Source organism: Protopterus annectens, chromosome 3.part0 (genome assembly GCF_019279795.1).
Source record: "Protopterus annectens isolate FY-2018-M chromosome 3.part0, PAN1.0, whole genome shotgun sequence".
Classification (NCBI taxonomy): Eukaryota; Metazoa; Chordata; order Ceratodontiformes; family Protopteridae; genus Protopterus; species Protopterus annectens.
In genome coordinates, this window is record NC_056731.1 from 951492853 (window position 1) to 951564941 (window position 72089).

Genomic DNA, 72089 nt, shown 5'->3' on the forward strand with positions numbered 1-72089 from the left:
CACATCAAACCAGTGCCAGCCACAGTAATACAGGGTTCATTCCTGGTACTCCCCCTCTTTGTTATCTATACCACACAGACTAACATAGAAGGCATCTGCCTACTGATGTTTGCAAATGACTATGAACTAGGAGCAATAGTCGACTCAATGTGTGCTGCGTTCAACATACCCATGAACTACCACCTAGGCAGCAGTTAACGTAATGGCAACTGTGTGTGTATGGAATGCAGCTGGGCAGTAGTCTTTCCTTTGATAGTTACTTCATCACACCAGTCAGGTAGTCGTATGTGGCACCCCTAATCATGATAGCGTGCCATCCATGAATATAGAGATAATTGTTCAGCCATACTTAACACTCATGTGACCCATAATAGATCACATATTTCCTTTAGGGGTTATTGCCCATGTGTAGATGGCCTACACTGCCCTTCCCAATCCCTAGTTCCACTATGTAACATGCAGCCTACCCTGAATAAAGCCAAGTCCAACCCAGAGATGTTGGACATGCTACACTCAACACATCCTGATCGCAAATAAACACATACTTCATGGACATCCACCTTTCTAGTACAAGGATCACAACATGCCTGACAGATCTCTGTCCATACACTTAACATACTCTTGCCATACTATGCATCCCTGTCCAGCAAAGCTGCACATCGCCCCTCTCTGTGACATGGTGTGATGACCACATGCCAAATATATCAGTAACCCTGTGGATCAGTTCTGTGGCACTGCTTGAACTGGCCACTGAAACTTACTTGTCTGTTACCTACAGCTAGGTAACCTGTCCACCGAGGCTTATAAATGGCCCAGGGCATATAGCCTACTAGTTCACTATGACCATACATGCTATAGTTGATATTCAACCCTGCAAATACCATCAGGCTAACTATTGTCCCATGTGTTTCACATGTGCAACACAGGCAATACATGGCAGGATGCTAGACAGCTGTACAGTGCCATGTAGATGTATATGGCAAAACATATACATGTAAAACATTCTGTGAGCAAGTCTACAGGGTCACAGGTCATGTTCCTAAAGGCTATGTATGACTATATATGTGACATATACACAGCATTAAGGTTGAGTGCTTTAATTTGAACACATCCAGGCATGTGCTGATAGGTAAAGACACCAGGACAGGCAAACAGACATGCCCACGTCAAGACAACATCCACATGGAGTATGAGCAATGTCATCACATGACACACACACACACATATATGGTGATAACATCACATCACATCACCAGTAAGTGTCAAATGTGTGTGACTTAAACATGTCAGTGGTGCTAGTGTCATGTAGATTTGCAAAGACTTATTTCTAATCTTAATAAATGTGATACACATGTATGTTCAGCTGTACTTCTGTACTTCTCTGTGAGTTACTGTGACCTGTCTCCATCCTTATGTCTTCTAGGTATGCCACGTAGCAGGCTGCCAGCGTTCACCCGCTTGGAGGATGAGGTCCTCATCCCATACCTCCTTGACAACCATTAAACACTCTTCAGCCATGTGCCACTGGATGCACAGCAGTGGGATGCCCTGTGGGAGGAACTCTGCAGGAGGGTAAATGATGTTGGGAGTCAAAATCGCACCTATCAGCAAGTGTGCCAACACTGCACCAACCTTATAAGACAGGCAAAACAGCATGCTAATGCAATTGCCAGGGAACAAGGTGCAACAGGTGGGGGTTGACTCACCCAGCCCCCACTCACACATACCAAGGAGCTACTGGCCAACCTGGGGACACCTGCAAACATCCATCCACAAGCTTTAACTGTTATTGTGGTGGTGGGTGTCTCTCAACCACTGAGCCTGAAGTTGCCTGGTAAGTCAGTACTGCACATATAACACAACTATATTTCACATAGTTACATGTGTTACTGTACAATATGTGATGTAACACACATGCCACATACTATAGTCTGCTACTCTATGTATGCATAGATATGCATACTCCATAGTATAGCGTATTGTACTGGCTTATGTGCTAACATGGACATTGTACCCTGTAGCTATCACACAGGTGTGGATAATGATCTTACTGCTGTGACACTGCTGTTTAGGTACCTCTGGCGTTTTGTAGTGACAGCAGCCTGTGTCAGGTGAGATTATTATTTACCCGGCTTGATAATTCACAGATCGTATTAATTGCATGTTATCTGCCATAACACACGTACACATAATGTATGGTGGTCCTGTTAATAGACACTGGTCAGACCTGCAATGCATCACAGTGGTTACCCATGTGAAACAATTGAAGAATATATGAAACACCTACACTAAACCTTCCACACTGTCATTGCCAGATGTGTGGACAACTGTGAATACAATGGTGGAGGTGTGTTTCACTGTAGGGACAGGTACTACATATCAGCATTACACATGTTGGGAAAACAAACAGTACTGTACAGAGAGCATATGTGTGCACACATTCTAAATGTGTTGGAACTGGAGTATGACCGGACCACAGGATACATCCTTGTGGATTATACCCTTGCTATGAATGTCACACAATGTAATATGCTATCTGACATGTCCATGACATGTAGTGGACTGACTGCAACACTGCTCAACTATCCTGCAAAACATGATGTCTCACATCCCATACATACCACCCTTTGTCTGCATAACCCTGTCCTCAGTGGAGCATATTACATCTATGGGTGTATGTCATATGGGATAACACTGACATGTGAAATAGATGGCCATCACAACCATTGGACAGAACATGTGTACACATGGCTATTGAGGATGGCCAGAGACATGAAGCAACACACACAGTAGAAGTGATGTACATGTGTGTACACCCTGTTGTACATTGGGTTGACACACTACAGCTATGGCCTTTGTGTAACGGTGATATTGCAGATGTGAAACACTAAACATCATACAGGCCTGTGCACAGCTTCTGTAGGCATAACATGAAACCACCACATAACATGTCTTGAACATCTTGATTGTGTCACAACATGAAAGCATTCTCCAATATAGTATCCAAATACATACATGTGTTGCACAACATACAAATACAACCACATCAGGCCACAGATACAGTGCATTCACCTTGCTCGTGTCAGACATCACTGTCATGCTTGCTCCTCATGTATGTGAGGTACACAGGTGGCATGTGGGATACAGAGTACTGCTAAGTTAGCCATGTGTGGGCATAGTTGCCAGGCATCAGTAATATGGTTGCAGATGTGCAGGGGTGTCATCTGTATACCCTTCTGTGACCTGTGTCACACATTCCACATTAGGGTTTAGTGTGTATACACCTCAGTGACGTGGGTCACATTTCACATTAGATATGTATTGTATGTGAACACAGTCGTGGCTATGAATTGTGTCAGTAACTCACACTGTATAGCAATAGTGAAGCCACATGATGCCCTGCAATGGCTATGCACATCAGCTCAATGTGCAGTATGTCACTGCATATTTGTAGGGCAGACAGACAACATTGCATCAGCTGAAGGCCCAATGTTAGTATAATATTTCCCTGCATTGGGACACCATTACCGTACTGTAGATTGGAAAGGACACCATTGTATTACACATGTATGCATGTCATTCAACATGTCAGCAGAAGACATGTCATACTACATGTGATTGGCAAGGTCATACATCACAGATCAGGCTGGTGTACTGTAAACCTGTGCTGGTCTGTGGCACCATTGCAAAGTACAGACAGCCATGTCACACATGTGTGTACAGCCACATGCACAATGTCTGTAGACTCAGCTCAGGGGTAGGTGGAATAATGTTGAACAGACATGCACTGCTTTGGGGGAGATATGCAAGCTAGGGCTCAGGCAAACATAGTATTTTGTCGACATAACCTTCTGCTCATGTCCTCACACATAGGGGCAGTGGCCAACACAAAACATCAGTGGCAGATGTACAAAGGTCAGCGATGGTCTGTTAACAAGTGGTGTATGTTGCACACACCATGGCAGTGTGGTGCAATGGTGAATAGTGCATGCATTGTATTGCAGGTATGGGGCATAAGCTACTAACACAAATGGTGCAATACAGGTACGTATGCTAACCACCACTATAATTGTGTAATGTGCATGCCATCTGCTATAATGCATGCTGTTGTGTGCAACTCAGGGATGTATGATAACTACCACTATAATTGTCTAAGCTGAATGCCATCTGATTTATCACCTGCATGCTGCATGTCGTTGGGTGCCATAGCATGTGTCTGTGTGTGGCTGTGTGTGTCTGTGTATGTCTGTGTATGTCTGTGTAGTATAACTTGTAATGTACAGTTCTTTTATTCCCCTTACAGGTGTTGATGTAAGTGTGTTGCTCTCCTGTGGTCCTCCTGATGTTAGTGTCTCCACAGACTTTAGCAGTGATGATGAAAGTATGATTGAGGCACAGATAGGGTTGTCAGAGGCTGAATCTGTGCCATTGGTTGCCATTCCACCTGTATCCCCCACATCCTGCACACAGTTCCCCTGCCTACACATACCCCATCACAACTGGCCATAGAGGAAGGAGAGTTGGCAGGTGGTAGCATGGAACAGGGAAGCATGGAGACTATGGAAGGTGTGCCTGCACACCATGATCCCAGTCAACTGACTGGTGATGTCCCACACAGGCATGTGCCCAGTGCTGCTCGTAGGAGGACCACTGGCCAACATGCCCCAGTGAGACAAAGCACATCAGCTGGAGCCACCAGACACATGTTTCAGGCTGTAATGGAGGCACAGGCATGTGCTGAATGGCACAACAGAGAAGGTCTGAGGCTTCAGAGGTCTGCTGTCCGTTCATTAACTGACAACATCCCGGCAATTGCAAATGCTCACCATCATCTTGCAGATGTTTTGGATAGACAATTAGGTGACATGGTGGGAGTCCTTGACCATGGCATGTCAATCCTCGAGCGTGGAATGTCTGTGCTGGAACATCTGGTGGGAGTGAGGTGTCAGGCACGTGGATGTAGGTCAGCTACATCACATGTTGAAGATCTATGTGAACATGCTACTGCACATGCCCACTCCCACAGTGGCGGTAGCAGCAGCAGTGCAGCTGGAGCTGTGCTGTCCACACCATGACACAGCAGGCCATGTGTACGTGGTCCTGCACGGTCCCAACAGGGACACGATTCCAGTGGACATGTGTCATCAGACAGTACACAATCTGGACCTCTTCTTGGTAGTGCCCATGCAACCCTTGGCTGGCACAGGTCATGTGGCCGTGACCAGACATCATGAACTGTGAAACCTGCGTTGTACAGTCTGCAACTGTCAATAATACCCCTGTGTAGGCCAGCCACATGCCAGACCTGTGTGCATGCACACACACACTAGAAACAAATGTAGGGCACCTTAACACACACACTTATAACATCCACACACACCCAATGATATCACAGGCCCTAACACACACATATGATGTCATCCAATGGCACAGCCTAGGCCTCTGGCAAACACTATTACCCTGTGCATATGATGTTGCCTGTGCCGCATCCCTGTCAACATCACCATCGGTGCAGGGACATGTTCATATGGACTGATGCACAGGGTGAACATACTAGGTAGACAATTGTAGATTAATATTGTTGAGTAGTGTTGACAGGCAGCATACATACCATGTATTACATTTTTAGAATGCATTTTGTACATTTGACAGTATGTATCACGTGTAACAACACTAAAAGCATGTTGATCTTGATGTTCTACCTTCCTCTTTCAGATGTAGTTACATGTGCCGGGGGATGTCAGTGTTTGCGGTTAGTGTCCCATATGTACATGTTGACTACTCACAGGTCTGTATAACAATACCGGCATGCACTTTGTCACTTCCACATCACAGTTATAATCTCCCATGTTTCAATTACGTTTACTGTTCTAATGAACCAAGAGCATGATAGCTGTGTAGTAAGCTACTGTGTTCAGAGCATTCACATCCATAGTGGGTGACATCACAGGTATAGTTATTTGGAGCGGGGAGGAGGTAAAAGAGTGGTATAGCGGATGACAAGATTAAAGGCCAGTGGAAATAGTGGGTTCTCATTGGGAAGCAGTAATACCCGCTACCATGACAGGATGCAAACACAGACACATGCACACATTCACAGACACAGTAACACACACAGTAGCCAGTGTTCAGATGAGAACCCCTGCCTATGTGAAAATCGTCATTATAGTACTACACAATTACAAGATGCACCACCGAGATTACACATGTACAGGTAGTCGGAATGGCCTAAGATCGAGGACATCGTCAGGGATACTACAATGCAGTGAGTGTATGTGGGGAGGGGGTTCATCAGTAGGCTATGTAACAACAAGTCGCACCCCAGGGTGTACATGTTAACAGGCGGTTAGAATGCCCATCTAAGAATGATGATATCAACAGGGATACTAGATTGCATTGAGGGGATGTTGAGAGAGGGCATTAACATTTCACTATGGTAAAATACAGCCTCACTCCAGGGACCATATACACACACACACACACACACGCACACACGCACACACACACACACACACACACACACACACACACACACACACACACACACACACTGTGGCATTCACAGAGATATACACCTGTGTCACACTCATACAGACACTTGACATGTGTGAGGTTCACCCACCTGCATATGCCTTTCTTTCTACACTTCACTCTGTACTGACATCAACAACAGTGTTCAGGAGAGTGAAAAACATGTGGGATGTATTCCCAACCATACGTGACATATATGGGCACACACACACCCACACGTGCCAGTACTGTGAATCAAACACCTGCCTATCGTATGACAGGTATTACAGAAGTACAGCACTAATCACATTCGCTACAAAGTGTACTGACTCTTTCCTTTGCCAACTGTGCTGATATATGCACAATATATGCACAGGGTGGTATTACTGTTACAGGTGTCAAGTGGTTTGCCTTCAGTGTCACCCTTACTACATTCTACATTGTCTGTCTTCCACTTCAATTAACAAAACCAGACCTTAGCAGTTACACAGGTTATTGTAGGGATGGTTGTAACAAACCAGTGAGCTGTCCTCAGTAATCATTCATCTGCAAAGTAACCCCACCACTTAGTAGTCATGTCCCACCACTTAGTAGTCATGTCCAAACATCTGTCCATACCTCATGTACAGCTTACTGTACTATGAACATATCACCATATACAGTTGGCAATGTTGAGACTGTATTGCAACAGCATGATGTATTAAGACAACAGTCACCTTCAAACATCAGACACTGCACATGCATGGAATCTAAACAAACATCAATACATGTACACATATGCGGTCTACATCAGTAAGTGGACTAGCAGGTCAAAAGGATACATTCCACACCTTTCCCACTCCATGTGTGAAACATAGCCAAGCATTACACCATAATGGATGTTGTATTCATGTACTGGTAGGATGCAACCACCTTCACCGAGTAGCCAAGTGTACATATATGACAACAGCACATATCAGCAAGACACACACAGCATTATTCCATGTCATGCTCCTACAAACTGTTACTTGACAGTGCCATGGTGAAGCCAGGGCAATGTAATGGTCAACAGTGAGCACATCATATTTTCTCCACACACCTCATTTTTACTGGAAGAGTGCCAGAAATGTGCTCTGTTAGAGCTAGGCAGTACACTCATTCAAGCATGTGCGAGGTCTGTGGCTTGTAAACATCTCACCCTAGCATGTACTGGCTATTGTGGTACTAAGGCTAATGTCCAGACAGCACACAACATGCATGGCTTGCAATTGTTGACATGGGGTATATGTAGGAGCTGTGGGCACACATGGCTGTACATGTCATGAACATATCACATACAGAGCAGAGCTGGATTTCCCTGAGTCTGTCAATACAGGCCTTGTGTAGGTCCTATGATCCTGTTATTTGGGTATGTTTGTAGGCATTGCATTAGGTAGACATGTCTAATGACATATATGTCACATGGGTTGTTGTATGATATGATATGTGTCATTGGTGACCAGTAGAGAGGGAATATTACCTCTGTTAACATAGATATCAAACCTGATGTACTGTTAGCATGCTATCTGCCATGTGCATGTGTGTAATGACTGTAGCCACCTGTATGTAGAAAGGATAACGGAAGCTATGGTAATGTCATTTATGTTGCATGAGGGTGGGATGTACATATCCAGGGCAGGTACAGTTAGATCATATCCAACCATGAGGGTGTTGTTTACTGGTGCACAGCAACAGTCGACTGTGTTAATGCTGACAACATCCGAGGGACCCTGGTATGTGTACAACTGAGCTGGTAACAAACAGTGGTATTATTGCATTGCATAACACATTATGCAGCTGTGTCTGTACATGTGTACTTTGCACAGTTGATGTAGGCCTAGGTGCAGTCTACCAGTTGAAGGTTATCTGGTTGTCTACCATATTATGTCATACCACATATGTTTGTGTGTTGGTAGTCTTGGGACAAGGTGGTGGATGTATATGAGGATACAACCTAGAATGCAGCGTTTGCCACTGTCACCTGTACCTGACTCATCTGTGATGAGTTATGTCGGAGTAGTGGTCTTTACATGTGAATAGCCTTTATGAATATGTGGACACCACCACCTGGAATGGTCCATACCAGTGTTATGGCCCACATGTCTGGATCTGAGTTATATGGTGGTAGTGCAATTGTGCACTACAGAGCCTTCAGCCAGGTGTTCCTTACTGCACAGATGTCAGTATTCCCCATTGTAGGTTCTACATTGAGCAAATGGATTACAAAAGCCACACATCTAGCTCTGGTTAGCATAAGCATCCAATGCAATTGCCTTGTAGGTGTCAGGGTGTTACTTCTGTGTGTAGGACATTTGCCTTGGAATGCGACTATATGGGTAAATGCGACCTAGGTATTATCCACACTCACTTGAAACATGGATGCATGTGCTCTGTGTCGAAGGCTTGTCATTCAGTCATGACAGCCCGGAATGACAGACACTGGACAACCTCATAATAACAGCAGGACATTGGCTCATTGTTTTAGTCTAGCAGTTGCCACTCATACCATGACATCACTGCAAGTGGCAGTAATGTGCTTGGTCGCAAATGACACAAGTAAGGTGACGGACGGCAGCAGACATTGTGTATATAACCAATGTGAGACATACTTAGTGTAGCAGTCCTGCTAATAATGACAACTGCTAACACAGCTGTGAGAGGTCATCTTGACACCTGCACCTCAGTACCATTACACGATTTGGCTCACACGTTATGCTTGCACATGCTACTTTTCCAAGTATAATGCCACTGTCCAAAACCTGCTATCAAAGTATGCCTTTCACGGCAGCAAGGTGTGTGACACATGCTGTAGGTAGCATCTGCCTTTGTGTCCCAGTTAACCTATTTTCTGTCACGTCCACACATGCATGTTTGTGTGTACTTAACATATATATGTCAGCACTTCATGTACATGTATGCATGTGTATCACAAAGCACAGACACAGATATATCATTTACTGGCCACATACAGGTATCTGGTAGTAAACCAGTATGATGTGCATATATACTGACAGGTAAGATGTACATAGCTGTAAATTTGTGTGTTTAGAATAGGAGTCCATTACAACGTGTTCTGTAAATGTAAGTGTATGAGCATGCACACTGTGGCCTTCTGTGGTTAGACTCGGAGTGCATCCCAAACAGCCCTGTGCTACTAAGTATATGAGCGTACCCACTGCCACCTTGTGTAATTTCAGTCATTGCATCCAAACAAGCCCTTTGTTACTAAGTGTATGAGCATGCCCAGTATAACCTTGTGTACTTTTATTCATAGTGCATCCCAAATGGCCCTGTGTGACTAAGTGTATGAGCATGCCCATTGTCACCTTGTGTAATTGGAGTCAATGCATCCAGACAAGTTCTATGATTCTATGTGTATGAGCATGACCACTGTAACCCTGTATAGTGATAGTAGCTGCCCATTCCACAGATGGGCATACTACAGTTCAGGTTCCTGTTGTGCTACAACTATACCTCTTAGGCCTACCTATGTACTACCTGCAAATGATGTGTCTTGTTTGTGCATACAGGTTGTAATGGACACCTACTTTAAACACACAGGTTTATAGCTATGTACATGGTGACTGTCAGTATCCCTGTTGTTGTCCTCAATCTTAGAAGGGTATTCTGACTGTTTTGGGATGTGTAATTTCTGTGGTGTGTCTTGTAACTGCGTAGTACTGTAATATTGATCTGTAGATAGACAGGAGTTCTGATCTCACCACTGGCAACTGTGTCCGTGTGTGTCAGCAAATGCCTGAGTGTGTTTTTGTGCATGTCAGCAAATGGTTGTGTGTATTTGTGTCTGAATCCTGTCATGACAGTGGGTTTTTCTGCATTCCAAAGAGATACCTCCTTTTGCACTGGCCTTTATCCTTGTCAACTGCTAAACCTTCCTTCTCCCCCCCTCCCCACTGCATGTAATCAGGCCTGTGATGTCACCCAGCTCAGAAGTGGAATCAGAGTAAGTATAATTGTATGTGTTCTGTGGCACATACCCCAACTGCATACCACTGTACTAGTTACCTTTACATAGGCAAGATGTGTATGCACAATATTGGCAAGTGTGTGCGTGTTTGTGTGTGTGACTACCCTGTAGCCAGGCATACACATGTGTAATGTCTTTTAACATGCTGCACACCATGGTAGTTATCTGTGGTGACTGGTGTCTACAAAGTATTACATAGGAATGGTAAAGAATACACAGTCAAGAACGACTACAGTTGCGTATGTTATTTTTCTGTGCCACTGTTGAGCAGTGACACAGAAGTGTTTGCCGGGTGTGTAAGTCCATACCCATCATTCCTCCACACAAACTCCACAATCCCCGGGGTAGATTACATTAGTCATCATTCCCCACCCCAAACTCCACATACACAACAACCATCCCTTCTCTGGTGAACTGATTAAGATTTAAATGTTATAAAACAAGAGATGCCTCTGTTTTGTGTACACATCAGTTCCTTTGGAACCCTTCTGTGTCACAAAGGGTGTTCAGACATGTGTGTGTATATATATATATATATATATATATATATATATATATATATATATATATATATGGCTATAGCTGTGTCTGTGTATATGCATATGTATATATATATGCATATGTATATATATATATACATATATATATATATTTATATATATATATATATATATATATGTGTGTGTGTATGTGTGTGTGTGTACACATCCCGTAGGTGTGTGTATATATATATATATATATATATATATATATATATATATATATATATATATGTAGTTATGACTTGTCTTTGTTATTTCACAGAGTACAGTACATTCAAGGGTACTGTACATATGCACACAAAGTGACTGTCCCATTTGTTTTCAGTACTGTAGAATACCTGTAGTAAGATGTGCATTATAAAATCCATGAAATGTGTATACAACCCAGATGGCTTAGTGGTAAGTCCACTGACCTCATTGTGCATGGTCCAGGATTCAAAACCTACAAGCCTTGTTGGTACTGTCAATTAGGACTGAATAAGACAGTTGTAAGCGGATGTAAATATGTTTTCATGACAGTAAGCAGTGGGTACACACAGGTAACAAACATGTACAACTTGCAGCACACTTGAAATGCCCTTCTTTGGCAATTCTGCTGATGTCATCCACCTACGAATACACCTCTGGGATTACTGTAACCCAATAATCACTGTGGTGCATACTATAACTGCATAATGCTTTAGTGTGATAAACTAGCTTGGTAGGTGTTCTAATCCCAGACAGGCTAACTGTGTGCGTCTGTCTGAAAAAGAAATGATGCTTTTTAGAGTATGCACACTCTTTACAATTCACATACTCACCTTTGGAAATCCTGCTGATGTCACCCACCTAGAAATACACCTCGTAGACTGCTGTAACCCAGTAATCTCCATAGCACATGCTATAACTGCATAATACTGTAGTGTGATAAACTAGTTAGGTAGGGGTTCTATTCCAAGACATGGCAGGTGTGTGTGTTTGACAGTCGGTGGCTGTGAGTGTCTAACCACTGGACATGTTGGGGAGTGCTTTTTGTAGTTTTCCTATATGGTGTCCGTATTATATGTCACAATGTCCACCTCACAAGGAGTACAGATGTCAATCAGCCAAGGGACTGTGTTGGCAAGCCATACCCCTAAATCTGGCAAAAGGCCTGGTGAACAAAGTATTCAACCCTACTATTACCAGGAATAAGTTCTGAACCCATGTGTCATACACAAATGCACTTGCCTAGAATATCCCGCTATGTTGCTAGTACCCTACACATTGATGACAGATAGTAGGCATGGTGTGATTGCAGTGGCCTGCAGAGGGCATGGCACCCTGTCCAGCAGTACAATAGGCACATAATAGCGGACAATGTAGCTTCACTATTTTCCCCACTGGATGCCTGCAACATATGTGGTGCCATCAAATATGATCCACAAAGACCATACAATGCCTTATACACATGCCCTGTATAGACAGATGCCACTGACACCAGGGAATACCTGTATCATGCTATCAATGCATGTGCAGGGTCAACCTGCTGTCTATTAGCAGGTCCTGCCACACCGGGCCAGTATGGGCATATCTGATGATAGCAGTCTGTGTACACAACATGTGCCAGCCAAACCAGGTACACTTGTACATGTCACTGTACATTATTGTGGGACGTGCACATCCCAGGCAATGTCCATGTCAAGGACTATCAAACACAGACATGGCATGCATTGCAAAGCAATGGCCATACACAATGGTAACCAGGATGACAGGACAGTTCAAACAATACCCATCTATGTGGGACATTGCAGACACTACACCCATGAACCACACTGCACACCATTGTTGGGTGGCATGATGCCAAAGATTACCCCTCACCCAGCCTTGTACAGCCATCTTGCACAGCCAACTACACACCCATGAAGCAATGCACACATGCATGTCAGTACTGGCACCTTGTGTCTGCGTGTGGGGTATGATGCTCCCAACCACAGTCACACCCAATATAACTCCCATTGGAATACCGACTGATGTCAGACACGTTCACATGCCCTAGCCCATAGAACCTCAGGATATCCCCTGTTGTGCATGTAGTACCTGTGCATTACTGCAGTGTGGCAAACTATGTAGTTAGGAACTGTATTTGTGAGCCTGGCAAAGTGTGGCAATGTGTCTGAGTCCCTTAGAGAGTGTGGTTGTGTTGACAATGACATCTGTTCATGTGTGCAGCCATGTGTGCTACACCTAATGTATGTCTACTATATCTCTGTTGCAGATGTCACTCACCAGCACATATATATGTTCTTACAACACACCAACATGTCAGCTATGTGGTACATGGAGTAACTGCATGCACTTGTAATAGTAATGGCTAGCCAGTCAGTGGTTTGATCCCCTGTACTGGTAGGTGTGTGACAGATGATGCTTAGGTTTTAGTCTCCAAGCCCTTCTCTGATGTACTTTGCCTCTGTCTGCCCCTCCCACACACTCTCTGATGGATGTGGAGTTGTACACCTGCTCAGCAGTAGCTTGTGTTTTGCAAGTGATGGTCATGATCAGGTGATGGCCTCTGCACCTATTGCAGCCTCCTCTAGCTGATTGCAAGTGGAACAGCTGTGGTGATGTTTCCATAGCCAATCACATGGAAACACAGTACAATATCTAGGAACATCATGTTGGTGTTTGCCCATGACAGTCGCTCTGAGTGAAACCTGGAGCTAGTGTTTGGTAAGCAGCATCACAGATGATATCTGGGTATACCTCAAACAACATACACAGTGGAAAATAGCCTAAAGACAGGATGGTGATGTGCCAGACATGACTACAGCATGTAAGTATAGCTATGCTTTATTGAGACTACTGTCAGTTTAACAAGTTGCATGTGGTAATGGCTATTCTGCATGTTTTAAGACTGACAAGACAGTGCTCTGTTTGTGAGGGAACCCCCAGCTGTAGGGCCATCTGTGGACTGGTCAGTGTGTGGACCTATTTGTTTTTTTGTCTTACTTACTGAACACACATCTGTGAACTGCAGAAGCATAGTGTGAGGATTACAGTCAGTACATGGTGATAGTGATGAGAGTTACAGCCATCGCATCCCTGATTGGACATATGTCACATGAAACAGTGGTATGACAGTCACTGTCTGAGGTTCTCACAGTGACATGCCAATATTGGCCCACTGTTCATAGCTGCAGCCACAAGTCTTCTACACTTTGTACAGATGTCATGCAGTATATATACATGTGTTGTGCTCCCTCTGCAAATGTATTCCATTTGTTGTGTTGGGTTGATGGCCATATTTATGCATGCTGTTATAAGTACTCCTGAATACTGTTGACTACTACTAAATTATATATGTTTTAAAACTGCAACACCATAGGCTGTATGGGACTGCAGGTCCCGGCAGAACCTCCTATCCCACTTCAGCTGGCCATGGCACCAGACACCAGCACATCTGGGGCCCAGCCTTGGACCTCCACCTCTGTTGTCTCTGCACCAGCTTCTGGTGGAACTGCCACTGAGGATGGGGCTTGTCCCCCCTGGGAACAGGTGCAGGCAGGAACTTGTCCACTGTCTTACAGTCCTAGACGTGGTGCGTAGGGGGCTCAGTAAGGAGTTTTGAGGTCAGATACACCAGCTTGAGGGCAGAGTGTCACATTTAGAGGGTGAGCCTGCCCCTCCTAGACAGCCCCCAGCACAGCCATCTTTGTGGCTGTTTTGGTGCAGTGGTGGCTGCCCATGGGTGGGGACCTCCATCCCACTGTTTCCATCTGGGGGCTCATGGGCTCGTGACTGCCGAACACCCCTCCCTGTCCAAGGTGTATCCCCCCACATGTGTCATATACCGACCCTGTATGCTTTCTTGCCTGTCATCCTACCCAACCTATCCTCCACAAGCATACTTACTCTGCTTCCCCCACATCCCACTCTCACCCTATGGAATCAAAAGGCCAATCTGTTCCTAGAACAACATTTGCCCCATACATAGCTGTCCATTTCACACACGTGTCTACTGGACACATGTAACCTTTTTAATTTTCATCACGATATGCTCCAGTTGTCCTCACCCCTGTCTCTCAAGCACATGATCCTAGTATGCACATAACTCCTAAAGGTTCCAGGTACACATGATGCAGATGACCACATTGTACACACGACATTACCGGTCCCTCTATGGTTACCCCATTTATCTTTTTCATGATGATGATGTCGCACACAGCACCTTGCAAGAGTACTGTTCTCACATAATGATTGGACAGGAACTGTTGTGTTAATGTAAATAAAATTGACAGAGTGATGTATTTGGCCAATGTACAAATGTTTGCATGTATTAATGACACATGTCTGTCTGAGGGAGTATTGATATTACATAGGACAACACCACTACATAATACATGCATTGATGATGTTTCCCTTTTCATTCCTTTTTAATGCTTTGTTGTCACATGGGATGTTCTTGATATATCTATATATATATATATATATATATATATATATATATGTATGTATCTATATCTGGACATAAACACACACACATACATCTACATGATGGAATAGATTTCCTGTACTGTTGAATGACTGTGCTGGATGATATGTTTGTGATAACATCTGATGTCTGTATATATCTGCCATGGCTTAGTGGTAAATCACATTGGCTGTGGTATGCAGGGTCCTGGTTTCGAGCCTTGCAGAGGATGTTTATTTTGTTGCTGGGCAGAACAAGGCCATTGGATATGGAGTGATTAAGGCACTTTAAAGCAGTTGTGAGCGGGTGTGCATGGGTTTGCGTGGAGCTAAGCAATGCTAACCTCCGGTTACTGTTTCTTACACCCAGTTAGCCTCTACATTGCTTCACCAATGTGATACTCGCATACCGGTGGCCAAACAGGCTTACTCCCGCTTGCACCCACACTTGCAAATGCACTGCATTTGGTGTTTGCATCTGACACTCCCACCCCTGGGTGGGAGTGAGGACTACAGTATTATCTTGTGATGCCTATTACATTGGATTACATGCTTACAGTATCGGGAATGGCTGCCCATTAGGCATAAGCATGCCGTTCGACTGTACAGAATCTGCAGCCTGTCCAGCGTTTGATTCATATTATTGGTGTGTTCCTCTTACAATCTGCACCTGTCTGGCTTATACATGGAAACTGACACTATTCAATACAAACAAGTAATTGGGATTTGGAACCCACATCCTTCAGCCAAGTCATGCTAATGCATACCTATTATTCTATCATCTTTCTAAGGCTGTAAGTGGAATATGTGCTTTCTGTCCCTATCAGACCTCTCAAATGATAGGGGACAAATATCAACTGAATCAGGGACAAGTCATGACAACATCAGGGACAATCAGGGACACATTTAAAATATTAGTGCTATTAACTTGACACATTGACAGACTCAGAGCATATGAATTAATACACATTTTCTTAGGCAAATGAAGTTTATAACCTTTTAATTGCTGTCATTATTCATTACATGTAATTCACCACCTTTCCTCCAAAAGTCACTAGTTTTAGGAGGGATTAAGTGGGACAGATTTAGAATTTGAGTCAAAATCAGGGACGTCCTTGGAAATCAGGGACAGTTGAGAGGTATGGTCCCTATTTGTTTCCCCAATGGTTTATGTCCTGTCCAGTAGATTTGCTCTCAGGGGTTGAGAGGTATGGGCATAAGCTATGCCCATTTTGGAATATTACTTACATCCCCGGTGTGGTCCTAATATGACTATGCCAGCCAACACCTGCAAGCCTAGGCCCATAATTGCATACCCATAGTTCCCCCACCTGCCCCTCCTCTACAGCATTCATCCTTACTGTGGGTGCAGGTGGGGTATAAACACACCACTACACACTGCCCTCTCTCCGCATGTTGGGATACATGTCGTACGTTGTTCTGACCCATGGGTAATCAGGCTAGCACAACCTACTGGTCCATGTACGTCTACAGCCTGGTTTGATGAATCATTACAGGGACTGACTTCGATGATCAGTAGTTTTTGGGGTGTCCCACAAGGGACATTGATGTCTTTGTTTCAAGATTAGACCTGGCAGGTCTCTCCCACTGATAGTATCCTGCCGCTGGTCTGGGAAGCAGTGGTGTGTTTACTTTTATTGTGTGTCTGTATGTGTCACTGGCCTAGGCTGGTATATATATATATATATATATATATATATATATATATATATATATATATATATATATACACATTACTATATACAGATATATCTGTATATGTATGCATACATGTATATATTTATATATTGCTGTCTATATATATCTAACATATGGGTCTATGGGTGTCTGCATATGTATATATCTATATGTGGGTATGTATATGTATTCTGTCTCTGTATGTATACATTTGTACTACGGAGAGGGAGAGGTATATCTCTATGTCGCTATGGGTAGATATACACACACATACCTCTACATATATATACATCTACATATGGTTATTCCATTCCTTGCCATGTAGCTTTCACTTTGCTGCAGTGGGACTCGTAGTGGGTGTGGCTGCTCGTTGGGCAATGTCTCTGTCCAATGAACACTTTTGCTTACATCCCTGGGGCTTCCATATAGGCCCACATCAGTCAACACCTGCACACTAGACCCATAACTAGCTACCCATAGTTCTCCCACCCACACTTCCTCTACAGCACCCATCCTTACTCTGGGTCCTGATTGGGTCTGAACACACCACTACATGCTGCCCACTCTCTACTTCATGGGGCCCATGTCATACATTGTCTCGACCCATGGGTCATCAGGCTTTCCCACCCTTGTATTCCGGGTATATACACACACCAGCCAGAATGTTTGGCGTATCACCTTCTTTTGGTATTATGTCAATATTTGGGGTGTCCTGCAAGGGACGCTCCTGTCTGTGTTCCAAGATTAGATTTCACGGGTACACTGTGTACCCCCCCAGTTGTATCCTGCCTGTGGTCTGGGGAGCAGTGGACTATTTACATTGTTTGCAGGTTTGTGTGTATGTTTCCTGTGTCCGGCTGGGGGGGGGGGGTGGAAGGTCATGCTACATGTTTCATGTTTCTTGCTTGGGCCCCTCACTTCCATTGGCATAGCCTGTGAACATATGTCATTCTTGTGTGCTGTTTCCTATCATAGCTGTATATCTGTGTCGCTCTACGCACACACACACACACACACACACACACACACACATATATATATATATATATATATATATATATATATATATATATATATATATATAAATATATATTTATATACACATAAACAAAGACATTGGTAACCTCCAAACTCTGGACCCCACGCAGTTTGGGTTTGGGAAAGGCAGATCACACCTCCTGAACCTGATCGACTTCTTTGAGGCAGTCACCAAAGCCGTGGATGAGGGTAAGGTGGTTCACACAGCCTATCTTGACCTTGCCAAGGCTTTCAGCACCATCCCCCATTCTGGAATTATAGCTAAACTCACTAAACTAGGTATAAATCCCTACATCACAAGATGGGTTGCCAAATGGCTCACTGACAGAACCCACACTGTAAAAGTTGCAGACTCCAAATCTGACCTCAAAGCAGTGACAAGTGAAGAACCACAGGGTTCCGTTCTGGGACCTCCCTGTTTGGTATCTACTTTTCTGAAATACAGGCTAACACAGAAGGCCTCTGGCTAATGAAGTTCGCAGATGACTTCAAACCAGGAGCCGTAGTCAAGTCCCGAAATGATGTGGACATCCTACAGAAGGGCCTCACTGAGACAGACGCCTGGTGTCAGAGCCATGGCCTCAAGCTCAATGCCAAAAAATGCAGTGTCATCCCCTTTGGTAAAAACTCTGTACCCATGAACTACCGCATAGGCAGCAATCTACTTAACACCAAATGTGTGATAAGAGACCTTGGGACCCAGGTGGACAGTAGTCTCTCCTTTGATAGTCACATCACCAGAGTAGTCAGGAAGTCCTTCTATGTGGCACACCTCATCATAAAAGTGTTCTCATCCAGGAAAAAAGAGGTCATTGTTCCCCTCTACTCGTCACTCATTAGACCCATTATAGAGTAGAATGCCCCTTTTGGAATGTACCTCACAAGACATCTACAGCAGCTGTACAGGCCACAGAAGTACCTCACAAAGAGGATTACTGGCCTCAAACAAATGCCCTACAGTGACTGCCTCAAAAAACTCCAGCTTTACTCCGTAGCATATCACCTACTCTGAGGTGATCTCTGCCTAACATATAAAGCTATGTCAAACCCAGAGCTGTTGGACATGCTACACTTAAAGAAATCCCAATCCCTCTGAGCTACACGCTCTAGGGACCTAAACCTTGTCACCACAATAAATAGGACATGCTGGAGGGATAGATTCCTGTCCCAGAGACTTTCTATACTCTGGAACAAGCTACCCATCTATGTCAAGCAAAGTTCTTCATTCGCACTCTTCAAGAAAAATCTTGATGAGTGGATGGGAAATAGGAAATACACCCCGGGGATCACTTCTGTGTCTCTGCTGGTCAGTGGCACTGGAAAATAACTTTGTTGGGTGGCGTAAGCTATGGAACATTGCTGGCTCAGCTTACGTAGGCCCTTGGGCCGATAGCCTAGTACCTACCTATGGTGTGTGTGTGTGTGTGTGTGTGTGTGTGTGTGTGTCTGTAAAGCAATGTATACCCAGCGCAAACACACTTAAAAACACTTACTGGTGTTTATATATGCTTAAATCTGCTTACTAGTGCCTTATTCATTATGACACTGACACTTCGCTCCAGTTCACTTTTAATTGTTATCTTGCAGGTTATACAGTAAACAGATGTCGAAATATGTTCATGTACAGATTACCGATGGAAAATGTTATGTGCTGCAGTGAGATTCTGAACGGGAATGTCTGTTCTTTAGGTGGATGCTCTAACCAATACACTATTGCTGTGCTGCTTCATTTGCATATGTGCCCATATACCCATGACTCCTGGTTCCCCAAACACACACCCCTACACTTCACTAACACTGCAGTCATCCATTCTCCAGTTGGAGTCGTGGTGTATCCACACCACTACACATTGGCCACTCCCTACTCCTGTAGACCCATCCCATCGGTTGACTCACTCCACGTATCCTCAGAAATTCCAAACTTTTAGTCCAAAAACATTGGTGACATGAGCAACCAAAAAGACACTATTCGCAATTTTTGGGTTGTACCACATGGGACACGCATGTCTTTATTTCAAGATTAGACTCTATACTTCATTACATCCTTACTCCCGTTAACATGACACTACAATAAATTAATAAGTATGACTATGTGGTAATGCACACTTACACATGAGAGCTAATTATGTGCAAGTTCAGCGTAATTCTTTTACAAACACTTAGTAATTGGTGTTGCCATAGCAGGCAGATCACACAAATGATTCCATGTGTGAGAAAGTCCTCACAATTGATTTTTTCAGCACAGAACTGACTTCGGACATTGTACACACTTCTGCGCTTTAGCAGTTTTGTCCCTTTCCTCTTATGCACAACCTATTATTCTATCTACTGTCGAGGTTTGTAAGGGCGCATTCATGTTATTTATGTCTGCAAATGGAATGAATGTGTTACAGAGAATGTACTTCTACATATAGATGTATGCATGTGTGTATGCATATATACTTATAACGAACTCACTGACCTCCACGAGGCGGTCCAATTAGAACCAGCCCATCCAACCCTGACATGCCTGGATCCATAATTTCATACCCATAGTTCCTCCACCCCACCTGAGTTCAACATACATGCATACCATCCATTGTCCAGTTGCTATCGCAGCCATGACACACCTCCACACATTGCCCTCTCCTGAGCATTAGGGGCCCTACATGTATGTTGTCCCAACCCATGTATTCTCAGGCTCTCCCACTATTTAGTGCTTGAACATACCTGCCCTTGCTTGTGTAATGGTCGGATGGCCAAACATCCTATCAATTTTTGGGTAGTCCCACCAGGGACTACCCTCTGATTGTAAAGTAGACTTAGTAGATCAACAATGTTACTCCCACTGGTAATATCCTGCCTGTGGTGTGAGTAGCAGTGCTTTGCTCACTCCTGCCTAGCTTGATATGACATGCGCTGACAGCGCTATATAATACTGGGGTTGCTGTTGATTCTCTTCTCATTCCTTTTGTTTGCTTTATTGTTACGTCATTCTTTCTTCATATATATATATATATATCTGTACATACTTATATACATTTCCTGTGCTGGGCACTGCTTATACCCACGCAAGCACACTCAGACTTGCTTACTGGTACTTACATATGTTTACTGCTGCTTATTTGTGCTTACATCTGCTTACTAGTGCCTTATTCATTATGACAGTACCACTTTGATTGAATGACATTTAGTTAAACATCTCATGTGATACTCTTATGTCGGTTTTACAGCAAAATGACATTCATTCCACATGAAAAATTATATGTGCTATTATTGGACTCGAACCGTGAATGCCTGTTCATTAGTTGGATGCTCTCAACACTACACTATTGACGTTTACATTGATTCCACATGTTTTTCTCTATTTGAATGATTTTGATGTGTAAGCTACGCTCGGCGGAGGGCAGCAACGTGCAAACATGCTGTGGTTTGTTTACTCTTTCGATATTGCAGCAATACAAATGTGTAATAGTGGCACAGGGAATCTAATTGTGAAAGTTCTAGGGATGTGGCTCAACATTCAATTACGTGCTTGTGCGTTTACTACTTCGATTTTATTTCACTGTTCATGGACACTCTTGTATGCTTAGCATACATTTTGGTATCCACGGACACTGAATTACTGACTTACTATTAGAGGCGGGCTCTAATAGTAAGCATAGTAGGTTGGGCAACTGTCAGGCCATGTTTATGCCTCCATAGAGCACTTCTACACACCCCCTGCACTCGCATACGTTTCCTGTGCATGTTGAGGGTGCGGCAGTGCGCCCTCATACATATTCATATGGCACTGCTGCACCATCTGTAATGAGGACCCTTGGTGCAAGGCTAAAACCGTCCTTGCGCCGAGCTTCATGAATCCCAGGGAACAAAATGAATATCTTATAACAGTGCTAAATTTTGTAAGCTTACAGATGCATGACAGGTACAGAGAATAAATTGCAATATATGTAATATCACGGATGTTTTAGTACATATTTTTTTATAAGTAATATCTCACTTGTGCATTTTTTACATTTATTTAGAATATTATTGTATTTAATTATATAACGAAAAAAAGCCTAGGGTAAAGCAGTGAATTACAGAAACACAAAAAACACAAAATCACTGACCAAAGGCGTAACCAGTGCATACCCTAAGTTTATGAAATGGAATATTCCCAAAGGTCAAATGATTAGATCGTCTAGTCTTACTACAGATGATAATATTTTGAGATGGGATTCATAATTAGTTGAGCTATTTACAGAGAGAGGTTATTGTTTAGAAGACTTACAGTGCACTGCTGATAAAATTATATCTAAGAGAAAGGAATTTTTTCCTCCCATTTTAACTGCTGTTTTTTTCAATAGGTGTATGAAGGAAGGACAATAACAGCTATAAAAATACTTTTAATTTGCAAATGACAGTAAACAATTGTTTTATTTTAAAAAAGTTGTTTTAGAGCAATGGAAGATTTTTCCAGATAATCCTAAAGTTTATCGTACTGTTGGTCTTGGTCCTAAGTTTCTGTATAAGAGATCTAAATCTATCAAGCAGTATGTTGAAAATAAGAACACCAATGTATCAGTACTACACACTAACAAAGGCAATGGCATGAATAAATGTGGCTTTTGCAGGGCTTGTAGTTTTTATTTTGCAGGGGGTTCCAATATTTATTTTGCAAATTTAAATAAGACTATTAAAACTAACAGACATTTTTACTGCAATGCCACAGGTTTAGTAAATTTTGCAGTTTGCTCTTTTTGTGATGTTTTTTATGTTGGTATGACAACACGAAAATTTTCTAAAAGTATCAAGGAGTATTTATATGCTATCACGACCCATTATAAGAATAATGCTTTGTTTAAACATACTACTATTTGTACAGGTTTTAAAATATATATTTTTCTGTCTTGGAGTATGTTCATTTAAATTTAAGGGGAGATTGTTATAAAAAAAACTTTTGGAAAGAAAATAAACTTTGTGGCAACTCAGATTTACAAGCAGATCAACCACCAGGTCTAAACAAATGTATTAATATTAAATGTTGTTTATCTTAGTTATTATTTTTCTTTATTTTAAATGATGACTAATTTGATTCTTAATTTATTAAATAATGGATCAGTTAGGTCTAATGCTTTTGATAGGAAATGTGCATTTAAATGTTTGAACAAGTGGTGATATTTTATTCTGAGGAAGTCCTGCTGAGGATAAAAGCGCTTAATGGATTAAAGGATTTTTACCTCTAGTTACACGTTTGGTCAGTGATTTTGTGTTTTTTGTGATGTAGTTCATTGCTTCCCTCTTGGACTTTTTTGGTTTTAGTGTTTTTGGTTCGGTCCATGAATGCAATGGTTTTCCTTGAGGATGGTGACCTGGATACCACTTTGACATTACATCCAGTTGCAGGAAATTTGTATTCTACTTTGAGTTGTTCAAGAAACTGCTTAGATGGGCTACAGTCATCTATTTCATTGTTTTCTGGACAGTTGAGTCAACAACATAGTTTATTGCAGCCACAAATGTCTTTCCAGAGCCTGAATGAAGCTAATCGTGATTTTCAGTCTGCTACTCCTTTGGATCAAGCTGGCAATAGTGCTGCAGCTTATTTTATCTCTGGTTTAGACAGCTTTTTAGCTAAGTTTACTAACCTGTTTAATTGATCTGGTTCCAGTACAAGTCCTACTGGTTCTGATTTAGGAAATGTGAGTACACATCGTTTACTAAAAGACTTTGGTAAAAAATTGTCCAAATACCAAAGCCTGGTGTATGAAAATGTTTACTTTAAGGAATGTAGGATGTTAGGGATCATCCCTAAAGGTTTGCAGATTTTCAAGTTTCCTAACAGTCTAGATGTTAATGATTCATTTTATTTCATATCTGTTGATTTTTTTCAACAGAATGCATTTGGAGTTTTTTCAAGTGTCGATTAATAACAAGAACAAGATCCATCAGCTCAATATTCAGCTAAGACATTTAGATCAGCTTGTATCTAAACACAAGCATGTCAATAATGTGATTTTGGAACTAGACAGTCTTTTTACCAGTTTGCATAGAGGATCCCTAACTATTATGGAATACAAGAAAAAAAAGATAGCCAGACACCAACTGACTTATAGGGAAGGCTCTTGCTGTTTCTCGGTCGAGGAATTATGTGCCAAAAAACAAGGAAACTTCTCATTTTGCTAACATCTCTGAGATTGAAGGTGAATTCCCTCAGCTGGTTCATCCTGGAGAAAGTTTTTTTTACATCAAGAATCCACAAGTAGGTTATTAAGAGTTGCCAATCAGTTAAGTTTGAGTTCCCAGCCTTTGCAAGCAGTGCAACGGGACCAGCACTTGCCATTTGTGAGGGGCTGGCCATTTAAACAAGGGATGAGGGAGACATTGGAGATAGGGCAAGTACTTTTTTTCTGCCTCCTCAGTGACTGATGTTTTGGTATCACATTGTATAAGCATTGCAGACAATATTTTTAGTTTTACCAAAGAACATTTCAATGATACACAAATTAATCTACTTAAAAAGGGTCCCTCTGTTGTTCCCAGTGTTTGAGCGAATATTCCTCATACTCTTGCCATTCTGAGGCTTTCTTTTAGGAAGTTAAACTTAAAATACTTAAAGACATGAAAAGTTTGTATTTAACATCTTTAAAGAGTCCAAGTACTTTCAACCTGCCAGTTCAGTCTACCATTTCAGCTTTTCAAAATCAGTGTGAAAAGGACATTGTGAAAGTAATTACTAATAGCCCTAAATATAGAATTTTTAATCTGTCTAAAGAAGAAAAATATGTTTTTGCTTAAATTGAGAAAAGAACAGATGTAAGATTTATGTAAGCTGATAAGGGCTCTGGGCTTGTCATTGTATATATCAGACTGATTATATCACCAAATATCTAAAATGGTTAACAATACTTCTGAATATAAAAAGGTCACTTTACTTGACATTTGCAGTAGATATAAATACGTTCATGGTGTTTCATTGGATTCATTAGTTAATGAAAGCACTACTTATGATTATTTTCAGGTATGTATGTTCAATCTCCTAGACTGGCTAGTTTGTTTGGCATTCCCAAAGTATACAGTCAAGTGTTTCCTGTGCCTTTTAGGCCTGTTGTTGCAGCTTTGGGAAATGTTATAGAAGGGATTTCCTTTTTCTTGTACCAGCTATTAAATTTCATAGTGCAAAAGTTAAATACTTCCATTAAAGATTCTTGGGATTTTCTCAACACTTTAAGGAAATTTAATGTGAGCCTGACCCATCCCGCCTTTTTTTTTACTTTAGATGTTAAATCATTATACACTAGTATCCCAATAGACCAATGAGTAGAATTTTTAAGATTGTTTCTAGCTAAGTTTACTGAATTTTCAACTTCTTTGATTAATACCTGTTGTTTGTTAATTGAGGTTATGCAGGAAAACAACTTTTTTTATTTTAATGGGAATGCTACTTGCAGTATAAGGTATTGGTATATGTGTACTGTCACGTTCTCTTTTGCTAACCTAGTCATGGGATGGTGGGAATGCCAAATTTTAAGTATTTTTTTTTCTTTTTACAAACAATATGAATTGTTTTATACAAGGTTTATTGATGATTTATTTTTATTACTGATGCCTCTTTTGAATATATCAATATTTTTTTGACCATTTGATTCACAGTACAGACTTTTTATTTTTTTACTTTAGGTAATATAGGTAGTAGTAGTGTGACATATTTCGATATTACAGTTAGTTGGGAATTTATTCAAATTAAGTTTTTGAGTAAGGTTTATAGAAAATCTTGTTTTATGAACAACTGTTTATTCTACACCAGTGCAAACCCTATGTTTATGGAAAGGAATATTCCAAGAGGTCAGATGATTAGACTGTCTAGGCTCTCTACAGCTGATACTATTTTTAAGATGGAATTCACAAGTTAGTTGAGCTATTTACAGAGACAGCTTATTGTTAAGAAAACTCACAGTGCACTGATGATGAAATTATATCTACGAGAAAGGAATTTTTCCTGCTATTCTAACTGCTGTTTTTTTCAATAAGTGTACAGAGGGCAATAAGAGCTCGAAAACTACATTCACTTTGCAACTAGCAGCGGGTGATTGTGCTATTAAAAAGTTATTTCTGTTAACTGGAAAATTTTGGCAGTTAATCCTGAAGTTTATAGTCCTAAATTTGTACATAACAGATTTAATCTATCAAGCAGTATGTTGAAAATGAGAACACTTATGTATTAGTACTACAAACTGACAAAGGCCATGGCATAAATAAATGTGGCTTTTTCAGGGCTTGCAGTTTTATTTTGGAGGGTCCCAACATTTATTTTGCACATTTAAATAAGGCTGTTAAAATTAACGGACATTTTAATTGGAATGCCACAGGTTTAGTATATCTTGTGATTTGCTCTTTTTGTAATGCATTTTATGTGGGTATGACAATGTGAAAATTCTCTAAAAGGATTAAGGAACATGTATATGTGATCAGGACCCATGATGAGAATAATGCTTTGTTTAAACATAGTACTATTTGTACAGGTTTTAAAAATATATATTTTTTCTGTCTTGGAGTGTGTTCCTTTAAATTTAAGTGGAGGTTGTTATAACAAACTTTTGGAAAGAAAAGAAACTTTATGGCAACTCAGATTACAAGCAGATCAACCATCAGGTCTAAACAAATGTATTAATATAAATTTTTTTTATCTTTCTTATTATTTTTTGTATATTAATTAATGCTAATTTGATTGGTAATTTATTGAATAATGGATCAATTAGGTATAATGATTTTGAGAGGCTGTGTGTATTTAAATGTTTGAACAAGTGGTATTATTTTATTTTGAGGAAGTCCTGTTGACGATGAAAGCACTTAATGGAGTAAATGATTTCTGTCTCAAGTTACGTCTTTGGTCTGTGACCTTTTGTTTTTTTTTTTGTGTTTAATTATTCTTGACCTCACAAGTAGAATGAAATAATATTAATTTAAATAATAATTTTAATCTAGTTACACTTATTTTCTTTTTAGGTTGTAATGCACATGCATTGCTCAGAATACAGGATTATGATTAGGTCTCTGATTATAACCAACTTATGTGTTCATGGCATGGATGATAAAAATTTCCCTATTAGACCAGAGTGAAGCAAAGCTCATTATACATATCTGGATATGCATGTACAGTGTACATAACAATTTAGCTATGATCCCAAAGACCCAATCACATTTTTTTGGTATGTTGAACTATAACTGCCCCAAAATACTGCAAGTTACAGCGAAGTGTATGAGTGCAAAGGGTTTTATAGCCTTGAAAAGTATACTTGGTGTTGGTACCCAGACAATCATCACATTAAAAGCTATTAAGACACTTTTCACTACAATATTTGTGTTACTTCATTGACAGTGTGAAGTATATTGCAGCATTTATAGCTGTGTAATAGGTTCATAGGCTCATAGGATGCTACTAGGCTATTGGCCTGGAGGCCCTTATAAGCCTAGCCAAGAATTTCACCCATGTTCCCACAAAGTCAGCACTTGTTTTCTCTGTCCAGCAGGGACACATGGGGGAGCCCAGGGGCATATTTTTGTTTCCCATACAGTTGTCCAGGTTCCTCTTAAAGACATCTAGTGAGATACTCTGCTTGAGACGGAGAGGAAGTCTATTCCATAGCTGGGGGAGTCATTGGGACACACAGCTATCCTGCCAATAAGTTCTATTAATGTCCCAGACCAGGCTGAGGCCTTGTGTGTAGGTTGCATGAGTGGAGTTTGACTTACAGATATGCATCAACTCTATCAAGCTTGAGTCTGAGACGGCTTTGTATGCCAGACAAAGGTCACCTCTGTGCAGTGTGTATGAGACTGAGAAGAGGGAGACGGCTTTCAGCCTATCTGTATAGGATAGATGCTTGAGACCCTGGGTTTTCCTGGTGAGGAGCCTCTGTGGTCTGTCCAACTGCTGCATGTGTTTGGCAAGGTACATGCCGAAGGGGGCATTATACTCAATAATGAGTCTGATAAGGGAAGAGTACAGGGATGTTATAACCTCCTTTTTCCTGCATGAAATTCCTTTACTTATGAGGGTAGCCATGTAGAAAGCCTTCCATACACCAGAGGCAACAAGGTGGTCAAAAGTCAGGTTGCTATCAGCATAGGTGCACAAGTCCCTCACTACTGATTGCATGCTTAGTACATTGTTATTAATGTGATAATTAGTGGGGACACCATTTTCCCCAAAGGGGATAATGATGCATTTCTAGGCATTAAGTTTGAGGCCATGCTTCTGGCACCAGTCATTAGTTTGATTAAGGCCCTCTTGGAGGATGTACACATCACTAGGGGAATTTATGACAGTGCTCAGCTTGCAGTCATCTGCAAACTTGGTCAGCTATACACCACTGGTTTTGGCTTGCACCTCAGAAAATATATGCCAAACAGTAGAGGCCCCAAGACTGTCCCTTGGGGTTCACCGCTCATTACGGGTCTACTACTAAAGGTGGCTTCCCCTATTTTGACTGAGTGGGTTCTATCAATGAGCCAGTTAGCTACCCATCTGGTAACATATGCACTGATGCCTAGCTGAGAGAGTTTATCTATTATACCTGAGTGGGGAATAGTGTCAAAGGCTTTGGCTGGGTCAAGGTAGGTGGTGTCCACTGTCTTCCCCTCATCCATGACTTTGGTGACTGTTTCGAAGAAGGTGACCAAGTTTAACAGGCATGATCTTCCTTTGACAAAACCAAACTGTGTGAGATCAAGTGTTTGGAAGTTGCCAATGTCCTTGTTTTTAGGGTCCATGATAATGCGTTCCATGGACTTGCAGATCAGACTAGATAGGTTGATTGGCCTATAACTGCCTGGGTCAGTGGATGCTCCACCTTTGTGCAGAGGGATGACAGTGGCTATCCTCCATTCTGCTGGGATGAAGCCTGTGCACAGGCTTTGATTGTGTAGGGTGTCTAGTGGTGCCAAGAGCTCTTGCCTGAGTTCATGTAGGACACAGCAAAGGATGTTGTCGGGTCCCATGGAGGCTGTATTTTTTGCCTTTGAGAGGGCATTAATAGCCTGCTCCCTGGTGATGAGGGGGGGGCAGGTGCTTGGAAGGGGGGAGGGGCAGGTGCTGGGGAAGTCCTGGTTTACTGATGGAGGGACGGGGGGGGGGGTGAAGTTTTCACTATACTTGTCTGCCAGCAGGTTGGCTATATCTATTGCATTTGTGTATGTGGTATTCTTGACCACTAATTCAGAGCAGATTTGAGAGTTACCTTTGAGATTGTGGACATATGTGAAGGCCTTGTGATTGTCCTTAGTGGATGTAGCGAATTTGGATTCGAAGTTATCCTTAGAGGATTTCACCAGTGACCTTATTTGCTTGTTCAGACAAAGGAGCAATTGTTTCCAACTTGGTACCTGCTCCTTTTTGGTCCTGGACAACAATTTTTTCCTTTTATTATAGAGTCTCTTTATTGCTGCTGTCCACCAGACAGGTTTAATCTTCCTTGAGGAAGATGATTTGGTCCTGTCAGGTATTACTGAGTCCATGCAGCTATATAGGTGGTCATATAGTTTTTTGATGTAGGCTCGGACATTAGTGTTTGATTCAACTGAAGGGATGGTGGCTGTGAAGCTGCTTATACCTGTTCTCAAGAGTTTGCAGTCAGCTTTGGAAAAGTTTTTTGTTCGACCCTGGCAAAGGGGGATTCAGGGCAGATGGTGACTTTGAAAGGGATTGCTTTATGGTCGGATCTTACCAAGGACATTGACACTGTAGGGGTGCTACAGTGGCTACTCAAGTTGGTTAGAACCAGGTCCAGGATATTTTCACCTCTTGTGGAGGTGTTGACCAGCTGATCCAATGCATTGACATATATGAAGTCGAGAAATCTCTGGGTGTTCATGTTTGAGGTAGAATAGGTTTTCCACTCTATGATTGGGTAGGTAAAGTTGCCCAGGATCAGAGTAGAGGGTTGAATCTTGATGGATTCAAGTAGGTCCAGATAGGTGGAGTGGGCCTCCTGAGTCATGGTTTGGGGTCTGTAGCTAGCTATGATTTGAATAGGTGTTTTGTCAATAGTTAACTGCACCTGGAATGTCTCCTGTGCATCATACTGTCTGACCAGCCTGGAGGTGTGTATGTCTTTGATAAATATTGAAACTCCACCTCTTTTGGCTTTCTAGCCCTCTGTTTGGGGTCTGACAGTATGGTAGGACAAGTAACCTGGTAAGGCTGGGGTGCTGTCCACAGCTATGAACCAGGTTTCAGTGACTGCACAAATGTCAGCATCTTCCAGGGCTAGAATGCTTGTAATGAATGCAGTTTCATGTTAAGACTTCTAGCGTTTAGCAGCATGAACTTTAAATTTCATTTAGGAGAATTTTTCACATTGGTAATTTTGCCCTCATGACTTTGCCTGATAAAGGCACTATGGACCTGAAGCCCAGGGGAGACAGATAAAGGCCATCTCTGGCAAAGCATTGTGGTCTATCAATCATGTCCTCCCAGGCTGTCAGGTACCAGATCCCTTTGGAATGACACCAGAAACTAAGGTAATTGTTCAGTCAGTCATTTTCTGTTTGTATTGAGATATCATTCTGGGTGACGGTAGGATGCTGCTTAAGGCTAGGGACATGCCTGCCTGGACACATATTCAGTGAGCTCAATCATGTCTCTCTTCATATAGTCCAGAGAGGTATGACTCAAGTCATTCACACCAACATGTACTATGACATAGTCATATCAGTACCTGTTGTTGAGAGACCTGAGTGCGTGAGTGATATTCATAGATTAGTACTAGGCTAACTGCCCTTGTGGGCCATTTTCAGTCTAACCTATTACCCTATGTGAGAATCAAACCCTGCACATTGTGTTTGTAAGGTAAACACCTTAACCATTATGCCAACATCCCACCCCTCTTGGCAGATTCTAGCACCTGACAAGCAACTTGCTATGACTTTCCCCTTGTCTAGCCTGGTGATGGGCACATCTGTGTGTCTCACAATAGAGTCTCCTATGACTAGTACGTTGGGTTTGTTGTTGGGCCTTAGAGGCTGTGAGACACAGGTATGTGTACTATGTGTGGTGCTTGTGCTGTGGGTTGTTATGTGCATGTGTGCTTTTGTCTCTTTTGTTTAGGTATGTTTTTGTTGAGAACCTCCACATATGTAGGAATGTACTGTACAGGTGTGGGTGGTGGTAGAGGTGTGGTGTCTGTGATGTTTGTGCAGACAACCTTCTCAGTGTCAGATGTACTGGCTTGTGATTGAGACAGCAAGGATTCTAGGTTCTTAATGTAATTGCATCTCTCACATATTGTGTTCCTAGGTAGTAGAAGAAGAGGGTTGTCCTTGTACATGAGGCAGTTGCTACACTGTCTCGGGATGCCCATATCAACAAGAGTAGCAGGAGAAACCATAGGAAATTGTCTATCCATGGTTGTCAGAATCTGTGGAAGACAAGTAAAGGATGGTAGAGTGGGTACTATCAGAATAGCGTATCTATAGGTGCGAGTAGAGCTGGATAAAATTACAGTAGTTGCAAGGGAGGGCATCAGTTACACAGGAGTGCTGGTAAGGGAAAAAATGCAACTAAAATACCTCACAATGGATTAAAACAGCACAGTGGCAGTGCGCAATGACCAAACAAATGCAACACCCTGCAAACACAGGGTATAAATACCAGAAAAGATGGAAGAATCTAGAAACTCCAATTACTACCCAATCTTGCTAGACCCTGCTCTTTCAACCAATCACTCATGCTAGAGAAGGTCAGACAACCCTGTTACTCTCGCTAACAGTGAAGTCAAGACACTATCAGCAGAAGATGGCTGCCAGAAATACAGGAAACTCAACAAGCAAAACAACCAGACATGGATAACAGCAGTCCTTTATCCAGACTATGCTACCTGACTAAAACACAAAAACCTCACAAAAAAAGTGCACAGAAAAGCATAGATAGAGCACTCACAAACAGAAAATACAACTCTTTGCATGAAAAATTAGTTTACAGTTAAGTAATTCAATAAAAATGCAATTACAGTAATGGAACACTATCTAGCAATGAAAATACAATTAAAACAGTATAAAACAGTACACAAATGTAATATAACAGTAAAAAAGCATTATAACAGTGCACAATGTAGTAGATTAGTTGTACATTACAACTATAAGTGTTAAGAAGTGCAATTCAATGAATGAAATGCAAGAAAAAAACGTATTCTGCTATTGGAGCCTCAGGGATTTTCTGCTTTGTCACAGTGATGAATCACCATTCCTCAGCCTGGTAAAAACAAACACAGCCCCCTGCAGACACAGGATTTAAATACCAGAAAAGATGGAAGAATCTAGAAGCTCGAATTAGTACCCAATCCTGCAAGCCCTTGCTCTTTCAACCAATTACTAGTGCAAGGGAAGGTCAGGTAACCCTGTTACTTGATTACTCTCACCATCAACACTGTCCTGTGAAGGCTACAAAATGTGATGCAGTGTGTGACCAAATCATAACAACTTTAAAGGTGCATGACTTGCAAGCTGTTATGATGGTGTCTCATTGTAAAAGAGTGCGTAACTGATTTATATTTTTGTAGACTTTGGGGGTATAATTATTTTACTTCCAATTGTTTAACATGCTTTAATATCTGAGTTTTTGGTCTCTGCATCTAAATGAGCTATAAAGGCACCTGGCAGTTGTAAATATGAGGGCAATGAAAAATTAATTTGAAAAGACAATCAAGTGGAATATGTAATATAACAGGTGGTATTAAAAGCCATGGACTGCAGAAGTGTACAAGTTAAATCAGTGAACAGTGGCACAGCATTTTCAGCACAGCAGAGACATTGTCAGTACATGATATGAAGAAGAATATCCAATAACCAACGAACAATGGACTGGACCAAGAAGTTTAATTGCAAGTAACTTAAAGTACACCACAATCGAAATAAGCGCTTTCGCTTGGCGCCTGCCAAACTTTTTCAAACAATTGATACATCATTTCCTGTAACTTAAATAGTATTATTTATTCTTATGTTTATGTTTCATTTACCTGTTGTAATTTTTAAATTGGATATTTTTTGAAGTCAACCATCATTGCTTACATCACGGGTAAATACTATTTAAGTTACAGGAAGTGATGTATCAATTGTTTGAAAAAGTTTGGCAGGCGCCAAACGAAAGCGCTTATTTCGATTGTGGTGTATTTTAAGTTACTTATTGGATTGTTTGTTTGCCGCTCTTATTGTCTTGGTTTTTCATGAAGAAGAATATGCTGTCAAGGTATGTAAATGTCCTGTCATAGCTGCAGGACTGTCAACAAGCATAAGGCTATTGGCCACCTATTGAGTATAAACCTGACAGCATGCTCACAAGTCCTTTAAGCAGCTATAGTCATCAACCCATCAAAAATGCTATATATTCCATTAAATCTGCTTCCATTAATGACTATGCCATTGCACATATTCAGATGTGTGCAAACGTCTCCCAAATATCTGTATTTAGACAGTAATTCTTAATAAATTGTCAGAAAGCCACACATTTTATGAAGAACAGACCAAACATATTAGGTAACATGCCAGGAATATTCTGTAAAATGAGGGACAGTTTTAATTTTGTTCACCACACCAACAGTAGGCAGAAAGCGTGAATAAATATTCCAGTTTATTTCACACAAATGCACAACAGCTGTGTAAAGCCATACTATTTAACTAAAGTAATGAGTGAGAAGGTCACTGAAAAACCAATCAGTAAAAACAAAATGAAAACTCCAGCAAAGCTAGAACTTCCATTGAGTGACCTCTCAAACCTCTTGTATCAGAGGGACATGGGATATATGCAAATGATCCTTATGAACATTTATTTATTTATTTTATTTATTTATTTGCAGTTGATTTACCAGGATAGTCCATTGAGCTAAGATGAACCCATTTTCAATGGAGTCTTGGGGAGAAAAGCTCCAAAAACAAGCAAGATTACAGTAAGGTTTAGGTTACAATCATTACAAACACTACAGACTAGTGAAAAGCATTACAATATAAATGCTGAGAAGCCATTACATCTTAAGGAACCTTGCACTTAAGAGGCGCATTCTAATACATTCTTTGTAACTAGGTTAGTACATGCAAGAGCTGGATGTATGAGTTAGGAGAGTAAGTGAAATTGATGTTGCCAGTATAATGAGGGGAGAAGATTATGTGGGGTGGAAGCAGGAGTATTCCCACTGGGATATTAGATGTGAGTGAAGAGATTTTTTGAATGGAAAGTGGTTTGAGGTGGTTTGGATGGATGGTGGTAGGAAGTTCCAGAGACGTGCTAGACCATAGGATAGGAGATTTTTACCTGGGGGACGAGTTGGTTCATACAGTTCTATTAGGTTTTGGTTGTTATATCTTAGTAGTCTATCGGGGAGGTGCATTTTAAAGGCAGAAGAAAGAGAGGGACAGAGGGAGGGGTTGAAAATGAGCTTGTGTGCAACAGTAAGTTGAGTGTAGGTGAGATGATTGGATAGTTATAGCCATTTTAGTTTGTGGAGAGATATGCAGTGGTGGGTGGAGGACTTATGGCTGGTAGCGAACTTGGCAATTTTGTTATAGCAAGAAGAGAGTTGTGTTTTAAGGGAAGACTGTAGGTTAGTTAGGAGTGGGGCTCCATAGAGGAGAGAGGGGATGAGAAATGTGGTAGAGAGAGTGAATTTAGTGGAGGGGGTGAGGTAATGATTTTGTCGGTAGAGCATACCAAGTTTTTGGTGGGTTTGTTTGATATTTAGTTGTAGGTGGGATTTGAATTTAAGCTGATTGTCAGTTTGGACCCCTAGTAATTTGGCCTCTGATACCAATTCAAGAGATGTGTTGTTTTGGCTAGTGAAAGAGAATGTGCTTATATTGAAAGAGGTGGCTTTAGAGGGAGTAAATACCATTAATTTGGTTTTAGAGGCATTGAGTGCTAGGCGATTTTTTTCATCCATTGTTCGGTGGTTCAGAACATGTCTTGTGTAAGATTTAGCAGTGCAGAGATATAGGTGGCAGAACAGATAATAGCTGAATCATCTGCATATTGGATTATATTTGTGAAAGGGATGGAGTGGCAGAAATCATTTATAAATATATTGAAGAGAAGGGGACCCCATATGGATTCCTGGGGAGCTCCAGTTGGGGTCTTAAGGAATGAGGAGGTGGCTTCTTTCCATTTTACTGCTTGATATCTATTGGATAAGTAACTGGTGAACCAGTTCAGAGAGGAAGGGGTTAGGTTAAGCCTAGAGAGTTTAGTTAGAAGAAGATTATGAGAGACAGTGTCAAAGGCCTTAGAGAGGTCAAGTAGGAGGGTATATACAATGTGGCCAGAGTCCCGGGCTTTATTCACAGATTCTAGGAAGGAAAGGAGGGCGGTCATAGTGCTGACCGGGTCTAAAATCATGTTGTGTGGGAGTTAGTAGGTGATTGCTTATGATATGGGGTAGAAGTTGTAGATGGATACACTTATCTAGGAGTTTAGAGATTGGAGATAGAATAGCGATGGGATGGAATTTAATGATATTGTTATCAATGCCACCTTTGTCCAAAGGTATGATAAAAGCCTTTTTCCAAATTTGGGGTGACTCAGCTCATCAGGTGTTTCAGCTAATTGGTGTTTCCGAATACCCATGACTTGTTTTGTCATTTTATTGGACAATTTCAGGCCAATAAAGTCAAACTCTACTAACTGTGGAAATGCATACTTCAGCCTTGTTATGACCTCATCACCACAACACAGAGTGTTGGACTAAGCGTGAGAAACACAGGGCTGTTATAACCATCTGATGTCCATCATCATTAGGGTCACTGCAAAAATATCCCAAACAACAAACTAAAACAATGAGTGAGAAGGTCACACTAAAAAAACAATCAGTAAAAACAAAATGAAAACCCCAGCAAAGCTAGAACTTCCACTGAGTAACCTCCCAAACTTCTTGTATCAGAGGCACATGGGATATATGCAAATGATCCTTATGAACATCAGGCGTTTCAGCTCATTGGCGATTCTGAATGCCCATGACTTGTTTCATCAACTAAGCATTAGAAACACAGGGCTGTTATTGTGCTGTGCTGACGAGGTCATAACAAGGCCAAAATATGCATATTCACTGCTAGTGGATTTGGCTTTATTGGCCTGAAATTGTCCAGTAAAACAACAAAACAAGTCATGGACATTTTGTCAGAGTTTTTGCTTTGATTTTATTGATTGGTTTTTCATTGACCTTCTCACTCATTGTTTTAGTTTGTTGTTTGGGATATTTTTGCAGTGACCCTAATGATAATGAACATCAGCTGGGTATAACAGCCCTGTGTTTCTAATATGTAGTCAAACAGTTAGCTTGTGCTGTTTAGGTTATAATAAGGCTGAAATAGGCATATCTATGACTAGTGGGCTTTGGCTTTAGTGGTCTGAAGTTGTCAGTAAAATGATGAAACAAGTCATGGGCATTCAGAATCGCTAATGAGCTGAAGCACTTGGTGTTCATAAGGATCATTTGCATATATCCCATACTATTTAACTGAGAAAATGACAAAAGACTGTCACTATTTTCTACAACTAGTTCCCACCCAAAAGGTGCAGCCACTTTGCTAACTATATATGACATCTAATTGTGATAAAAATAATTCCCACATAATATACTACAACTTTGTTTTACACAACAAGTAGTCTCTCACAATAAGGTATTCCATTCCATCTTAGTCCTGCAATGCCAACCCAGAATAATTAAGCATACACCAGCATTCATTTGGTGATTTTTCACTTCCCAGGCTAGGAATCATAGCTACTTGTTTTTCTAATTATACATCTGAGATGTCTGGGTGTTGCAAACATGATAAAAGTAAAATGCAACTTACTGACTGACTGTGCATGAACAAAGAGTTTGTTTACAATCAGGAGGGGGTAGATGTCAAAGATTATTTCTTTATGAAAAAAACGGACAACAGTACAACATACTGCTTCAATGCAATTTATTGACTATTTACTTGATAATTATAAGCATTTCATTACTAATTGAAACATCTGCAAAGTGCAATGGCAGTTTTTTTGTAATCCTTAACTTTATTCTCAAATAAAGAAGGATACGTTTCTCCATATCTCCTCATGGCTTTTTGTTTGACTGATTGCATAGTTTATATATGCCAAGTGATTGGCCACTTCCTTAAATATTATGAGTCGTATAATGAATGTTTGCTTGCTAATTTAATCAGTCAATTGCAAGACTTGCTTAGTGTTTTTGTACTTGTCTCTATACTGAAATAAGGAATGATTTATTTCTGTCTCTTGCCTGCTTTTTTATTTGACTGATTGCATTATTTAGCCAGGCAGTGAGAGTGAACATCTTTGAAACTATGGGCACCTATGTCTGTTGCAGTTCCATTTCTCACAAGCTCACAGTTACTTTCCAGCCAGAGCAAAGTACTCCAGTTGTGTAAACTAGTTGTCCACTGAATGACCATATTTGGTTGCTTGAAAGGTCATTGAAAAAAATGCCCTTCATCTTGCAGCAGCCCATTTCTGCTCTTTCCAGAGCAAGTCTGGAACCATCCACTATCATCAACTGTTTAATATTCCTGGGGTTTTGTGCTTCTTACCATCCCAATGAATCATGGGAAGGTGAGCAGAAAGCTGTGTCTGATTTAGGCAAGGTTGCTCAAGGCTAACTGTTTATTAAAGTATGTCATTTTAAGTAAAGAAACAGATCTTTACTTAAAACATTTAACTATTTAACTAACTAACTAACTAACTAGCTAACTAACTAACTAACTAACTAACTAACTAACTAACTAACTAACTAACTGACTGACTGACTGACTGACTAACTAACTAACTAACTAACTAACTAACTAACTAACCAACTAAACAAATAAATAAATAAGTGTCCCTAGCTGATCAGCATTGCTGTCCTTTGTGGTACCCATGCACTTGTAGATACTTTGGGTATAGAAAAGTAAATACTCATGGTCGGCCTTAGCCGAAATGGCGCCCTAGGCGATGTAGTGCTCTGGCGCCCCTTAAGCCCCACCCACACCACACATGAAACACTCCTATTTAAGCCACACCCACTGGGTCATTCCCCAAGAAAGCCACTCCAGTCATTTCCTTAAATTATTTAAATGCTTAGGAAGAAAAAGATACCGTGTAATGTAGTTAAACTGCAGCTACCTTTGCATATGTATTTTCTACTTGAAATACCAGATCATGGTCAAGTAGAGTCCTAGGAAGGGTAATAGACCACCACCCCAGAGCAACCCCCAGCAGCAGCCCCCTCCTCAGCCATTCAAGTGTTCCATGATTTGGTTATCTCACCAGTTACCATGCATACTGTTCTATTTGCCTCTACAATTATTACAGATATTGAAATAAAGTAGCACAAAACACAGATAGCCATTTGCTAAACAAACACTGCAGTCTCACAATGAAAACAGACTTGGCATGAGCAGTAAACTTCTCTGTCCTTGAAACTTACATTCATTGAAATGGCAAAACTCACATTCATTGAAACGGCATGAAAACCCACATTCATAGAAATGGATCTGGTTGGTGGAGAATTAAGTTTACCTTTGGGCTGTTTTCAAAACAGATTCCTTGCACACATTTTTTTAGGGCCATGCATACATGTATTTATTCATTAATTCATTTTCCTGATTGTATTGAATTATATTCCTTGTATAATACAGCACCACTTGTTAGAATGTTTTAAATTTGTAGTTTTAAACATTCTTTTAATAAGCAACGAAACAAAATGTATGAACCAATAACTACCTATTCCAGAAAATTTCAACAATAAAAGGCCACTCAAGACTTCTATAATTACAATCCATCAATATTACAATCCATCAATATTATTCCACATGCACAATCTCTGCAGAAGTAAAATCATCTGAATTCAACATTAAAGAAATCTGTAACTAATGAAGAGGTTGCTACTGGCAAACAACTTTACATATCAATGTTATCTACAAATTCAGTACCTGCTGCCCTTGAAAAATTAATTGCCTATATTCCATTAAAAAATTGGTAAGTTTGTAATATTGCAATAGGAAATGACTAACAAGTTCACAGTCACTAGGTATCTCATACAAAAGGACATACTCAGGGGTGTAGAACCCCTATCCCCCCTTATAATGCACCAAATAATCAACAATCATATAAGCACTGCATATCAGCACTCCATCTACATGGTGTGGGAGTGGAATCCACAACTTTCTCCACCAAAGGCAATTATGCTACTAACACTGCTTTCACATTCTACAACACAGTGTGCCATTTGATAAACAAAAAACAGCTAGTTGCACACTGAAAACATTTACACTTGTTACAGTGTGTTAAATTTGTAGTTTTGAACATTTTTCCAGTAAGTAATGAAACAAAATGTATGACCCAATAATGACAAACCTGCCCATTTTAAAAATTAGCATGTAGAATATTTTCCTGGGTCACCACATTCTTCTTAAAATATACATTTATTGACACCATTAATGGGTTCATATGGTTTGAAATAGATGAGCTATGTCAATAAACCATATTCCACTGAGGCTTAATACAACTTTAAAAGAAAGTGTAAGAAAAATGGCAAAAGGTATTTTATTTTGAGCAGGTTGAAATGCAGCATTACCCTAAAATCAAATATAAATACATAAAACAGCAGCCTATACAGTCTTACAAATTCTGCACTAAACAGATTGTTAAAGGAAAAACAATTCAATTGCAGAAGTGTTAATGTTTCAGAACTGTTTGGAATTGCTGTGCTGCATTTTCTGTAAAAATGCTTCATTATACTGTACTGTAGTAATACCTCTTAACTGTTATAATTTATCCATAATATTGTAATTTTTGCAGTGATATGCAGACTTGAACCATTTATTTTTATTAAAGTCCCCAATAAAACTGGAACTATTTACTGGGTATATTAATTACTAAATCGCCAAACTAATTCTGTGTGAACCACTATCCACTATTTGATCCAGTATGCACAGATATATTTTTGGAGTAAATTGAATACATCTTTCTCTTAATGTTTGGATTTTTTAATGCCATTTACATGGTGTTTACTGGTCATAAATTGTTGTTCTTGTCTACCGCATTTACAGGCCAGCACTCCTTTCAGTATGCATGGGGTAGCTGGCAGGGGGCAAAGACAGGGCGCACAAACTGACCTTTACCAGGTAAACTTGGAGGTGCAAGTTGTACATTGGAAATGTCTTTTCAGGCTTGTTGGCTGTTGGTGAAGCACCCACCAAGAGGAGAAAACGCTGAGAGAAGAAAGGAGCCATTTTTGAGACTTTAAGTATTTTTCCTCTGTTTATTTGCTAAGTTTTTCTGCATAGCCGCCTATTTTGAGCATTTTCTGGCTTGTTAAATTTGATTTCTGCATTAGTAACTGTATTTAGAGCACAACCTAGAGCTGTTTACTGAATTTCCTGTTTGCACTTATTTTTAACATTGTTTTTTTCTCAAAACTTGCATTTTATCTGTCTTTGGCCTAGCACTCTTGTATGGGGTCATTTACTGCACTGTTATAACTTGCTGATACTTGTTAACCTCTGCTATCTCTGAAAAACAAAAAACAAAAAATCTTGCTTTTTTCCCACTTTTCTGAGATTTAAAAAAGTTCATTTACAGGCTTGCTGTTCTTGAACTGTTTGTAAGTTTCTGTGAGGCCATTTTTTGCTTGGGCTAAAGGAAAGTCTCTCTGTTGATCAGTGGCAGTGAAAAACATTGAGCAGCCTGTCTGCCCCTGTGGGAGTGGTTACTGACTTGAAACTGTAGTTTTATTGGCCATTCTGGGTCAATTCCAAAACTCCTTCATCTTCCTCTCTTAAAACCTGGTTGCCTCATAGTTTTGGTGTCTTTTCAGGCTTGTTGGCTGTTGGTGAAGCACCCACCAAGAGGAGAAAACGCTGAGAGAAGAAAGGAGCCACTTTTGAGACTTTAAGTATTTTTCCTCTGTTTATTTGCTAAGTTTTTCTGCATAGCCGCCTATTTTGAGCATTTTTTGGCTTGTTAAATTTGATTTCTGCATTAGTAACTGTATTTAGAGCACAACCTAGAGCTGTTTACTGAATTTCCTGTTTGCACTTATTTTTAAAATCGCTTTTTTCTCAAAACTTGCATTTTATCTGTCTTCGGCCTAGCACTCTTGTGTGGGGTCATTTACTGTACTGTTATAACTTGCTGATACTTGTTAACCTCTGCTATCTCTGAAAAAACAAAAAAACAAAAAAAGTCTTGCTTTTTTCCCACTTTTCTGAGATTTAAAAAAGTTCATTTACAGGCTTGCTGTTCTTGAACTGTTTGTAAGTTTCTGTGAGGCCATTTTTTGCTTGGGCTAAAGGAAAGTCTCTCTGTTGATCAGTGGCAGTGAAAAACATTGAGCAGCCTGTCTGCCCCTGTGGGAGTGGTTACTGACTTGAAACTGTAGTTTTATTGGCCATTCTGGGTCAATTCCAAAACTCCTTCATCTTCCTCTCTTAAAACCCTCTTTTGCGCGGTTTTGCGCATTTTTGAGCATAGCGCAACAATGGGCAGCGCCGCCTAATTGGGTTTAAACTATTCCTGGCTCCACAAAGTCTGCTCTTCACTTTTTCCCTTAGAACTGCTCTATCTCTCAATTTAAACACCATATTCTCATTCTAAGGCCCTTCACTGGTCCAATTAAGTAATCCTACAAGTTAGCACTATTTAACCATAAGCACTACTTACTCTTATACTCTCTACGATTACCCTGTCCTCTATCGGTCCATCTTAAATTCAGTTTCCCTATTACTCTAGCATTTCCAAAGGTCAGTCAATTGTTTCCTCTCCAGTCCAGCTGGTGAATCTGGGAATTTTGAGGCAATGTTACAACTGTCTCATGTACACGGACAACCCTCTCCTCCTCCAAACAGGTTCAAATCTATGTGAGAGATGCAACTATTTAGCCAAACTGGAGGCTGAGCTCTCTCATCTCAAAACTGGTGTAACCAGTCAGGAGGAGAAGGTAACCTCACACAACACAATTCCAGTATCACATAGTCCCACCACATCAGCGAACCAAACACATAAATACACAAAAACATACTCGGAGGCTCTAAATAAAAATCTACCTAAGCAACAGAGACCTCCAAAGCAGACATCCAAGCAAACACTACCTCAAAACAAAACACACACAACACATAACCCACAAAGTCAGTGTGCCAAGCAGCCACAGCCCTTAAGGTTGAATAACACACCTGATACTCTTGTTATAGGTGACTCTATTGTCAGACACACTGACGTCCCGCTCACCAGACTGAATAAAGAGAAGGTCACAGTGAGCTGCCTGTCGGACGCTAGGATCCGCCACATAATGCAAGCACTCAGGTCACTCCAAAGCAAATACAAATATGACTCAGTCATTGTACATGCTGGTGTGAATGACCTGAGACGTACCTCCCTGGACTACATGAAAAGAGACATAGAGGAGCTCTCTGATCATGTAGCCCAGGCTGGTATGACCCTGACCTTGAGCAGCATCTTACCCTCACCTAGAATGATGCCACAGTACAAAGACAAAATGATCGATTTTAACAATTGGCTAAAATGTTGGTGTCATTCAAAGGGGATCCAGTGTCTGTCAGCCTGGGATGACATGCTCGACAAGCCACATTGCTTCGCTAGGGACGGCTTGCACCTGTCACCACTGGGCTTTCGGATATTGGCAAAGGCTCTTGCCACCCCTATAGTGCCTTTTTAGGCAAGGCTCAAAAGTCAAACACACCCCATAGACAGCACAAGGAACAAGAAACTAAGGGTAATGCTGCTAAACGCCAGAAGTCTTAACCTCAAGATGCACGCACTCGAAGCTCTCCTCAGTATGGAGAACATCGATATCTGTGCAGTGACAGAAACCTGGTTCAAGGCTCCAGAGAGCACCCCAGCACTACCAGGCTATACCTCATATCATGCTTTTCGGCCCCAAAACCCAGACCAAACCACAAAAGGAGGGGGAGTTTCCATATTTATCAAGGATATCCACACCTCCAAGTTAGTGGCATTGCATGAAGTATCGGAGACCATCCATGTGCAACTAACAGTGGGCAAGACTGCTTTTCAGTTTATAGCATCCTACACCCTCTCAAAGTCAGGAATCCCATTCGGCTTTCCTGAAAACATTGGAGAACATAAAGATCTCTCCGAACACCATTATATTGGGTGACTTCAACTACCCAAACATTGACTGGAAGCACTACTCAAGCCCTAGCACCTTAGCCCAAAGATTCCTGGAAATTATAAACTCAAATGCTATGGAACAACTAGTCACCACTCCCACAAGAGGGGCAACATACTAGACCTGATCATTACCAACATGGGGACTCTATGCTCCACACCAGAAGTATATCCCTCATTGGTAAGATCAGACCATAAATTAATTTCACTGGATGTCCACATCCCACCCCAGCCCCAGCCCAGAAAACCACAGTGAAAAACTTCTCAAAAGCGAACTTCTCACTTCTCAAAACCGAAGTGGAATCCTTCAAGGCCCCAGGGCCAGTGGAAACTACAGCCCAAACTGCAGAATCCTATATAAATGCATTCTACGGACATCTCCAGGAATGCATGGATCATGCTATCCCAAACAAAACCAAGACCCAATCATCCAAAGGCAGGCGTCCAGTCTGGTGGACCCCTGCCATAAATAAACTGTACAACAGAAGGAGGAAGCTACTACATGATAGAGCAAAATCCCTAATAGGGAAGGCATCTCTGATCAGTACTAGCAAAAATTACAATCCCTCATAAAATCCTCCAATGCCAGCTCCGAGAGAAAAATTGCACAGGACACCAAAGACAATCATAAGGCTTTTTGCAGTTATGTTAGAAACCTGGGATGCAACTCCCAGACTTGTTCTGAGGTGATTCTAAACGACAAAAATACACTGAACCCACAGACATCACCAATATCCTGGCAGACAGGTTCAGTGCAAACTTCTCCACCCCCTCCCCCCCAAAAGAGCAAATATCTATCCTGGCAGAGGGCTGCCTCCCAAACATCTCAGATGCTCAGGTGAAGGCTGCCCTCTCCAAAGCAAAAAACACTGCTTCCATGGGACCAGATGGCGTCCCAGGTTGCATCCTACATGAACTACAAGAGGAACTAATCCCTCAAATAAAACAGCTATACAATCTCAGCCTCACTACAGGATATGTGCCCACAGAATGGCGTACAGCAACAGTGGTCCCACTCCACAAAGGTGGAGCATCTACGGACCCTGGAAACTATCGCCCCATAAGCCTGACTAGCTTAGTCTGCAAGGCTATGGAGAGGATCATCATGGAGCTCATAAACAAAGACACTGGGGACCTACAGACACTAGATCCTACCCAGTTCGGCTTTGTCAAGGGCAGATCCTGCCTTTTGAACCTGGTTGACTTCTTTGAAACAGTCACCAAAGCCATAGATGAAGGGAAGGTAGTCCACACAGCCTATCTGGACCTTGCAAAGGCATTTGACACAATACCCCACTCGGGCATCATAGATAAGCTATCCAGCTTAAATATAAACCCCTATGTCATAAGATGGGTCGCAAACTGGCTCAAAGACAGAACCCACAGAGTGAGAGTTGCTGGAGCCATGTCAGACTCAAAACCGGTCACAAGTGGCGTCCCACAGGGTTCTGTCCTGGGACCACTCTTGTTCGGTATATACTTTTCCGAGGTACAGGCAAACGTGGGAGGACTATGGCTCACCAAGTTCGCAGACAACTGCAAACTGGGCCATAATCAACTCTCCAGCTGACACAAACATCCTTCAAAAGGTCTCACAGAGACAGATAACTGGTGCCAGCGCCATGGTTTAAAGCTAAATGCCAAAAAATGTATAGTCATACCCTTTGGCAAAAACAATGTGCCCACAAATTACCACATAGGCGGAAACCCATTAAGTACAGAGAAAGTTATTAGGGACCTGTGGACCCAAGTTGATAGCAATCTCTCCTTTGAAAACCACATTGCCAAAGTGGTTAGAAAGACCTTCTACATAGCCCACCTCATCACGAAGGGTTTCACATCTAGATCAAGAGAGGTAATCGTGCCCCTTTAGTCATCCCTCATCAGGCCCATCATAGAATACAATGCCCCTTTTGGGATGTACGTTACCCGACACCTGCAGCAATTAGAAAGACCCCAAAAGTATCTCACCAAGAGGATCAAGGGTCTCAAACAGATGCCATATACTGCTCAGTTAAAAAAACTCCAGCTCTACTCAGTTGCATACCGCCTACTTCGAGGCGATCTATGCCTGACATACAAAGCTATGTCAAATCCAGAATTAATGGACATGCTCCACCTCAGTAAATCTAAATCCCTTAGAGCCACACGCTCGAGGGACTTGAACCTCAGCACAGAAATAAATAGAACTTGCTGGAGGGACAGGTTCATAACCCAGAGGCTCCCTTCGCTCTGGAATAGAATTCCAGTTCATGTGAGGCAGAGCACCTCACTGAATCTCTTCAAGAAGAATCTCGATAAGTGGATGGGGGATCATAGGTTTGTCCCAGGGATTACTCCCGTGTCACTATTAGACAGAGGCACAATAAACTAAACCTTAAAAAACGGCACAGTATACTCAAATCAAGGGGTGGCGTAAGCCATACAGAATCGGGCTAGGCTTATAATTACCCCAGGTCAGATAGCCTAGTATGAACCTATGAACCTAAGTGCTGCACTATAGAAATTAGTCTTCTCTGCGTTGTGGTCATTATCCATAGTGGATGTTTTCATTATTTGCTACATTTACAGATATTCCTGTCCTTATCATATCCTGTCTGCCAATACAAGGTTAAGTTGCAATACTTGTCTTGAATTTACTCTTGTATTCATTATACGAATTCTAAGCAATAAACTACATATCTAGAATAACTCTCATATCTGCGTAATACATTTGAATCGATTATCACAAAGCAACGTTCAATACATTATATATCACTTACAGTAATCCTGTAACTAACTTAACTTACTTAACTCTATTTTTTGTAAATGGGAACTTTAGAACAAGTTGTGCACACATGACGTTTGATTGACTAAATGTGTATGTGCCGGACAAGACAACGAGAAAACTACTGAATTTCTACACACACATACTTTCTCTTGCATACAGAAATCAAGTTTATACTACACAAACACACACGAATACACTTACTTACCTTCTTTTTAAATGAAACGGCCACACGCATGCACACAGAATTAATCCCTTTCAAAGTGCTTGTTTAATTTCCACGCCCCACCATAAAACAACTTTACATCAGTGTTGGCGATTGGCGAATGTGCGTACGAAATGCATATATTTCTCCTTAAAGATAGTGGAAGCCTCCTCATCACAAAGCAGGGATAAAAGTGGGAGTGCACTCCCTCCTCCCCCTCGATCTACGATTCTGGCACCCTATGGTTTATTTATTCATTTTAATTACTGTACTTTTCTTATTATGTGTTCGCATAATAAGAAAAGTAAATTAATTAAAATAAATAAATAAATGAGCACAAACTGCGCCCTTTACTGTAAGGCGCCCTAAGCGGTTGCCTAGTTCGCCTATGCTTAAGGCCGGCTGTGCTCATGGTGACATTTAACATTGGCACACATTATACTGATCACTGCCTGTTGACAGTACATTTACCTGAAACAAGTTTTGCCAAAACAAAACTTGTCCCACTCCCCTTCAAGAAACACATCACACCGAATGACATTTGACGACCTTCATTGAAATTTCCATAAATATAATTGTTAATATTTATTCATTTCAACCAAAACATGATATAGGTGAATAAAACATCCATGTAACATTAACACACGACAGTGTAACCCCACTCATCCTGATCAGTAAGCAGCATCGTCCATACCTCCACTCGCTTACTTATGAAGCAGTGTAACCACTCACTTCCATTACCATTTATTGAATTATACCTCCAACCAAATAAGCAGCTTCCTCTGTTTGCTTATTTACTTATCAAGCAGCACAACTGCTCACTTTCCTTTCCCAACTTATTGAATTGACCATCCAGCACCAGAGGGGGAACAGAAGAGGGCAAGCCTGCCCCTCTTCTCTGTCCTACTCAAACTGGAAATAACTACATTCCCCACTAATAAAAAGGGATGAGAGGGCAGGTAGCAAGTTCATGCCAAAAATGTGACTCCTACTCCAGTTGCACTTGCCTAGAATACTTTAAGCCCCTCCCTACCCATACCTCATTTCCTCCCAAACATCTTTCATTCCTGTTTATCCCTATCCTCCCTCTATCCTGCCCCTCTTCTCTGCCTCATGCCTACAAACCAAGATAGAACAGAGTCATTACCTCCTAAAACCCTATCACATAACTAGCAAAATAACCAGTTACCTGAACAGTTGACAACAAAACACTGACCCTTCTCCTATGCTGAGATAACAAACCATAACCTCATAACCTAGCATAACCACTGGGCATGAGCTAAATAATCCTTACCTCATGACCAACGGCAGCCCTGCAATGATTCCAAGGGGATTACAAAAAACACGCAGTCAACTGCATGGCATCATGCCCCATTGCGACCCCATTTACCACCCAATGCAGTAATAACCAAATTAGCTCTCTTTAAAGCCAGTGCAATAACAATCCTACTGACTCCCCGATAATTACCATCCAGCTGGACAACCAATACTAAACCCACTGCCATCTGAAACCACATAGAGGCAATAACAGACCATGATGCCACACCTCAGCCCCATTACACTGCTTAAAATAACCAAAAGTGATATCTTTAAAATACTATTGTCTATCAATCCCGCCATCACACTAACTATTCCTTTATAAACAATAAGACAGTTAATCAACCATCATGACATTCTAGCAACCCACCACCACAAGCCATACAATTTCCCTATTAAACAAAAGGCAATGAACCTTAATCCCCAACCATTCCAACTGCACCTCCTATGCCCACTTAATAAGCAACCCCTATATACAACATGCCAATTACCTTCCTTCTATCTAACCAGCCACCAGCCCAACTCCCCCCAACTGGTCCTCACATGCCTTCTTTGTCAACCAATAAAATTCTCCACAACTTCCCATCCATCTGCCAAAAGACTAATCAAGTCGATTCCTCAGTAATCACCTGCCAAATGCACCCCAGAACACTAAACCCATTTCCCCACATATCCCCTACAGCACCTACATACCAAGAGTGCTCCATCAAACCCTACATACTCTTAAGTTGTACATACCGAACCACCTCCTATCAGCTCAGAATGCAAGTCACAACTTAATGGGTAACTGTAAATTCAGCCTAGAGTGTTCACCCATGTCCATCTTGAAATAGATCATTAGGTGCTGCATGTGAAAACAACTTGAACTTGATATCCCCAGACCACCACATATCTCAGCAAAACTCCAAATACTCAGCATCCCCAGTTGTCCCTCTATGCCATCATCCACCAAACAACCCCCAAATTATGCCCCCCAAACCCAACACCTCCTATAAAATACATAAACAAAATGCAAATCTCCATGACCAATCCTATCCACCTGCCCCAACAGGCATTCCAGTGAATTGCCCAAAGGCAATTCAATTGTAAACTACACCAACATATTAACCCCTACTTAGTACCAATACAAATCCCATGAACAATCCAATTCACCTACCAAGAGCTCAACCTCCTTAATCCACCACTTACCCTTAAATTCCCCTTTAAAGCTTCCCTGTTAATGTGTCACCTCTGCACTCAACAACAAATGCAAACTTGGGCCCAAACACTCACTTACCTGCAATGTTCACACAAACTCTACTTATTAAGTGACACCTGAAATATGCAAACTGAATAACTTACCCCTTCCTACACCACTGTAGCTTCACAAACACTAACTTCCTTGTAAGAAATGAATAGTCCTACTTTTTGACCCCAACACTCCTTGATTCAATAAATAAAATCAGTCCTTAAGAACCCCCCCCCATGTATTACCCATGTAACAAATTCAGTCTGTGGCAGTCTCAATAACCAAATGTCCCTTCCACATACAATACCAACTCACCAAAATGAGTAAGTAAAATTACATCAGTCCTGTGACCTCATTCCCTGCAGCTCCAGCAATTGAAAACCTCTATTTAGCAACCTCTATCACCTAATAAGACCACATCCTTCAGGCCACCAGCTGATACAACCTCTGCACTGATCATGAATGACTGCCTTACATAGCACTCTGACATCTAAAACAACCAACATAACACCACCATATGCAAAGAAAGAGAAAAATGTAAATCATCTGAAATACAAACACATTTGAAGACAATCGGACCCCCCAGTACGCTCAGTATAAAGATTTCAGAACAAGTAACATGTAATCACTTCACATACTCTCAAAACCTCCACCAATAAAAACTATGGCCCTCCACCACAAAATGCACCCATGGAATTATTTATTTATTTATTTATTTATTTATTTATTTATTTTTTTTTAATCTTAATACTCACTTCCTCCCAACTCATCAGCAGTATTCCAATCACTTTGTAAAATATGGTTCAGTGAGCTGCCATGAGCAATGACAATGACTTGAGAACACTTTAGCATGAAGTGCAATACCATCAAAAGAGGTGCATATTACAGTAACTACCTTCGTGACCAAATTAAGCCTAAACTATTCCCTTTTGTGAACAAAACCCTGTACCTTATGTTTGTTAAGGCAGGCACTTTAATCAGTATGCCAATCCCCCAATATATGCTTAATCAAGAAATCTGGACAACCCAGTAATTACAGGAAAACAAAGGCCCACAATTAATACACCATTCAACACTGTCCAACAAACCTGAAATCTAAAGGCATTATACATTAACAGGCATATTACAACAAATATATAAACATGTTTAAACTGACATGAAGGAAAACATAGTGGTGAAGAAACTTGGCATAGAAAAGTTTATAGCAAAAGCCAAAGAAAGCACTTGCAGTGGTCAGAAGGATTAACACAAGACAAAAGAACAGATAATGTGACTACCAGCATGGTCCCAAAAGATATATATATATATATATATATATATATATATATATATATATATATATATATATATATATATATATATAAGTAACCCCCCCCAAGCTAGACTGCCAAAGCAACCAAGATATCCATGTAACTGTGTAAAGCTGATCAGATTTGAACTGCCTCCTCAAGTAACGTTTTTACTATAAAATAATCTCAAGCTTCAATTGCCAAAGATTTTCCAATGATTGGCCAGAAAACCACATGCCTGTATCAAAGTCTGGACATCACGGAAAATCTGTACCACTAAGCGGTATGCCCATCCCTGCAAGGAAGCCACCATTACTCACAGGTGCACTTCAGCCTGTGAAAATATCCTAAACTGGGAGGACAGCCCGGCCAACACTCCAACAGCAAGCCACCAAGAATAGTCATATGGGCACAGAAGTTCCCCACAATCAACCTTCGCAAATGCCAGTCAGAAAAAGACTGCATGTTGGCAATAGTATCCCCTAAACACAATTTCCTCCATTAGTTCCTGTACTACTGCCTCAGAGCACCACCAAAAGTAAAATAACCGGTGATTGACACAGACGTTTATGATCCATTCCCACCCCCCATCCCTTCCTGTCACCTATTCCCTGATACAGCACTTACCAAACTCACTGTAGTTTGCTAATTAAATTTCGCTTTCCCACACTGCATATGCTAAGCAAGTTCACCAAATATATCTCTATTACAGATGCACATAACACAGATTACAAAACTTCTTGGGAAGGTTCTAGGCTCTTTCCTGTGCTGCAACATGCTGCCAGCTGTTTTTTTTTTACTTTTTACAGCTTATGCCAAGACCAGCAGTGATCACCCTTCAGGAATAACAGTTGTAAAGTGCTGCAAGCAAGCTCAATTAATTCATTTTCCAGTATCCCCTTAATTACATGCAAGTATGCTCTCTGAAGACAGCAGGAATTGAGTGAAGGAACCCTATTTCTTTCACACCTGAGACCATGGTTTCAATTTTCATCAGTAGATACAAACTCATCATGACACTTTAAAAGTTTACCCCTGGTCAATAGGTTTGGAAAACTCCTATGCTGTTCTAAGGCATCCCTCATCACAATTAATAATAGCAATAAGTGAGAACTCTTCCCCCTTAATGACAACATCCTTCGTACAGACTCGAGGAGTTACTGTACTAATGCTACAGCATACCTCTCAAGTCAACCTCCTAAAGCAAGAAATCAGGATGAAGCCATGAATACTGAGGGTACAAAGGCCCCAGAAATGGGGACACTTAAATATTGCTGTTATAAACTTAGAAAATTGATAGAATAACAGATATTGCATTAGCATGAATTTTCTGAAGGATATAAAATCTGAAACTCAAAGGACTGTCCTTATTTCTAGACATTAACCTTCAATGATTTGCCAGAACCACAATTGTATGAGAAATGGGCCAAAATATGAGACAAAATTCTGGACATTCTACAAAAATCTCTAATTGAGAGGTATGCGCTAAGGTTAACTGCTTGAGTTTCAGAGCTGCTAACCCGTAAGCTGTCAAACTTTCCCCCTCAGTGCCACTGCTGCTTAACATGCACGCGCAGACCTTCCAATTGCTTGTATCACCCCAGGATGTGAAAACCATCACTTCCTTCCATCAAAGCCCATGAACCTTGTCACTTTGTCTTAAGAAGCAACCCAATGGCAAGGTGCAGCCACTGGTAATCTACCAACAACAATGGATGTTAGCCTTGTAAAGTCTTGTGCCAATATGTAAAATTCATCACTATATGGTAAAATTGCTTCTTCCATATAAAATTCAGCTTGGTACAACCATTATTATCACACAGCATTTGTTATAACCGGACGATGCCCAGTACCTCTGGTTTATGTTGTGCTAGATCTGAGTGTAGATTGCATCTGCTTCCAATGCCGATCCTGCCCCCAGTGCCCATCATGAATGCTGAACTGCCAATAGACTGCGTACCAGTAAGGTAGCTGAATAGCAGGGGAAAAAAAACACACTATTCTATAAAATTGACGTAATCCTGAAGCAGAACTCTGGGTATACTGTAAAATTCTCAACCCCCCCAGTAAGAGGCATGCAAGCTGAGTTACATGTGAAAGTTGTTGCTGCTGTATGCATGTGCTGCGACAGATTAATGAGAAAACTCACAGCCCAGGAAAAGACACTCACAGGTGCAATGACACATCCCCCAGTCAGCATCCTGAAGAGAACACCCAATGCTACCATGAAGAGAGCCCTCCCAATCCTCTACAAACACAATGCAATGAGCTGTTCCCCTGCACAGAACCCAAGGATCAGATACCATTTGACAAAAATCCCTATGAAAGCTGTTATTGTCTGTCCTGTCTCCATACACTTAAGCTGCTCTCCTGCTTATTATTGTTCTAAATATTCTTAATTACTACTCCTCCACCCAATACTCAAACTCTCCCCTACACCCCACACTCTTTAATCTTCAAACAAGATGGTGGGGAGGAAAGAAAAAAAAAATATATACATAAATATATATATATATATATATATATATATATATATATATATATATATATCTACTTCAGTAGATCGAACTGTTACAAGTTTGAACCACATATGGCCGAGACCATATGTTCAAACTTGTAAAAGTTCAAGCACTGAAATAAAAACACATAAAACAATAAAACACAAAACTAAACGTCTATAGCAGGGGGGCTATGCCCCCCCTGCATCCTCCACACCCCCCTTACTTAAATATACCAACTCCGAGATTACACTACATTGCAGAAATGGGAACTCTTCTCTTTCCGCTCTGTATGGAGATCTCCATTCAGTTCGATCAAACTTTTGCAAGTTCGAACATATGGTCTCGGCCATATGTGGTTCGAACTTGTAAATGTTCGATCGACTGAAGGGGACCCATATATCAATAAATATATATATATATATATATATATATATATATATATATATATATATATATATATATATATATATATGTATGTATATAAAAACCACAAACCACCAACTAACCCACCATCCACCATTTATCCAAGGCCTACATGGTCTTTAGGGACATGACGTTGCAGTAGCAAGTTCACGCCAAAAATGTGATACCTACTTCAGTAACACTTGTCTAAAATCCTTTAAGCCTCTCCCTACCCATACCTCATTTCCTCCCAAACATCTTTCATTCCTATTTAACCCTATCCTCCCCCTATCCTGCTAATTCCTGCTACTCTATTTATCTAACCCCACCTGAAGATGTCCCTGGACAAATTGGTCTGTTCCAAACCTCATTTACCTGAAACAAATTCTGGCAAAACAAAACTAAGTGAAAAAGGAAAGAAATAGCCATCATATTTGATTTATTAAAAAAAGCAGTCCATAACCTTTTACACTCTGCCTGAATAATTGTTAGTAAAAGGGATTTTAGTACCATAATGTATAGGGTAGGGTTAGGGTTAGCAATATGAGTAATGTAGGAAGAGGGATTTCAGAGAGTGTGCTGTCTTGTGTTGCCCAATCTTTGGTGTAAAAGTTAGATCGGGTACATAGCTCTCAACTGTCCAGGTTTTCACAAAATGTCCAAATTTTTGACTCATATTTTTGGTCCGTTTCTCTTAAAGTTGTATTTTTCTGATAAAACACTGGCAAATCATTGAGGACTGAAGTCAGAAAATAATGGCAGACATTTGATTTTCAGACTTCATATCTTTCAGAAAACTCATGCTAATGCAAAACCTGTTATTTTATTAACTTTCTAAGTTTGTAAGAGCAATATTTAAAAACTGTCTGTATTTTGGGGCATTTATCCCCCATTATTTGGGGTTTTGTCCGGATTTCTTGCTATAAGAGGATGAGAGGTAGGATTATGTATACCAGGACAGGGCTGCAATCTTATCCTTTCTTAGTAGATTTTTTTCACTTTGAATGAGGAGTTGGCTGTCTTTGTAGAACTGGAAACATTCTTCCTCGATGTGGAAACACCTTAGAGTCTCTGTTGGTTGAAATCCAAATGCCCAAACAGGTCAAACAGTGGTTCAATCAAGTCCTAAAATCAAGCCTTGAAGAAGATGTATAAATTATACATATTTGCTTTGGCCTGTGGATTAGCTATCTTACAATGGAGATGTCTAGCACTAAGTGTTGATGGCTGGCCTATCCAAGAAGTATGGTGGAAGATGAAAGAGATTAGATGGCTGAAAGTTGTAATGCAGAATATGAGAGATAATACAGTCTTTTGTTACTTTCAGTGGTTGCAGAAAAAATGGGTTTGAACAATCAGATCATTGGAAATATCTTAGTCTGAGGTATGTTCTCTATAAGGGGTATGTAGTCTTGCCATACCTGCCAGTAAAAAAAAAAAAAAAAATAGGAATATTGAGAGGTTTCCTCCTGCTGATAACCAGGTAATTAATAAGGAAGTATGGTTACACTGAGTTCTGAAAGCACAATGCAGGGACAAGAGGAGAGAGAGGTTTGTAGGCAGATACAGAAAACTGGGAAAAATCTACCACCAGTGACAACAGTGAAACTTTAACTGACAAATTCGGTTTTAGATCCTGTCCACTTCCATCACCCCATGAATAAGCTATTATTTTTATTTGTTTCATTGGATGAAAACACCATCAAAGAGCTTTAAGAAGGAATTTAAGAGTCAATGCTCCAGCTGCTGAGAAAAATCAGATAACATAATACATACATTGTGGTACTTTGCACAACTCTTTAACCACTGGTAGGGCCTAGCAAACAAGCATGTGGATTGTCTCAAAATTGTAATATCATGTGATGTGAGATCTTCTTTACACCAAGAAAAAGGGAAAACTAATTGTACAGGAGTTATATCAGCATACTTGCTTAAAATAGATTGTTGTCATAAATACTAATGTAATGTCCATGTTAAAAGATCACCTTGCATTCTTATTAAAAACAAGAAAACAGGATTCAAGCTGGTATTGCTTTGTTTAACCCATGATTTATTAAGTAAAAAAAAAAAAAAAAAAAAAAAAAGAGCGATTTTGCCCTTTTCTGAGCTTTATCAGATCTAAGTTATACACATAAGTAACAAGTGATATATACTTTCTATCACATTCAATTGCTCCAGTCACTGTCACTGAATGTGATAATTCTCTTTCATTCACTTATCATGGTTTCAACACAGTCAGGACATCTTTCTGTCTTCCATTTGATTTCCGGTGGGATATCTTTAAGATCCAAATTCTATCACTGCATTCTTCCTTTACCAGAACCATGATTAAATACACTGCTCCCTTTCATCATCTCATCATCATCTTCTTTCAGATGTTCCCATTTAGGGTCACCACAGAGGATCACCTGTTTCCATTTCTTCCTGTCCTGTGCATCTTGCTCTGTCACACCAACCACCTGCATGTCCTCTCTTACCACATACATAAACCTTATCTTAGGCCTTCCTCTTTTCCTGCTACCTGGTAGCTTCATCCTTAGCATCTTTTTCCCATCCTTCCTCAGCACATGTCCAAATCAATGTAATCTTGCCTCTCTGGCTTTGTCTCCAAACCATCCAACCTGGGCCGACCCTCTAATATACTTATTCCTAATTCTGTCCAACCTCGTCACACCCAGTGCAAATCTTAATATCTTTAATTCGACCACATCCAGCTCAAACTCCTGCCTTTTTGTCAATGCCATTGTCTCTAACCCATATAACATAGCTGGTCTCACTACCCTCTTGTAGACCTTCCCTTTCACTCTTACAGGTATTTGTCTGTCACAAATTACTCCTGACACTCTTCTCCACCCGCTCCACCTGCCTGTACTCTCTTCTTCACCTTTCTTCCACACTCACCATTACTCTGAACTATTGATCCCAAGTAATTAAACTCATCCACCTTCACCACCTCTACTCCCTGCATCCTCACCATTCCTCTGTCCTCCCTCCCATTCACACACATATATTCAGTCTTAGTCCTGCTGACCTTCATTCCTCTTCTCTCTAGAGCATATCTCCATCTCTCCAGGGTCTCCTCCATCTGTTCCCTACTCTCACTACAGATCACAATGTCATCTGCAAACATCATAGTCCACGGGGACTCCTGTCTGATCTCGTCTGTCAACCTGTCCATCACCATTGCAAATAAGAAAGGGCTCAGAGCTGATCCTTGATGTAACCCCACCTCCACCTTAAACGCATCCGTCACTCCCACCACAGACCTCACCGCTGTCACACTACCCTCGTACATATCCTGTACCACTCTTACATACTTCTCTGACACTCCTGACTTCCTCATACAATACCACAACTCCTCTCTAGTCACCCTGTCATATTCTTTCTCTAAGTCTACAAAAACACAATGCAACTCCTTCTGACATTCTCTGTACTTCTCCATCAACACTCTCAGAGCAAACATCACATCTGTAGTGCTCTTTCCTGGCATGAAACCATACTGCTGATCACTAATCATCACGTCCCTTCTTAACCTAGCTTCCACTACTCTTTCCCATAACTTCATGCTGTGACTGATTAATTTAATCCCTCTGTAGTTACTACGGCTCTGCACATCACCCTTATTCTTAAAAATTGGTACCAAAACACTTTTTCTCCATTCCTCAGGCATCCTCTCATTTTTATTAAACAATCTGGTTAAAAACTCCACTGCCGTTTCACCTAAACACCTCCATGCTTCCACAGGTATGTCATCTGGGCCAACAGCCTTTCCATTCTTCATTTTCTTCATAGCTATCCTTACTTCCTCCTTGCTAATCCATTGTACTTCATGATTCACTATCCCTACATCATCCAACCTTCTCTCCCTCTCATTCTCTTCATTCATCAACCCCTCAAAGTACTCTTTCCATCTCCTCAACACATTCTCCTCACTTGTGAGAATGTTTCCCTCATTATCCTTTATCACCTTTACCTGCTGCACATCTTTCCTAGCTTGGTCCCTCTGTCTAGCAAATTGGTACAAGTCCTTTTCTCCCTCCTTAGTGTCCAACCTTTCATACAACTCTTCATATGCCTTATCCTTAGCCTTCGCCGCCTCTTTCTTTGCCATGCACCTCATCTCCTTATACTCCTGTTCTACTTTCTTCATCTCTCTGACAATCCCACTTCTTCTTTCCAACCTCTTTGCCTGTATATTCTCTTCCCTTTGCTTTGTCAGAATGCAAAAGTATTGCTCAACTGGAAAGTTCCTTCATTTTCTGTTCAATAAAATTAAGGGTCTTAAATCTTTTAACTGTCCCAGTAGATTAGCATTACTCTCTGTAAACTCATTAGCCAACAGATTGTCTTGATTTTCAAGACATGAAAGAGAGTATCCCATTTGACCTCTTAATCCTTTGCAAAACCATTGGCTTTACAAACACTTGCATTAAGGACCTAAATCTACACCAGCAAATAAACAAGACTTACTAGAGAGATAGATTCTTAACTCAACATATCCCAAACTTGTGGAAACAGTTACCACTACAGGTCAGAGTACTACTTTGGCTACCTGTAAGACTAGTCATGATGACTAGATGGGTCAACACAAATTTAACCCAGGGTTATCATGTACAGCCCTGTTCAGTTTGGGAGGTGAGCACTATTACATGTTTAAAAATGGCCTGCTCAAAGCTGTGTATCACTAGGAATCTTATGGACTAATGATTACTTGCCTAGTATGTTCCTATGTTACTATATACCTGGGCTAAGCTAAAGTTAAACATGTTAAGAAGGTGGTCAATGAAAGTACATTTAGCACTATTTATTAAGCATCCATATAAGTTTTCTGGACCCACTGAAGTGGTATTTTTCCCTTATGATCTTGCATTTGGAACATGTTTCTTTATGATCGTGTATGGTATCAGGGATTCAGGAGTTTGTAGAATTTTGATGACTATTTCTTAAGTAAAGTTTACACTAAACTTATCTGGAGGTATATGCATTATTGAATTAGCGCAGAACACTGCTGGGTATTGTTTCCCGATTTCCTGAAGTAATTGAAGAAGGATTTATAACGGCCCTTGGCTTCAGATGCTAATTTCAGTGTGTATTTAACTTTGATCTTTCTGATGGCAGCTTTCAGTTCTTTGCTGGTTCTTTTGATAGAATATTCAACGTAGGTAGATTTAGATTTACTGTTGGAGTTTAGAAATATTTGTCTTTTGTTATATGGATTATTTATACAAGTGGACTACCAAGGTGGCTTCTTATTGAAATTCTCAGTTTATTTGATTCTAGCAATGACTGTCAGATTTAAACACTTTTCTAGGTATTATATGTATGATTTGAAAGCTCGTCATAGGGTCAATTATTCTGAAGTCCTTAAATTCAGGTTTGTTTACTGAGAGTTGGGTGGGTGGTGTTTGAAACTGCAAAGGAAAAGGTCACTAGTTTATAGTCAGATTTAACCAGGGATGGTGATACTAAGAAGTGGCATGAGATGGCTGTACTGATATGGGTGAATTCTAAAGTGTTTCACCCCTACACCTCCCTAGTGTGCTTTCTAATTGTTGTAGTGAATATTATGATTTATCAAGTCCAGGAATCCATGACCATACCCATCTTTTGTGGTATAAGTGCACCAGATTATATCTACTATATTAGGATGCCCACTAGCTGAAAGGACACTTTGGTGCAAGAAAGTGTTTTGGCTAGTATGTGCATGCCATAAAAGTAGAAGTGCAAGCCATTCTTTGCAAAGCAACTGCATCTGTCTACTAGGTCTTCCCAAGTTGTAGCATACTAGATCCCCTTAGAATAACATTTACTATTTAGCCAATTGTTGAAGCCAATTATTTTTTCTTTGTATTTAGGCATCATTCTGGTTGAAGACAGGATTCCAATAAATTCCAGAGTCTTGCATGCTTTTGACACATGCATAATGAGATCCAACATTTTTCTCTGCATGTCCTTTAAGATAAAGTGTCTCAAGTCATTCACACCAACATGGTGTACCACAAGGTCATATTCATGTTTGCAGAAATTGAAGGACTGATGACCCATTGTAAAGCTGTGAATCCTGACACTAGAGAGACAAATAACTTTTGGATGGTGCAGTGGTGCAGGGGTAGCATTATCACCTTACAGCAAGAGGTTCTCTGGTTCAGTTCTTGGCTGGGGTGCCTTCTGTGTGGAGTCTGCATATCCTCCATGCATTTGTGTGGGTTTCCTCTGGATGCTCTTGTTTCCTCCCACTTTCAAAGACATGTATCTGGAGTGTCTCTCCCCAGGCCTCTGCTGAAAACTGGCTTTGTTCCAAGTCAGACTTTCCTGGTTAACAAATGTTCAATAAATAAAACTCTTCCCACCTAAGAATGGATTCACTCATTACCAGGACAGTTTTATTTCTACTCATGGGTTTATTGATTCTTTGCTATATGTTAGGATGGTGGGAGGATATTTGTAGATTTCTCCTGAGGTTTTATCTTACTGATTCTAGGAAGCTTGGGAAGTGACTTCTAATAACACAAGCATATCTATTTATTTATTAGCATTTGTTTACTGGGAAAGTCCAACTAGGCATAGCAGATTCTCTTCCGTGGAAGCTCAGGGAGAAAAGCTCTACAGTTAATAAATCTCATGAGCTGTCATACAATACAATGCAATACAATACAAGGCAAAACAGCAAGTGTTAACTACCACATGCAAGATGTAAAAATTAGTATATAAAGAAAGGGAAAAACAGAAGTCATAGATCCTAGAAATCATTATATTCCACAAAGTTACATTTCAGTGTTACTGATGAAATGATAGACTATTAGGTCTTCAGATGAAAAACAAGAAGCTTAAGATTATGCAAGAAGACAAGAAAGGGCACTACAGATGGAGGACAGATGGATAGAGTTATAGCAATGCTTTACCAGGAGATTAGTAGCAGGAGTAGAATTTAGACACCAGAGCAGAATTTAGAAACCAAGAGGTGGGTCTTAAGGCTTGTTTTAAAGTAATGTGTTTTTATGATTTGTCTTAGTCTTGTGGGAGGCTATTCTAACATTTGGATCCATGTGAGGAATACACTGCTTCACCGTATTTAATGATTGATCTATGGATTGGGGCAATATATGTGCCCTTTAGACTGGAGAGAGCTAGATAGGTGAGGGGTACCACAGCATTCCTGTCTCTAGTGCTGGACATTTGATTGGTTGATGAAGTATACCCTGGATCTGTTTAAGTTGTTGAATTTGTGATATTTGGGAAACTTAGTTTAGTCAGCCGATTGCTAGGAAATTATGTTTTTTACCTGGAAGGTAGGTTACAAATTTTGCTGTTTTATAATAATATTGCTCTAGTTGTGTTAATTGGGAGGAGGTGGCATTTGCTTTTTATGGAGAGACAAAGGAGAAAGCTACCAAAAAATTTCAGTCAAAGTGCACCAAACAGAACCACACACTCCAATGCAGTAAAATCAAAAGTTTAATATACAATTGATTGAGCACTTTCATCTGGTTGTAATTTAAGACTTCATCAGAATCAACTAGCAGTTAAGCAAATTTAAATAATGATGTAAGTCTATCACCTGACCCTACAGCTCCAATCAAAAACATAATTAGGCCCATTTATATATGCATTTAAAATAAATATTAATAAGTGATACAAACGTACCACAACTTATTATACCACAAAAAAATACTAAATAATAAAATACAAATGTAAAACATGTTAACAAATAATTTCTATAACAAAACTAAAACCTATACAACATATGACTTTCATTTTAAAATACTATTAATATTAATATAGTCATTCAGCCCTGGAGGATGTGAGCCTGAAGTCTGATTTGTCATATGAGCTCCTTTGCTTCTAAAAGATCTTACCAAGGACCTCCCCTAGGATCTTTGACTAACAATTCAACACCACAAAACAAAAACTGGTGTCCTGGTTGTAATTCAATATGACTGGCCAACGCATTGCTACGTCTAAGGTGTCTAATGTCAAGGAAATCTTTATAAATGCAGTCTTTGAAACATCTTTGGGTTTTGCCTACATAAAAAGATGTACACTGCTGGCACTGGGCAACATAAACAATGCCTCTTGTGCTGCAATTGCAATAAAAACTGGGACAAATCATTGTTTTGTTCACTAAAAAGGTGTCACTAACCCAGATATAAGCACATTGAGAGCAAGACCCACATTTGCAGGTGCCATTCTTTCTAGAAGTCTTAAGGATATGGAAGTTGTCTCTATATTTCAGGTAGTTCTTAATAGATTTACATCTTCTAAAAACAACCTCGGGTTCCTTCCCTATATATTCCAAAATTCCATCAAACAAAAAAAGATACTCCAATTTTTTCCTCAGGGTATTGATCACCTCTAAATGTTCATTGGTGTAAGTGGTAATGAAAGCTCAAGAAAAAGTTTGATTACCTTCAGATTGCTTGGTTAGAATTATTTCAGTGTCACTAACATAAGTCCTCAAAATTGGTCTGTACACTGACCTCATCCTTTTCTCACATTCCTCCTTAAAGATGTTGTTGACCATCGATGCAGGGTAACCTCGGGTCCTAAATATCTCTGATAATTTGTCTCCCTCAAGAATAAACACTTCATCTTCAGGTATCATACGGGCTAACCTCACAAATTGTCTCTTGACAAGGCCTCTTTTCTGATGGTGTGGATGACAACTATCATAATGTAGGAGGCTGTTCGAGTAAGAGGTTTTCTATAAATATTGCACACATATCTTCTATTAGCCAGATCTTTACCAATTTCAATGTCCAAATAACTGATAATGTTTGGACTGTTGATAAAAGTACATTTTAAAAAAGAGATTGTGTTGTTACAATACTCAATGAAGTTATTAATCTCATCTCATGGTTGTCTCTATGCAATAAAAATGTCATCCATAAATACGGGTCTTGCTCCCAATGTGCTTATATCTAGTTAGTGATACCTTTTTAGTGAACAAAACAATGATTTGTCCCACTTTTGATTGCAATTGCAGCACAAGAGGCATTGTTTATGTTGCCCAGTGCCAGCAATGTACATATTTTTATGTAGGCAAAACCCAAAGACATTTCAAAGACCACATTTATGAACATCTCCTTGACATTAGACACCTTAGACATAACAATGCATTGACCAAACATATTGAATTACAACCAGGACACCAGTTTTTGTTTTGTGGTGTTGAATTGTTAGCCAAAGATCCTAGGGGAGGTCTTTGGTCAGATCTTTTAGAAGCAAAGGAGCTCATATGGCAAATCAGACTTCAGGCTCACATCCCCCCAGGCCTGAATAACTATAGTAGTGTTAATAGTATTTTAAAATTAAAGTCATATGTTGTATAGTTTTAGTTTTTGTTATAAAAATTATTAGTCAACATGTTTTACGTTTGCATTTTATTATTTACTATTTTTTGTGGTATAATAAGTTGTGGTGTGTTTGTATCACTTATTAATATTTATTTTTACATGCATACGTAAATGGACCTAAGTATGTTTTTGATTGGAGCTATAGGGTCAGGTGATAAACTTATATCAGTATTTAAATTTGCTTAACTGTTTCTTAGTTGATCCTGATGGTGTCTTAAGTTACAACCAGATGAAAGCTCTCAACCAATTGTATATTAAACTTTTTGATTTTACTGCATCATGGTGTGTGATTCCATTTGGTAGTTGCATCTTGCCTAAAGGAGAAAGTTAGCAATAGATATGAGAGAGCAGTGATCTTTCTAGATTGTAAGGTAAAGTAGGGAGATGTTCTATAGATGAGAAATAGTTTTATGTTTTTTTTTATTAAACACATGTATTGATTTATCACTTGTGACATATGCAAATTTACATTTATACAAAAGTAATCAAACTGTATTAACACATTAACATTAACAAACAATATACTTCATCTATATTTCTATATACCATATAACCTAAGCAACATTACATAAATTATTCAATTCCTGCCCCTTTTTTTAAACAAGAAACATCTTTATTAAAACATCACTTAGACATAAGCAATCACACATTTATATAAATGAAAACAAACCACACCGACACAATCCTAGATGTATTTTGGATGTGTAGGTCAAAGTTTAAATTATCCTCTGTGTTCACCTCAAGTACTTTAATGTGTGTGACAACCTCAAGTATAGTGTTTTGTGTAAATTATATAGTAAAGGTATTTTTGTAATCCTGGTTTGTTATGTTTGTGCAGTGTGTGGATATTAATATGTGATGCTTAAAGGCAACCATTTTTCAAGAGAGGGTGGCATCCATGTTGTACAGATAATTGTACCTCTAACGGATTGTATCATGCATGTCAAGTCATAATTCATTGCCTGTGAACATTTGGAAGCTGCTACACTGCCTAAGAACATCAAGTGCCATGAGGCTAACAATAGAAGGGATACAAGTATTCTGGTTTCTCTTTTCTGCCATGTGAGTCTATACCTTATAGAAGAATAACTGCATAAATTATGTAGTTAGTTTATTTGTCAGTAATAAAAGAAGTCCCAGTGGTAGCAGCAATTAACAACCTGCAATAGTTTAATCAACAAGTATGTTAAGATCAACAGCAGTAAGTAGGGGAGCATAAGACCCCTGGTATGTCTACAGTAGTAACAATGCAGTCTTGCTCAGTGGCACACTGTTACTGGGATGCAGCTAAGGGCAACTAATATCAGCCTCAGGTAAACATGGTCAACCTACAACAATGTAATAAAGCTGACAAAATCAATGAGTACTCCAGCAGCAAAAGATCAAATGATTGTGGTCTCTTGGGAGAAAAATACAAAATGTTCATGAAGTTTAATTACGTTTTGTTAAGTGATTGACCTTTGAGTCATTTTAATCCAAATGGCATTTGCATTTTTCATGTGGATGGAAACTACCACACATCCTCTGGCATGGAGCTTTGCCACATTTATTCACTAAACTTGTGTAACTAACTATAATGTCTTGAAATCTCAAGGCAAATTAGAATAAATTTAACAGTCATCCATTCAATTAAATAGTACAGCTCTAAGGCATATTGGGGCATGCAGACTGCTCCTGTATAATTTGTTTACTTGAAAACAAAAATGAGATCTTATCCATATGCTTTAAGCCTGACTTTTCTATTATGTCTTTTATGCATACTTACATCTACTGAACATATGCAAATGCCTGTGTATTTCTGTATGAGGTGAAGCAGGTATTAGGCTTGAGTACCATACCACTTACATCATGTATGTAATGGCTAAGGACTATGGTCCCATGATCCATACTTCTACTACAACATAAATATGTGAGGGGTGGTGAACTATAAAACCATATGACAAATACCCACTCACGTAAGCTTTACATTTCACAGCTACAGAAAAAGATTATAATTATTGTCTCATCAGGATTTTAATCAGATAAGTCTGAGCCCAATACCTCCTAATGCAATCTTATCAACAGTAATCAATTCTTACACACACACACACACACACATACACACACACACACACACACACACACACACACACACACACACACACACACACACACACACACACACACACACACACACACACACACTTGGCTATTGATACCTATCCAGTGCCAGTATTCCTTTCTAATGTTCATTGTATATACTGACACTAACCAGAACAATGCTTTCCTTTCATATATTCACTGTAATTACTGACACCAGCCAGACCAATCTATTACCAAAGTATCAATACTGAACATTCTTCCAATAAGCCAACTGCTAAATTAAATTATAGTTGTTTCTAGCTTGTCTCTCTTCAAAAGAATAGATGCCAACAGTCACAACAGTACTGTGATGTTACCCTTATAAACTAATAAATAAAATACTTGCTGCAATTTAAGAGAATGAATAGAACATAACAATTAAACATACAAGTCAGTAACTACCACTGGGCCACTAAGAGCATTCAGTAGCTGCAGGTGATGAAAAGAAAGATTATCAGATTTTGACTACATTCTCTGAGAAAGCAGTCATTTTTTTCTCTTCTCTGCAGTCTAAGCAAAAAATGTTTTCTACTTTCATATTTGATTAGAGGTTAATATGTCCAGAATCCGAAGTAAAGATAAAAGTGCAGTACCAAGTTAAAGGTTTCCCTTCTGCACTGGTAACATAGGAAGAAAGACAGAGAGAGAGAGAGAGAGAGAAAGAGAGATGGAGAGACATGAAGCTCTCACTAGGACTCTGGTGACCTGTTTTTGATTATCACTTTAGGAGCTTGATACTGCAGGCTGGGGAGGATGGGCGTACCTGTCCTGAGAAGAGACTGTTCTGGGTGATCTCTCACGGAGCCTTGATAGCAAGCTGGGTATGTGGGAGGGTAGAGCAGGTGAGAAAGCTCAGGGCCTATGGTCAGAATACCTGTGAGCCATGCCTTATAGCCTGCTTAGCCTAAGATCATGTGTGATCTCAGAACAATGTGTGGCCAGTAGGGCATAGCATGGAAAAGCCATTGCAGGAATTGCAGGATGATGTTGTAGGTAACCGACCTCTATCCCCTCCTCTTCCATATGCTGACATTCCCCTTCCTGATCTGTTAGCAGCCACAGTCTGAAGTAGTACTGGGGAAAATGTTTTTCCAGCCATTTTTTTCTATGCTTCTCATTTCTGTCCTCTTCCTACCAGTGGTCCAATCTTTGGGGTAGCACCAAATGGGAAAGTTGAGATATACAGGTGATCATTAAGTGAGCAGATGGCCAGCTGTGGCCACAGACCCCAATTAAAAGAATTTAATCAGGTCTAAACAGCAGTCCAAAACAAAGAGATAAAAAAACCATCAGTCCTGGCTCAGTCGAGCATATTTTCAAAATCAAAACAGAATTTTCTCATAGGTGCTAGATGACCCATGTTTACTTTAAGGCTTATGTGCTGGAAGAGCTGGGAGGGAAGGATGGATGTAAAATAAGTGGTATATGATTTACCCATCCTGGAGGAGATTAGTGGTTTCCCATCTGCCACAAATGTACCTATGCAAGAGACAAGGGCCATTATGAGAAGGATAGTAGGTTGATTCTTCCACACTGGTATCACTTGGAGATGTATGTATGTGTCTGATCATGTACACTAGGAGGGTGCAGAAGGCTGCACTGATGACACTGGTGTTCACATCAGCCACCAAGGGTGGGGCTATGGACTGAGCAGAACATCATTCCTATAGCAAATGCTCTAAATGACATAGGGCTGCATGAAGGGAGATGTGCTGAGAATTCCTGACCGGGGAAACAATTAGAGCCCTTTCTGAAGCATGGACAGCAGTGTTGTAGGGGTGGGGGTGAGGCAAATTCAGAATTAGGCCATTGGGATGAAGATCTGGGTCATGGCTTCTGGACAGATGGTTTAGTATTGATAGGGACACAAACTTCTCCATGGCTGCCTGGATGGCAGCTCATTCTGATCATTTCCTTCTCCTGGGTGAAGTTAGCCCCTTCTGAATGAAAAGGCTCAAGGCCAGTAGAAGGACAGATTGATGATCTATAGAACTGGAAGGAACAATATATTGGAGAAAAACAGATATTTGTTTCTGTTTTAAAGCAAGCTGGTATGATACGGATCTACTTCATAACACTGACATTTTGTAACATTGAATTTCATAACATTGAGACCATCACATCGAAAATTCAAAACACTGAAAACCCAAAACATTGAAAACACAGAACATTGAAAGTGTGCTTCATAGCATTGAAAATGACATTGCACAAGTAATTAAAATCCCCTCCACCTACAACAACACCTAACTAACACACACACTTTCTACTATGTTTCTGCAGGGGGTAAGCCCCCCTGCACCCCCTACACCCTCCGTAAATTAAATATACCAACTCCAAGATCACACTACAGTGGAAAAAAGTTAATTTCCTAACCAGTGTAGTGCGATCTTGGAGTTGGTATATTTAATTTACGGGGGGTGCAGGAGGCTTGACCCCTTTAGAAACATAGTAGAAAGTGTGTTTTTAGTTAGGTGTTGTTATAGGTGGAGAGGATGTTATTTACATATTCATTGTAGTTTTCAATGTTATGAAGCGCACTTTCAATGTTCTGAGTTTTCAATGTTTTGGGTTTTCAGTGTTTTGGGATTTAGATGTTTTGGTCTCAATGTTATGAAATTCAACATTATGAAGTAGACCCTATGATACACATAGATTTCAATTCCAGTAAGAGGTAATGCAACTTTTAACAGGAAGTATTTTGACAGACATTCAAGAAATATAGCTTGGATAGGAAGAGAAAGCATAGTAGAGTTACATCACCCATATCCCAGATGTGGAAGATGTTTCACAATTTTGGCAATAGAGTAGAATAACACTTTTGCATGTCCAGCTGACCTCACTTTGCCTAATTATATAACTTTGCCTTTCTGGCTGCTGTGTTCCCATATCTATATGGTGCTCTGCCAGCTGCATGAATCTCAGCTTAGCAAGTGAACATGTCTACATATTTGTATAGCACTGCTTGGATTTCCTGAACGTAGATAGGGAATAGTTAATGTAGCAGTATTACATGGTCCACCAAAGTGTCAGTTCAAGTCTAACTGAGAAAGCATTTCACAAGCTCCCTCTCTGATTCTTCTTGAAGCCACTGGAAATGTTGAACACCAATAACTCAGTATTACTGAAAGGTTTTATCGCATTATTATGGTAAAGTTTGCATTTCTTCCTCCTGTATGGCTACTTCATCACAAAATTCACTTTGCTTACCTTCCCTGCAGCAGAAAAAGGTCCTTCCCATGATACTTGCAGCTTATCTTGCCAAACAGGAAAAAAACAAAACAAATTCTTGTCCAAAGCTATATTCTTTTCTCTGTGTTTCTATGTCTCTCTCTGTCAGGTCATACCAAAGCTCTTAGTGCTGTTATGCTTGTGGACACTCAGGTGTTTAAATTCTGAGCTCCCTCAGCTTAGCCCTGGTGTATGTGGGAATATTCTCACTCATTGTGAGAAAATTCTGTAAGACCCTGCACCAGGTGCTAAAAAGTACCTCAAATTTAAACAAAAAAAATAAACTGGTATCTGAGTCCCTAGCATGGTCTTAGGAGTTAGAGTTAATCTTCCCCACCAAAAAAAGAAATGCTTGTGGATAGTTTGGAGCAGGTTTTAACTGATTAACCCAGCAACACTTCTCCAAACAGGTCTGTATGTCTGATATGAAGTTAGCTCATTGTCCATCAGTATCGCCTGGGGGAAGACTACCCTGATGAAAATTTCTTGTAGGGCATTTGCCATCTTTTCTGTACTAACAAAGGATAAAGCCACCACTTTTGAGTCCATAGTTGCATAATCAGCTTCCACCAAAATGCATCTCTTACCTATGCTGCTTGCTGTATTAAGAACTCCCCCCAGTATCCATTGATATTCTTTGAAATGGTTCTTCATTTTCAGGCAAAGACAACAAAGCTGTCTTAGGTTTGTCTCCTGATGGCAAACTTTTGGCACTGCTCACATGTCTTATAGTAATACCAGGCCAATTGAAAACTGCATAATCCTCCATTTGCTGTGCCTTATGAGTAGATGACCTGGATGGAGCATCATGGATTATGCAAATGCAAGACACTAGGACTGCCAACTACCATATCACTTCTCAGTCTAGCATTATTTTAGGGGTCATTTCTCTGTATGACAATGTCTTGTCCCAGTATACAGACTCCATCCACCCTTGAGAGGAAGAATCTTATCTACCTCATACAAGATTTGTAAAGTCAAACATGGGAGCTGTCGGCCACAACTCTCTTTTCATGATCTTCTCCTTTCCCTTTCAATTGCAAGTCTAGCATGCTTCAAGAACTGTAAGTCATATTAAAGCTTACTGCTGCCAGGCATCTCTTCCAGAAAAGTAGCCTCTTCACTTGGAATTCCATTAACTTAGGATACATGTTGCCCAGATTAAGTGTTTTTGCTCTAAATAAGCTCTTCTTTTGAAACAGCTGTGTCTCATTCTTCCCCCTGCTGTATTCTCTTTATGCTTGTCTCCATACCTAGATGTGTGTTTGTGCATCTATATAAGGTACTGTTGTCATCAAAGTCATTTCCTATCAAAGCATCTGCTGGAATATCATAATATCATCAAAATCATCCACCTGTTTGACTCCTTGTCTACCCCCACCACTTCCACGTCCTAATCAGTCTTACCCAACGCCACCTGAAAAGGTGTTCTCACTGTGGCCCTTACCAGAGTGGAATGCTTGATAAGCAATGCTCCTTTCCAACAATACAGACTTAACAATTGTTATATCTGATGTAGAACCATGCTTAGCATTAATTTCTTTACCCTTTTCCAGGATAAGTGTACATGTGTTTGTGGTAACCTATAGCAATTGTAGTTTCAAGACAAACCACTGCTATCATTGTGCTACCTCTGTTTGCTCCTTCACATGCCTTTTGTTCCTCATCATTCTAACGTAAACATTTGAATCATGCAAGCCCTACTTGGTTACAGTGGAACCATCTAACCACAGAACTTCAGTGCATACTGGAACAAATGGCTTTCCTTTGTCTGTAGAATTTGTAGAGAAGATTGAGACTGTCCCATTGATCTCCTAATAGCCATGTACAGTAGCAGATAAAACCCACCTATGCAGCTGCAGTCTGCTCATTAAACATAGGTCATCACTTTGTTTGCCAGTCTTTGCAACTCATGTGCCTTTTCTGTCTATAAAGCATAACCTCATATCCTCAGGCTATTTTCTGCAATGAAATCACTGATAATATCTTCAGGTTCGCTTCTATAGTCATTAACATTTTTTCAATAAGTTAAATGTGTGAGCTTAAAATATTAAAGAGGACACACTGTACTATACTATCATGCATATTACACATACATACTGCATTAATTATATTTCAGTGCATACTACATTTGATATAATGCATAAATACTTACATATGTCTCATAGGCCTCCACCACAGGAGGTTTAAGTTATTACACAGAGAAGGCTTATGCTTGGCTATGTTTTGTCTTCCAGTTTTTACTAAATGTTTTGTCTGTGTCCTTTTCACCTTTTGGTTTGGATGTTGTTTGGACTACTTTGCAGAAACAATGTTTATAGACATCAGGCTTGATTTTAAGCTCTGTGTTTTTGAAGTATAGGTAAATAATACATGTATCCTGTACTGATTAGGTCAGAAATAAGCTAAAACATATGTCTATAGCTGGTGGGGTTTGGCTTTGTGGCTTGAATGTACATATAAAGACATAAAAAGCAAAAAGATGATGGGCATCCAGAAGCCATGTAGATGAAATGCTGGTTTGTCCTGAAGGGTTCCCATAGGCCTCAATTACAGGAGGTTTAAGGTATTGCATTTTAAAGACTCTTGCTTGGCTGGGTCTTTCTTTCAGTTTTTATTTTAATATAATAAGTACAATCAGTACTAAGCAATTTTGCCAAAGTGTGCATTGCCTTATATGTGAAAAGAGGAATTAAAAACCTCACACCCTGACGTTGGTCAATTTGGTACTGATTACACATTTTTTGAAGTACATGAATAAAGCTATAAAAAGCTATAAAAGCCACCCTCCCTTTATGCAGTCGATCCTTCTCTGTTTCTATCTCTGTCTCATTCTGTCTCTCTGTGTCTCTCGTTCCACAATCACTTTATGCTGGTGCTGCTCTCATTTCCTTTGTCTCTGTTCTTGCTCCCTTTGTAATTCACTTCCTTTCCTCCTCTTTTACTTTAGGCTATTCCATTTTCTTGGCTGCTTTAATCGCCAGGCTCTCTAGTTTCATTAATTCAAGTGGACACATTGGTTGCTACATGCCATTCATTCAGAACTGTAGGTAGGCCAAGTGGCACTTGTGCAGTTCACACAGACTGGCAAGCCCTCAATTCATGGTTAAGAAGCAAGGGAAAAAAAGACCTTCTACTCCATTTGATTACTTGCTGCAGCTTAATAATTACCACACATTAACTGTTTTAATGCTTGCACTACAGACCCATGCCATTGGTACCTGCTGATTTTGCTACCCTTGCACCCCACCCTAGGATGTAATCAGCATCAAACTGAATAGTGACTGAGTTTTATGCCTCTGCACACATCTACAGTTGCTGTCAAGATGTTTGCACGTTTAGTGAGCTGAAGTTTAATTCCATACAATATGGCTATTAAGTCATCAATGTTCAAACCAGAATATGTGGTGAATCCTTTCAGTTTTCACTTTTTAACCACTTATGTCAGTGATGCTTTGGAATATTCTTGGGAGCTTATCTTGCCTGTTTTGCTATGTTACGCTGTGATTGCATCAACAAAACACTTTATAACAAAGCTGGTTTGCAGGCTATATAAGTTAAACATTCAATAACTCATTACCACTGTAAATAAAACACGTGAGCTATACGAGATATGGGAGTTGAAACTTACACTTCTGGCTTCAGTTATGGGATAGTCAGGAGCTGTGGTCTCATGATCCATACCGCTGACTACTATATAAATATATGAGGGGAGATTTGTCTTGCTGAGCACCGGAAGCATGCAAAACTGCTTTGAGCTATGAGCAATAGCTACAAGCTATAACACCAAAATAAGCTTTACAGTACAGCTGCAGAACAGAGATATAATTACTAGCTTCTAAAGATTTCATCAACCACAGTATGTTCCTAGTGCTTTCTAATGCTACCTTACTGGCAGTAACTACGACTTAGCCAAAATTATTGCACACACACACACACGCACACACGCACACACACACACACACACACACACACACACACACACACACACACACACACACACACACACACACACATACTGTGCTTCTGAGGAGGGATTTCTGATAGCTTTCAAGTGCCAGCCCCTCTTTCCTTGCATTCATGTTACATGTTGGCCCTGACCAGACCAATCTGGTGCTAATGCAGACCACTCCTCCAACAAGCAACCAAAACGTTAACTCATTAAATCATGGTAGCTTATAGGCCAGAAATTTATGTTCAGAAAAGATAGATGCCAACAGTCACATCAGTGCTATTACTCTCAAACTAATAAAAATATAACACCAGTCACAATAATTTGTAACAGAATGAAAACAGACACTTCACTTAAGAAAAAAATAGGTAA